Source organism: Conger conger, chromosome 16 (assembly GCF_963514075.1).
Source record: "Conger conger chromosome 16, fConCon1.1, whole genome shotgun sequence".
Classification (NCBI taxonomy): domain Eukaryota; kingdom Metazoa; phylum Chordata; class Actinopteri; order Anguilliformes; family Congridae; genus Conger; species Conger conger.
In genome coordinates, this window is record NC_083775.1 from 25,860,044 (window position 1) to 25,932,132 (window position 72,089).

Genomic DNA, 72,089 nt, shown 5'->3' on the forward strand with positions numbered 1-72,089 from the left:
GGTGAAAATATCTGCTCTCCACAAGTCACAAGAACACTTGCATGAATGAGGCATTTACACAGTAAAATGTTCTCTTTCTCTGTGATTATGTGAGTCCAAATGTGATCAAATGTACTCTGTCAGAGAAAAATGTAATCTCTTACAGCTGATTTAACACTGAACATTTTACTGTGCGTTTCATTACAGTGCCTAGAATACAGAAAAGTGGCTTCATTTCCATACATACCTATTGTGATATCTTTTTGATATTTGATATTTTTGATATTTAACAACAATTATTCAGAATCTTTTTTTAAATATGAGTACAGTACAATGCTATATAGTTCACTGAATTAGTGATGTCCAAAATACAGTGAACATGAAATAAAGCAGTTAAATTCAGGTTGTGAGCACTGAAAATAAACGGCTTCTTCTAACTGCTCAGCCTAAAATTAAAATCTGTTTACACAAGTAGAGCTAGAGGTGTTACTTCTCCAATTATTCATTTTGTAATTGGATTGTGTTGATAGAGGCTGACTGGCAAGAAGCTCAGTTTTTATATAATTCCAGCTCAACTTCATATCAATTCTGCAATCTGATTACAGAAACTGCACCACAGGCAATTCTTACACCCCCCAGCCTTCCGTGGCAAATATTGAGAAGTTAACCAATAACAATTTATCTGGCAGGTCTGGCTATCAACATATTAATAAAAATTGCGGTCAAGGTTCATGCAGTTCAGGAAAACATAAGTAAATACATTTAACCCTAAAAGGTATTGTACTTATGTGTACTGCCTAAAACATTAAAAAGGCATAACCTTAAAATGCATTCACAACACTCTTTATAGGATCTAATTAATCAGGAAAGCACCATCTAATCGCATATTTGACCAAAAGGGTTCCCACTCTCTCAAAATCAAAAAAATAAATAAAATGTAATTAAATTAGTAAAACTGAAGTGACCAATTAAAATATCTGCTAGAGTATTGACCTTTTATTGAACTGCAGTTCGGTAAATGCAATACCATTCTTTTCCCCATGCAACATATCAATCAATCTCTGTACTCTGTAATATTGACATATAAGATACAGGATGGCTGGGCTGATTATTTATGTACATGCTCTTGAAAATTTAAAATAAAAGTTCATAACAAATAACCAAACAAACCACAAGTGGGATCTCATGAGAAGAGCATCATACAAACTTGTCTCCAACGGATTTTTGACGTATTGTCAAAAATGAAAACAATGCAAACTTAATTTTCTTTCATCTCTTGGCAAGACTACAAACTTCTACTCCTGTAGTTCCATACACTATAGCGACGTGATGGTGAGAACTGAATAACAAACGCAGTTATCATCAGGCAACAAATCACTGACTTGAGCACACCACTCAAACAGCTTAAACAACAACTGCCCTGCCAAGCAATACATCAAGATTGGCTCTCGCGCTCCCACCATAGCTTCAATGGAGAAGAGATAAACAAGGTGCCAGACACTCCCAAGGCTTTCTGCTCTCTACTCATTACTGCAAGAAATCCATGAGTCAGACAGGCTCCAAAAATCCCACGCATGTAAACAACCGCAACCCCACCCCTCTACCCACCGCATGACCCCAAAACCTTATCAAGGACCCCAAACACCCTGTTTATTACAAATAAGGAACAGTAAACAAACAAGCTTGTTTTCCCCCTGGTAAATGTCACCGGTCTTCTGAGAAAATTCAAGCGGCTGAGATTTTGTGTTCCCGCTCAGCTTTTCGCTCGATCTGCCAGACTCTTCCGGCCCGATTACCCGGAGACGTCAATTTCAAAGAGACATCTTAATAGTGATGTCAACAAATTAATTAGATGTGTTAATGAGCTAAAGGCAACTCAAATTAAATTAATGCAGTAATGGGCGCAGACAGCGAAATTAGCTTCATTTCCTCTAAATGAGTCTGAAGTGTACACAACAGCTCAGCCTTGCTCCAACACTCCCATCCCCCCAAAGCTAATCAAGAACTACATTGCAATTAGCTGCTTAATTACAGGAGCTCTCGGCTCAGAAAACCCAGCACCATTAAGTAATGGCTGTTACAGCGTGAAGCTAGGCGGTATTTTCTTCAAGAAAAAAAAGCAGTTTTGTACGTAATGGCCTCGAGGGACTTTAGAGGGCCACAATTTGCCAAGGAAAATGAAACTCCTTCTCTGGCTTCCATCTGAAATCTGTTCAGAGAAACAACCAGCCAGACAAAGGCTTTTAACTTAGGGATTCATAGCCGATTGATCTGTACACAAGTACCACAATTTTGTCAACTCCCTGCTCCATGAAATTGTCCAGTTCGCTGGGACAGATTATGGATGACTGAGGCTTCTCCATTTTTCAAGAGCGGATCATCTCGCAACACCCCCAATTTTTCCCAGCACGGTCTGGGTGCAGATGACCAGACTCTGGCTCATTTGTAACCTAGCTAGAAAACAAACACAAAGAATAAGGAAGCCTGTTTTTGAAGTAGTGTGTTGAAATAACAGGCCTTTCTAGAAGGATGCAATTTTAAATCACCCTCTGATCAAACGCAGTCAATTCACACCACTGAATTCAATCACATATGCAGAAAATGAGAGAAATATTGTGTGCCTCTGGACCAGTCAAATAAACTCTCTGTGGGAGAGGCTTCATGAGCTAATTCAGTACTTCATTGCTCTAAAAGACTAATTAATCCCTTCTCCCAGTTCACAATGGGCTCCAGGGTGGCAACACATTGAGCAATTGCCCATTATTACAAAGACACTCATCACGCCAAACTGTGCCTTAGCAACAGCGGCTCCCCCAGTGGAAGGGAAATATTATTTCCAGAGCGAGGTCGAAAAGTCTGGCAGCTCCTCACACAGGAGAAAGTGAGCAGAGAGAGCGAGTGAGACCTGCTCCAGAACGGCACGAAAAGCGACATTGGAATTAATCTAGAAAAGGCCAGAGCATGCTGGATCGCCAGAATGCTGTGGAAGCTAAAGTACAGGCAGTGGGATGCGTAACCCCGTGAATCGGGTCTTTCCAGGATGCCTTTTGTGTCCAAGGTCTTTTTTTAAGCTTAGAAAGGGAGATGACCCAGACTTGATTCACAACAAAATAATCACTCCTGTTTGAGTCAATTGTCATTTGGTCTCTTAACATTTGTGTTTACTGATCATGAAATGAACACATCAGCAGTGCGAGATTCAAAGAGAAAGCATAATTGAAATTAAAATTTGGAAACAAGATGTCATACACGAGCTAGCTTGCTCGACATGAGTAAATTAATATGTTTAGATTTTTAGATTATTAGCCAGAGTGGCAAAAATTAGTTTTGAACAGAATGCCAAAACATTTGTAGCTTATTTCATCCCGCTATTTCCCACTTCTCTGTCTTCCATGTCATAATAAACTATGAACGGGCTAATTTACAATGTTACTACTGTTGGCATACCTGTCATACTGTGGCAAAAGAGGCAGCAATCCATGGGCAGCCAACCACTGCATAAACCATATCTCGCTTTCCATAGAAAGGTAGAGTAATTATTTTGACAAACGTTAAGAAGACACACACAGAAAATATACAATCCTCTCACAGTTCTGATGCATGCGTCATCTTTGTGGGTCACTATGCTTCTTATTATTTAAAGCAGCCCTGGTTTTGGGCTGAGGTCCTTAATAGTAGTCTACCCCCAGACTGCCAAGTCTCCATCTGTAGTGTACTGCCACCAAATCCGCTCCCACGGTGGGGTGCCTAACAAATCTTTTGTCCCACCTCCAGACCTGGAGCGTGTTCAATCTTCCTGTCAGCCAAGGCTGTGCAAGCAATAAACACCTTTAATTAATCTTTTTTACAACATGCCAGGGAATCCTCATTTACTGGAGATGGAATGATGTTTTAGAAAATACCCACAATGTTTCTGAAGCAGAATAATGTTCAAATAATAAGTGGATGCTAATGAGTGGAATCCACGTTCAAATCAAATGGATCAAAATTGGGTAAATAAATTGATTATAGATGATGATTACAGCAGTTAAGAGAACCTGCATGGTTTTTCTATTATTATTATAACTTTTTTATTTTGGTTGTCAAATGATACTGCACAAAGAAACAAAACAGTGCGAAGTCTCATCAGTTCTCTGCATAACCATGAAAAAAAGTTTATTTTTAAATCTCAGTAGTATGGTTTTGGCTTGCTGGGATTAGGAATGAACTTTATTAGTTGCTGACATATATGAAAGTCTGATAGTACATAGATCAGAGTGAAAGCGAATGTGTTCTTAATTTTACAATCATACATTAGTATAGTTACTCAACAGAATGCTGGTATGATGAGTGCCGCACAGTACCACCAGTCCCGAACAGGGCCGCCATTTTGAATCTGTAAATCACACGCCGTTCAGCACGGCTATGCTGTCGGCCTATGCTTGTGAGGGAGGGTCCTCTCCATGCACCTATCCAGGGGAACGGGAACAAAGTGGCCCAGGTGGCGGCCCCGCCCAATGTTTTGCATTTAGTTATTTACCGGTTTTGAAAAAGGCGTCGCCGGGGGAACCGTGGTGTGAACCTGATCCGCTGACAGGTGTTCCTCCGCCAAGGTGCACCTGCCGCTGGGTCGGCCGAGGGTTTCCACGGAGACCTAGCTGTCGGCATTTTCTGGGCCGTGGCACTGTTGCGAGGGAGCCCCGCCCTGCAGACGCCATCTGCCTGGAACAGGCCGACCTGCTGAGAACGTTTAACGGAGGAAACAGCGCCGCCTTCCAACAGTACCCCCACGTGCCTGTAGCCCCAGTCTCCTCTGTCTTAAAACCGTAAAGAAATCAAATGACATTCTCTGCAAGGATCGAGAATCTGTCCGATGCGTCAACACCCTGTATTGTTGACCTCAAACGCACCTGGATTCAATCAATATTTTGAGTCGAAAGACCTTACGATGTTATTGCCCTAGGAATGGGCTTTGTTATGTCTTCTTATAACAGATACCCTGGAATTACTTAAAATAATAAATACAATACAATACTATTGTTTGGGAACTTGATACCTTTAAACTATACAATGTATACTTACTCCAGGTCCCTGTGATTATGAACTTAAATAAATGTGTTTATTTTATTATTTTTAGTCTGGCAAGTTCCGCGACCTCCTTAATGAACTTTCCAACTGTGTCTGCAAAGAAAGGGTTCTCACGGACACCGGAAAAACAAAGGGTTCACATGGAGGCCACTGAGACATCACCTGCCCCGCCCCTCCACTTAATGATACCTTTTCATAAGGAGGGGGAGTAAAAACACCTGAAGTGTTTGAAGCTAAATGAGTTTTTCGAATATAATAATTAGACTTTTTCCCCCCCCCTCAAGGTAAATTACCTGCACGCTAATTGAGCTGCATTCTAATTATAGACTTTTGCTCCTGGTCGGTTGTAAAGAGTGCGCTGTACTTATGGTTAGGAGATGTTAAACACGATAACAGCATGTCTAATATATGTACACCACATTTGAAAATTGATCTTATGTATATGTATATTATTGTTTAATATGCATGGGACATAACGGCTAGGATAATTGAATGCTCGGAGCAGCATTGTAGGCCATAGAGGCTTATACTCAGATTTTCCTGTCCTGTTATTGAAGTGAGTAAAACATTTAAGACTTTAAAATGAGCTTTTATCTGAAATACTGCAGCTTCCAGACCAGTGATCATTTTGTCAAGAGGCAACATTGAAATCCTAACTGACATGCAGCAAGTATGCTTTTTGTGTGGTGGATGTTGCACGCTTTTATACGGAGTATCCTTAACAGACAGTGCAATGTATCACTCTAATTAACGAGACAGCCCCGCAAATTAATGCCGATTCAAGTTACTCACGTGAAAACAGACAAAGCAGACACATGGAGGGTTTAATCGTTATGAAAGAGAGTTTAAATTAAAAACTAGCACTGCTGCGAATTGGATTCCCCTTCAAGAGCAGCTATGAAGAGTTTCTGAAGCAGGGGTGATCAAAATTAATGCTAATCCATCCCTGAGCATCATAAAAACGACAGAAGCATAGTTTCACCAGCGCTTGCTCAATAAGGAGCTGTTTCTTCTTAATTATCGTATCCTCAGTTTAGGTACAAATAAAATAAAATTCATCAAGCAAATTCTGGTTACTTCTGAAGGATCGTATATATGGAAAATAAAATAAATATTGTTAAGGGAAAGAACAGAATGTTTTTTTTCCATTTGCAGCAGCATGCGCAAATAAGTGTGCACTTCCTTCAAAAGCCTCACTTTCAGGAGTAATCCACATTGATACACAAGGCGATAGAAACACAGCAAAAGCCCGGTAAACCAGTAAAGAATGTGTCTTTTGTTTAATCCACCGAAGAAAAACAGGATGAAAAATCCAGCTACAAGAATAAAACCAGGCGATAGCCCATTATGTCTTTTAGTGCGATTGTACAAAAGCAGTTTTGTCATTTTAGCTGACTAAAATAATTATTAGATGTTCTCACACTTGCGTTCGCGCATTTATCTCTGACCCTCACGGTGAGCATTCTTCTCTCTCATGGCCGATCACATTATTTTCAGCTTCTCAATTGCCTTCTTATAATACTCGCCCAACTTCCCTGTACACAGCACTTCTGCTGTACTTAATAACACCAGACCTCAGACCAAAAGTCTGACAAAAATAATTTCCCAGTTAATTAATATGTAAATTTCACACTGTTTGTTAGTTATGCATTCATATTTCACCGAGGAGAGTGGCTGTAGGTTAAAAGGGATTTTCTGTGGATTCTGGACTGGCTATCTGCCAGATCTGGGGCAGTTCACAGTATATTATTTCTCAAGTAGACTGATTAATATATGACTGAGTTTGTGGCGCCAAACTCTGGATCATGGGAGAAAGCTTGTTATTTATTGCCAGGCCAGAGTAATTAAAGAGCATCATCTGATCTAAATTTGTAATTAAACATTTTAGCATAATCATACAACGCAGTAGGAATGCAAATAACTTCATTAACAGAAGTCAATAAATTAGTTATTTAGACTCTTTTGTCCCTTGCTTTCAACTGTAGCAGTCAACACTGCTTCACCCCAGCTGATTAAAGTGAATTGTCTTTGTTAATATCCATTGGACTAAATCAAATCATTTTCATATAAAATATTTGCATAAAATAACTGCATTCCTTTATACTATAAAATACATTCCTGCTTTGTTTGAACAGAATTGAGTCAATTTTAACCATGAACAGGATTAAATAAAACTTAATACAATTGCTCAATGGTAAGACGCCTTTCTAAAATGGCAACCTGCACACTACGTATCGTAGATTCTCATGTCATGCACGAAATATACATTCCAAGCCTGCTGGCTATGACCCAATGACAATATGCAGATAAATAATGTGACAAACCAACACTTGGCTGGACTCCTAGTTATAAATAGCAACACGGTACTTAAGCCAATGTGCCATGCTGACACCAAATTTAAAACTATTCTAGATATTTTATGACTCTACGTTCACGTTCACGCCTGTTTTCCGTTCTGGTTCCTCAGTGGTGGAATGACTTGCCTACCACTGTCAGGACAGCAGAATCCCTCCCCCTATTTCGACGCAGACTCAAAACACACCTCTTCAAACTCTACCTTAGTCCCCCCTCCTGATTTACCCCGCCCCCCCCTTCTGATACCCCTATCCCTGTCTAACCCCCCCCCAAAAAAAAAATAAAAAAAAAATAAATATTGCAATTATATGACGACTATATGTTTAGAACAGCAGTCCAGGTGTATTTTTCTAGTTCTGGATGTGATGCTTTGACTTGTGGTAGAACCTATGCACTTGTAAGTCGCTTTGGATTAAAAGCGTCTGCCAAATGAATAAAATGTAAATGTGAAAATGCATACCAGTCTTAGAAAATGATGCAGGGGAACTTGCATGGAGTTAACGGTATGTCTGCTTCATTACTCATCAGGCAAACCCTGTCCAATCAGATACCTGCAATCCACCTGCACCAGCCATGCTGTCCTATGGTGTGTCTCTTAGCTGGCAGAGCGGTATATTACTGCATGCAGCTCACAGGGGCCCAGTGCGTCAATGAGAGGCTGTCCTGAAATGAGGGAGAATGTTTTGGTGGTGAGAGAGGGCTACATTTGTGACTAGGCATTCCAGACGACCACCTTTGAGTTAGCTGACAATCAATGTAGCGAGCTAGCAATGCCAATGAGCAAGGAAATGGTATCTGCAGTTAAAGCCCAAGAAATGCAATTGGGTAATCAGATCTGAAAAGTTCTGGTTGCTTGTTCCCATCTCTTCCACCTAACACATTGTTTCTCTTTCCCAAATGGCCTGGGTGCATTATGCAGCTACCTTCATTTTGCCCAGTAAGAGTTTTCTTTGCTAGCTAACTAGCCAATTTAACTAACTCATATTCACTGTATTGAAGACATACCTGATTTACTTAACTATTGTTATAGTTATGATTAGCCTCGAAAGAGATTGCTGTAACAGCTAGTCAATACCTCTATAGCTACAGTACTGTGATGAGTGTTGCCTGTATCCAGGCCACACTCTCCTCAGTATCACACAGGACATGTGACTTGTTTATTATTGCTGTAGATAACAGCGTAGGAACATGCGTTTGTGCATGTATGTGCGAGTTTATGAGCAAGTACGTATGTGTGGGTTTGTAAATGTGCGGACGAGGACTCAAACAAGTTAATTGTGTATAGGGAGAGCATGTACACGCCGTGCGCTACAACATGGAAAAAGATGGAGACGCAGAGGTAGAGACAACCCCAGCCCCAGTGGAATCATTTTCCTCTCTCCGGAGCGGGTCTGAGATAGTAATTAAGATAAATCTACCTCAATATTCAGAATCTGCTATCGTCTAATTCATCAAAATTATGTAAATTATTTCTGTAGGGCAGCAGAGTTATTACCTTGATCGTGTCTGATTTACACAGATATTCATAATTTAATAATTCGGCATTTAAGTACTGTGTGGGAGTTGTAACACCTTTGCATTTTAGTTATGGGAAACAAAAAATATGCGCATACACAACCACAATCCATGTATAACAAGCGCCTTCCAGGTCACACAGTTACTTTGCTAAACATGCCCTTTCTAGGTATAATAATTTGTAATGTTGTTTGTATTTCCACAAATGTTCCTCACGTGAATTCTTGTCTTTCTAGTAGAATAACAGAGCTGAATTGGCATTTTCTGCATTTCAGTCTAACGCCATAATTTGATGAATTAAAGACCTGCGTTGCTGCTGATAATTTCGCTGGTTAATTAAGCTCTGAGGAGCTAATTAAGGAGTGGCTACTGCTTTGCTTGCTAATTGTTTTTGTCATTATTTTTATGGTGGCTTGGCAGCTGCCAGCTATGTGGAACTACCCTGCGAGGTGATGCGTCATGTGACCAGTCATGATGGTCCAGCCAGTCCTCTGAGACGCCCATCATTGCTCAGCAACTGAACCCAGGACCTAGCCTCCGGTCGAGGCAACTTTGGTCCACAGCAGTCCATGGAAAACATTCACTCGTGGAAACTATTTCGGATTTAAATCATCATCTCAGGGCTCCATTTTCAGAGCCTTGGTGCATGTAGGGCCTGGTCAGACCCACTTTTGCTAGTTTCATGGCAGACAGTTCAAGTACAAGGCACAAGGTTCAAAACGGACTAACTGGCTTAATTAATTAATAGGCGCGTCTTCGGCATAACATGTGTCAGCTTCCATTCCCTTTAAAGCCACCCGTGTTCTGAGCTAATGACTGAACTAATGCAATAATTCAAAATTTAAGATGGGCTGCTTGCCCATACATTCCTCTGATGCTGGATGTATCTGTCTCATGGCCTTTAGTGAACTAAAATGATCAAATAAAAATGTCTCGGCTGCCAGTGCATTCGAATTGGCGACCGAGCTCATTCCCTAACGGCTGTAGCTCGGTTGTCTTGGAGAAGTGTACTGTACAGCCATGGCACACACAGAGGGCGTGGGGGGGGGTCTAGTGTGCGGGGGGAGGGGAGGCAATGCTGAGACAGTGACAGAGAAGGGCAGTTCACAGGCCGTTAGAGACCAGGCGCTAATTAGGGTGAAGATAATTGCGGTCCATGACTCGATCACATTTAGATTTGCGGGGAGAGCTCGACACCGCCAGCCTCTCATCCAGATGACATTTCCCCCCCCGATCGTGATGTTCCACTTGGTACCTTTTAACCCCATCCACCACAGAACGCTTTCAAACATCGTCTATGGCTTTAAGAAAGCTCTGAACATGTCACATAGTTATCTGTAGTATCTGTGTCTGAAGCGTGTTGCTTGTTTAAATGACGCTGAACTGTTCCTGTTCTTCTCGTGACAATGAACTGAATTGTTTGACACAGGTGAGGGCAGAATGACGCTTCTTGACACAAAATGGGCAGAGCTGCCAAAGAGAATCAGCGACTCGGGGATCGACTTAAAACCAATCATTGAGTTTTGCTGTGAGGACACTTTGATTGGTTCACTGCCACCGATTGACAGATTATTGTACGGTAGCTGCACCCTTCATGGCTCCACGTTTGCCTCTCCAATTCAGAGGCTAGCTAGCCTGACTGAACAGTAAAACCTCTCAGAAATGATTCATCTTCCAAATATCCAGGACCTACAGCAACATAATGCATTTGATGTTTTTGCTCCCCTGGAATATTTCTGTTCATTTTATTTTTATTTTCTTCCTACATTTGGGCCTTGCCCTCCTATGTTAATCATTGTCTGTGGACAGAGAGTCCCCCACTGATGACTATTCATGATTCTGGCATGCTGCAAAGCCAAATACTGAAACATAATAATATATAGTTTTCAATACCATTCGAGCTGAGCACACAGAATCGAAAAAAACATGAATATCTCTGAGAGGCTCCCATCTTAATGTGCTTATGTGAATGACTAGGCTGTGAGTACCTATCGGTGGCTAACCTGCAGAGAGAGAAGTACAGGCCAGCTTAAGAGATCACAGGGACAGAAGCTTGTGAAAAGAGATAAAGAGCAAGAGAGACGGGCAGCTTTATCAAAGTGCTCCAGGCGTGATGAAGCGGTATCAAAAGGATCAAATCAGCTGGGGAAAATTCAATCAGCACTTACTGGCTAATGTATCCTCCTGTTAAAGTTCAAAATATCAGATCTTGTAAATTAATATGAAGTGAGGGAAAAATGTTTGCTATGGAAATATTGAACTGTACAGTTTTACAATAGCACAGGGAGTTGCACAGGATGTCAAAATGACTTTCGGCTGCACTGGACACACTAATGATGGAATCTTTTTATTTGTTTTGGGGGGGAGGGGGATTAGTTTGCATTCAGTAGTGACTCATTCAATAATGCATTACTGTCTAGCTAAGTTAACAATATTTGTTTTATTTAGCCACTTTTTACCATCTTAAATGGTAAGGACTGATATTACCGTTTGTAATTGGATAGGGAACCATTCACATATGAATATGCATACTGCAGTCTGCCAATAGTAGAAGAGCTGATGAATGTTGCAAAACATATGTTGTAACATGGACAAGACTGCAGAAAAATCTCTGCTCTCTGCACCATCAGTCAACATAAGAGCCTGCGACCAAGAGGACTAGCCTGATAACTCTATCAGTCATTGTGAAGGAATATCCCTCTGTTCACACAAAAAAAATCCACACAGGCATAGCTTCTGGCTAGCCAAGGCCCGCTACATGATTTGAATGGGAAAGCGGTGCCTGTCCAACTTTCTCCATTCAAATTCCTGTCTGTGGGAGGCAAGTTGGAGGCCTCTCTACCCAAAGTTGGCACGGGCTCGCTAATTAACCATGCAAGGAATTGGCCATGCTAAATGCAGGTATTCATCACACTGTAGCATAACCTTATTAACTTTTTAACAGGCACTAATTAAGCTTTCGACGATGTGACAAATTAGTGTGACGAATAATAATGAGACTGATAATTATTCAATTTCCATTATCTATTTATATCCTGATCCTTAGCCAGGATGCAGAACACTGGAAGAATGGATTCATCCTCCTTAATGTGTAACAGTGACACGGAACCTGTGAAACAGTAGCCCGAATGAAGCGTGTTTAAAAGATTGAGACCATCTATTTAGCAAAACCTTCAGTTTAACGATTGCACAAACCAGCAAGATCAGTTGTGATGAATGTACAATCAAAGAGACATTTCAAACCTAGGTCACATTTCGGTATAGGAATAAACGGCGTTATACATTACATGAAAATCCCTAGACAGATAATTCCTCTATATGCCAACACAGCATATAGACAGTACATGTCGTTATATTTACTGAAAAGCGTCAAAACATGACACAAAAGACTGAAATTTGAAAGGAAACGAGTTTTGTGCAATGAGACAGAGATAACCCTGCACAATGAGAGACAGATAACTACAGAGCCCCCCATGGCACCCAAGGTGAAGAGGAATCTCAATGTTGAAATCCGTACTCTAATTTTTTCCAATCTATACGCTCAATTTGCCAATCCGCACGCTCAGTTTGCCAATCCGTACGCTCAGTTTGCCAATCCGTACGCTCAGTTTGCCAATCCGCACACTCAGTTTGCCAATCCGCACACTCAGTTTGCCAATCCGCACGCTTAGTTTGCCAATCCGCACACTCAGTTTGCCAATCCGCACGCTCAGTTTGCCAATCCGTACGCTCAGTTTGCCAATCTGTACGATCAGTTTGCCAATTCGTACGCTCAGTTTTCCAATACGTATGCTCAGTTTGCCAATCCGTATGCTCAGTTTGCCAATCCGTACACTCAGTTTGCCAATAAGTACGCTCAGTTTGCCAAACTCTACACTCAGTTTGCCTATCCGTACCCTCAGTTTGCCAATCCGTAAAAAATATATGTAGTCTGTGCACTCGGTTTTCTAATCCATACTCTGTTTTGAAATCCGAGCGCTCGGATTTTGCGCATCATAGCTACAATTCACACTTGAGGAAACGTTAAATATTAAAGCAATATGGTACAAGAACCCATGGTAGCCCATATCATGAATATTGCCATATACACCCCAGCAAGCCACCTAGCCATGCCAATATTCATGATATAGGGCCACTGCAAGTTCAAGTGCCATATCACTTCGAGAAAACAGTGTCCATAAAGCTTCACCAAAGAATTACAACACAATAAGTTGAAAAATAACCTTAATAGATTGCGTGTCCTTCTACTAAATTCATGAAGTTACTCAGCAACAATTATTGTTTGGACCTAACATTAGGCCATTTTAACAATAGGGTATAAACTATATGAGTCATTTAGCTATTTGACTGAATGCTGGCTAGCTCCCATTACGAAGTTGTGTGCACAGATTACAAAACCGAATGCGTGGATTACAAACTGAGAGTACAGATTTCCACACTGATTTTTTTTTCCACCTAGGATGGCAAAGCCCTCTTTTCATTTCCCTTGCCTGGGAGTTGCCTGTGCTACAGGTGGGCTGCTGGCTCCAGCCAAGTACAGTCAAGATAATACATCACTAAACTGAACCTAGCATTTTAGCAGTATGAGACACCTGGTAAGCCCCACTATTACCATTATATAAAACATATCATCATTATGATCATTATTATCACTATAAAAATACAGCCCCTGTCGTGCTTCACAGAACAGAAGGAGACAAGCGTTATCTTCCCTACTGAACAGGCTACATTTAGCTAGCTTAGCTACAAGCGATTGCTGGCAAATAACAATATGGCAGAGGTCATTTCAATTCTGGGTGAACTAATGGAGTTCCAACGAGAAAGCAATTGTGAGGAGCAATCATATAGTGGTGTTTTGGTCAGTGCGTGAGACGACGAAGAAAACACAAATGTGGGGGGAAAAAGCTTGCAGAATTTATTTTACAAATGGCTGTAATTATAGATTTCCATGAACTGTGCCAATGAAAATGACCATTTTGCCTTCCGTCACTCGTTCCCTCATTTCCCAAATCTCACTCGGAGCATGCTTACTGGGAACCCTTATCGACATTTATACCTACTGAAGTATTAGCACCTGAGGCACTTGTGCTTGAGCGGAGATTAAATATAAATCTATGTGGCAATCTGAAAATAACTGAAAACATAAAGCATCCACGAGGAGTAACAAATAGACCATATCTCTATGTCACAAATCAGGGAATAACACTAATCATAACTGACTGTATAAAATGACATGCTATGCATCTCAAAATTCATGATATAAATATTGTGAAGCCAATATTTTGCGTGGGAGAACATTCAGAATAGCAATAACCTTCATTTATTTGCAGAAACAGATGTGTGTGTGTGTGTTTCTTATACTGCACGATCACCTACACTAAATATTGCCTTGATATGTAAAATATATGGCATGTCTGCACCTACAGTGCTTATAATAGTCCACCATTTAAAATGTAGCTGCGAGTAGTTACACCATTTTTTTTAGATCATAAAAGTAGATGAAAAGCATTCTGATTATATATTGTAAAAATAGATGAAAAGCAATCTGATTTCATATACAAATGTTCAAAAGGTTCAAATGTTATACATTATTTTGAAGAAATGAGAAAAACTCTCCCATAGGCTGTCACAGAATTCCTGAAGGGACTGACAACACTACTTCTGAGGCCGATATGATCCAAATTCAACAATCCTATTCACCCCTTCCAACAGATCCCTCCACGTCCTCGCAGTTCTGTTTACAGAGAGGAACCAAAGCTGTCCACTTTGGCCAATATTATTGGCTCTCATTCAAACCCTTAGCTCAGGCAGTTGGGCAGTCCATTAATTCAATCAATAAGCATGATGGGATCTTCTTATTCTCATTATATATTCATATTTTTTGGGTTATGAAAAAATTTAATACGCAAAACTTCCATATTTTTTCAATTCAGCTACATTCCGCAACTTTTAAGTATCTCGGATAGACATTCATCAAACTTTTTTCATAAAGTTATTATTTTTTTTTTTTTATTACAATTGCTCTTTAGGCGGCACGGATGGTGCAGTGGGTAGCACTGCCGCCTCACAGCAAGGAGGTCCTGGGTTCGAATCCCCGTTGACTGGGGCCTCTCTGTGTGGAGTTTGCATGTTCTCCCCGTGTCTGCGTGGGTTTCCTCCGGGTACTCCGGTTTCCTCCCACAGTCCAAAAACATGCAGGTCAGGCTGATTGGAGAGTCTAAATTGTCCATAGGTATGAGTGTGTGAGTGAATGGAGCCCCCCCACGACCCTGTTCAGGATAAGCAGGTTAAGATAATGGATGGATGGATGGAATTGCTCTTTAGAAAAAAAAACATCAAGAAAGATGTCTCCCTCACACATCTCATTCCATAGCGGAATCTAAATGGTTAAAATAATTCTCCTTCCAAAATTTCATCTGGAACAATAAGCAAACCAGAATTTGTCTTTACATTTTTACAACAGGCTAATTGACAGAAGGTCCAGCTTTTCCCGTTTCAAAAATACTATTGCTGGTCTTTTCAGCTGAGACCTTTTGACAACACGGTTCAAGCCGACAGGCATTCCTCGGAGGTGCATAGTGGAGGCTACAGTTAATCCACTGAGGCCACTTATGGAGGCCGTTTTTGGTAAAGATTATTTTCTTCATCTTTATGTGATTGCTTTTTGAAATGTCTCACTCTGTATGATTTCAGCAGGTTATACTGATCTACTGTACTCCATACCCCTCCCCCCCAATGTGTACGGACAGTACTGTTCTCTGATTAGCATTATGTGGAAAACAGACAGCTACATTATACAAGTGTTATAGTGTGCCAGGTTAGATACAAGGAACTGGTTTGCAACAGACAAGTTATTACTATAAATATTTCAATTATATATCTATATAATTATTACATAATATTGCGTATAAAGACGGAAGCAAGAGTGAGAAGAGGAAAGGATAGAAACCAGCCGTTTGTTTGCTTTCATCAAAGCCAGATATTTAAGAGCTGTATCAGAGGCTTCTCTGTATTGATACAGCTCTGATACAAGTGGCTAATGACAGGAACGGTGAGCCATGAAGCTAAACTGGGCAAAGTAACCCCATATGTTCAGAGCCTTCTACTGTCACCTGGCTGACAGGTAGAATAGAGTCAAGAGGTTCAGCAGTTTCACCCAAAGCCGCAGTTTGGTTCACAGCCGAAAAACAAGACAGGAAGCGCAATTCGACCGGATGACTCCCTACGGGTGGCGGCACGGATGGCGCAGTGGGTAGCACTGCCGCCTCACAGCAAGGAGGTCCTGGGTTCGAAGCCCCGTCGGCCGGGGCCTCTCTGTGCGGAGTTTGCATGTTCTCCCCGTGTCTGCGTGGGTTTCCTCCGGGTACTCCGGTTTCCTCCCACAGTCCAAAGACATGCAGGTTAGGCTGATTGGAGAGTCTAAATTGCCCGTAGGTATGAGTGTGTGAGTGAATGGTGTGTGTGCCCTGCGATGGACTGGCGACCTGTCCAGGGTGTATTCCTGCCTTTCGCCCAATGTATGCTGGGATAGGCTCCAGCCCCCCTGCGACCCTGTTCAGGATAAGCGGGTTCAGATAATGGATGGATGGATGGACTCCCTACGGATCTAACTGCAGTGTCAAACTGAAATCAGCCAGGGATAAGGTGTCAAAATGGCTGCAAATGCATTCGGCAAACAATTTAACGTTTTAGAGCAATTTAAGTGTTTTGGGACATGTCAATATTCAAACCTTGCAATAAACAATAAACATAATTCTTAGGATGTGTATGAAACTACTTAAGAATGTAAACACAGGGTGTACTCATAACAGCAGTGCCTGCTTCATGAAAAAGGAATGTTTTTTAATATCTTCCTGAGAGGAAAATGGAATTACCTACCATTTGCTGAGAACTGTGCTTTGTAATTTTGCTTCAGAGCTCACTTTGGCCTGAACAGAATATCTTGGTCACAGCAGGACTAAAATCAGCTAATTGCCTAATGAGCTGACCCAGTTCAATAAGCCAATTCTGATGCAACGCATTTACACAATGGTTTTTTTGGATGTTTTTATGGCCAAGGCTTATGAAAACATACGATTCATCATCTTGAAAATGGAATTTAACATAACATCTAAAAAAAAATTAAAAATAATACATGATGTTATCAAATAAATATATCAGTATTCTTATTGGTTTCCGTTACATCTCCCTTGCAGTACCACATGCCCAGAGTAACTTCCATTCACAGACCACCCCATACCATGATTAGATCCTGAAACCTACATACTTATAAATATAAAGTATGGTGAAAATTAACTAACTCAGAAATATCAGTATACTACAGGACCTCTGATTCATATTCCTGCGAAATCATAAGAGGTTACAAAGACTAAGAAAGGTTTTCGATTTAAAGGGGGAAAACTGCCGGAAGGTTCTAAGCATGAACTGCTTCAATAGATGTTGAATCGCATGAAGAACATGTTACAAAAACATAGGTTATGGGCATACCTATAGACCCAGATAAAGCCATCTGCAAAGAACATAAATAAAATAATCACAATAAAATATGTTATAAACATCTATAAGTATAATGTTAAATGGGAAGACCATGAATAGCAAAAAACAGAGTCCAAAAGGCATGTTTGTTTTTTCTTCCCTGCAAGTTGTAATAGTGTAGCATTTTTCTTTGAGCAGACTAGTATGGACAATAGACGACCATTTGTTTAATATGAACTCATCTATATGCTAATTCATAGATAAATACCCTCTAGATTTGTTTTGCCTATTCCTGTTTACCCATTAAATATTTTGCTATTATAAATGCAAAGGGACGCTGCAATATTAAAAACTCAGAGAGCTGAGGGCCACAAAGTGTTAGCAGTGTATTACCTGATATAATATTCATATTAGTGAGCTATTACGGCCTGAAATTTGGCTCTCATTCCGCTTGCATCAAAAAGCCATTGCGTTAAGTGATACTAAATAAAAAATAAGCATATCCGTGCCTGATACGGGCAATTAAAATGCTATTTTTCCATTACCGGTTTTAGCCCATGCTAATACTGAGACGTGAATATTGTTTTTTAAAAATAGTATTTGTTAGGAACGTTTTTGTTTTTTTGGCCTGAGGACACAGTGGAATTTTCAGAGGCAGTTTTGGACGTCGTCTCGCTAAGAAAGATGTAAAAACTACCAAACCTGAAGCTAGGCGTGTCACATCACTCACGCAAACCTACACGACATCTCCAAACTATTATTCTGTGCTCATCCAAGTGAGGCCCAACTCTCACCACTACTGCACATTAGACAATAAACCCGTGAGGGACTTGAACAAGTATCTTTAAGAGAGCAGGTATACACAGCAGCAGCAGCACAATGAACCAGTCTGAAGAGAAGTGGCTGATGATGTGGAAATGAATGTTACTGGAAGCCAACAAAATGACCCTGTCCATGACCTGAGTGCAAGACACACTGCTGAAAAGATGCTCATCATTCAACTCCCCTGACCTCCATCTGATTGTTACAAATTGCCATATTGTGCAATTCTTGTCTTTTCGCTTTATTTTTCAGTCTCTTGCCAGCCCACGTCTTTTCCTTCTAAACCGCTAACAGCCACTTCATTAACCTCCCAGAGCTCCAGTTAAAGCCACTTTCACACACGCAGCACACGCCTTATTAACTTTTTCAACAACACTAGTGGCTTCTCTTGTTCACATAACCAAAGACTAGGCCTATGTTATTTTAATGTGTTGACGTTGATAGCATTTGCGTATGACAGTCCCGATAATTTGTATCTGCGCAACCAGCTGTAAGATAGGCTACTCAAAAAGTGCCCGCGTCTAGATGGAAGTAGGTCAAAAGCGTAGACAAGATGTATATAATCACAACAAGGCATAATTTTTTACAAGACATGTTGCAAGATGTAAGACATACACATTAGACATTTTAGACTTGAGTCTTCTGCTGCTGTTGCCTCTCCACTTAGAGGTTTGACACGTTGCGTATTCAGAAATGCTCTTCTGCATGCCACTGTTGTAATGTGTGGTTATTTGTTTTACTGTCACCTTCCTGTTAGCTTTGACCAGTCTGGCCCTTCTCCTCTGACCTCGCTAACTAATAAACGTGTTTCTACCCGCAGACCTGCTGCTCACTGGATGCTTTTTGTTTTTCGCACCATTCTCTGCAAACTCTAGAGTCTATTGTGTGTGAAAATCCCAAGAGATCAGCAGTTTCTGAGAAACTTAATCCACCCTGTCTGGCACCAACAATCATTCTACGGTCAAAGTCACAAAGTCACAATTTTTTCCTATTCTGATATTTGGTCTGAAAAACAGCTGCATGCATTTAGTTATTGCCACATGATTGGCTGATTAAATAGTATTTGCTTTAAAAAGCTGGTGTACAGGTCTACCTAATAAAGTGGTCACTGAACGTATAGGCTATTTTTCTGCCTGATACAGCAGCAGGCTTCACCTGTAGTTTACAGCAATGAAAGCCATATACATTTAAAGGTTCAGATGTGCACAGGTCACAACCTGATCTGTTAAAGCAGGCAAGGCAAACATCTGCAGCAGGAAGCAGAATGTAAAAGGAATTAGGGACTTCAGGTTTGATAAACAACACAACACCCATCCCCTTGAGATTCAATCCCACAACTTCATTAGTTATAAGGTCAATTTCCTTCACCGCTACTTAAAATGGCTAAATATTCCCTTGACCTTCATGCGGTACACACACTCTGTATGTCCCCTTTAAATAATTTTTTCCCCTTCAGAATCAGAGATAAATCCTTCTCCACGTTCTGTTAAAACGTACAAAATCCTCAAATTTAGCACATTCCAGACTGCTATGGTGATGCAGGTTTTGAAGGTGGTCAAGCAAAAGCAACAAGAAAATAACAGTTAATTTGTCTTTGTATCAAGGTGTTGAAAATGCAATGAGGTCTTGAAAAACACATAAGGAAGTTATACAATGACATGAATAAACACATAAGTAATCCTCCTTGCAATATCATGTAGTAACTGGGCCTTAGGCAGGGTGCACAGTAAACATGGAACTGTTATTTTTCGCATTATGTAATTTACACAATATAAATAGACTCAACACAGAGCTCCATAGCAGTTTATACTCGTGTAATTAATAGGTGCCTAAGGTGTTTCACTGAAACAATTAAACTGAGGCAATGTCGGTACTGTTTCTGTGTATGACATGGAATATTTTATCCTATCTGCATGCAAATAATGTGAATGGTACCATTTCCAAATGGAATCCCTTTGGTGCTCTTTATAGTAAGATTTCAGAACAACAATCTTAAAATATGACTTTATATTGGTTCTTTCACTTACAACACCTATTATTTGCTGCTGTCAACAGAGGCAAATATCACGATAATAAAATGAGCAACAATAAATCAATCTTTCCCTGGCTTATTGTAAAAAAAAAAAAAAAAAGAAGTTATTTCCCAATAACAGTTACATTTTGCGCAACTGATCAATTCCATTGAGGCAGTGCAAAAAACACATTACTCTATGTTTAGTGGTGTTAATCTGAAACAGTGTGTGTGTTGGCATCAATGCAGAATGAGGGGGGAAGTCATTAATGTCATCGACTCAGCCACTCCTGGAAGTCTCCGGAATAAGCCATTAACGTGTTCGAATTGCATTACGCAGCAGGATGTCAGTAATATGCGATTTTTACTGAGCCACAGAACCAGAAACAGATGAGGGTAAGGGTATCTAAGGCTAGCTCATATGCTACTGTATATAAAGCTATTCTGGTATCCCCACTGAAATCATGGACCCGCCATGTTGCCACGCAGAAACCCCCGCTTACCCGCTAAAAATGTGGCCGGGTTAAAAGAAAGTGAAAATTGATATATTTGAACTATGCAAACTTCAGTTATAAAACTGCCTAGTCTTTTTAATAAATTTTGCTTGCAAGTTCGAGTGAAGGCCTAAATTTCTAGACTTTGAGGGCGTGGAATAACACTTACCACATGCTTTAGGGTCACAACCAAAGGGGGATTGATGATGAAGGGCACTGGCAGTCACTGAAAAAACAAACAAATTAAAAATGAAAGACAAGTAGACGAATTTCAACTAACCCATGTGTCAAAAATCCAATAAAGAGAGACACAAACTTGCATTGCCCACGTGTTGTACCTAAAGCTTGAACTATAATTAAATAACAAATGGATGTATGAAAAATGCCCTGAGATAGACTGGCGACCTGTCCAGGGTGTATTCCTGCCTTTCGCCCAATGTATGCTGGGATAGGCTCCAGCCCCCCTGCGACCCTGTTCAGGATAAGCGGGTTCAGATAATGGATGGATGGATGGATGTATGAAAAATCATCAGTATGGTGCTCCTCAGATATGAACATAGGGACTGAATTGCAATGAATGGGCTTTTATGAAACTTTATGCATTAAATAGTCTAATCTAACAAAAGAGGCCTTACTCTTTGGCATCCCCTCCTTTTCATAAGAATCTCGTTGTGCATGTCATTCCTCGGTCTTTGTGCAAATATTATGATGAAAGCAACAACGCTTCAGTGTGGACGACTAATAATTAAAGCAATGGTCTTGTTTATGCGCTGGCGCTAATGATCCTGATGAAATTACCACCGGGACCACAATTATAGGAAGAGGCTGTGGAGACTGTGACACCTGCACTCATGGGTGTGTGCATGTGTGTATGTGTGTGTGTGTGTATGTGTGAGTGTGTGAGTGTGTGTGTGTGTGAGAGAGAGAGAGAGAGAGAGATTATCTCTCTATGGGGGGTGATTAATGCCTTTATTAAGATGCTCATTCAAAATGAAGACTTACAGAAGGTGAGCATTTGGAGTGAAGGTATATATACGCATGGAATGAGTGAAGATTTGCACACGTTGCATAATGTTGTGCATTAACTGCATACGTAGAATAGAGAATATCGTTGTATATGTCAGCTTGCTCTGCCATTCTACAATCTTAAGTTTATTTGCCTTCTTCATGGCAGGGGCAGGCCATGTACAAAGATTTCTAGACTACAATACTGTCCTTTATCAAACCAAATTTCCCTTACATATTGGCTTGCAGTCTGGGTGAGACTCCGTAGTACAATAGTAGAATATGCAAATAATAGCATACAGCTGGTCGAATTTTCAGCAGGGATGATACCATATTGCTAAATGCAGGGAGAAACAAAGTGCAACAATGTAAACAAATGGACTGAGATCAATCAAGATTCTCTTCGTCATCAGTTGGAATTAGATCTTTGACAACCCCTTTCAAGTGTTCATGCCCATCGCTCCTTTCCTCCTGGTAACATCAGTGACAACAAGGCGCTCATCAAAGATTCAAACAATAGCAATGTAGGCCTACAACATATTGTACCAAAACCAAATTTAAAGGAATAAAACCGAACACGATTAAATGCTGCCCATCAATGCATTTCACTAGTAGTTGCTTGGACTTGTGCTGCTGCATGTGCACATGTTCAGTCCTTTCCCACTGCTGCTCATGAGGTCTATAAATAAATGTTTTTTTAAAGTAGATGATTACTGACCAAGCCTAACTGATCAGTAATCTGCAGTATTTTCACCTTAGAACTCATCAGAAATGCAATGAAATACAGCGCGAATGCCTTCATAGCCGACCTTGACCAGTACAGCTGATCGATTTGTCTCAGAAGTCAGACGCAGTTATGTGAAATAAGTTGCGGCAATCATCAGGTTTACACATGCCTACAAATAGAAACTTAAAGTGCAAATAGCCTACAACAATGTCAAATTTTCCTTACTGTGCTTGGAACGCTTGCGCCGCCATTGTTGGTGTCATTTGAGATGGTCTTACTAAAATGTGTTTTTTGTCCAAGCCACGATTCTAACGATCAGCTTCGAAACAGAAAATGAAGCTAAACCATGCAGGCCAGCTCTTCAGTGTTTAATAAACTTTGGAAAAATATAGCACACGCAAAATGCATACTTTCTCTAAAATTTTTGTTTCCGCCTCGCAACGCCCCAAAAGTGAGTGAGGATGGTCAACATTTTCGCGAAGTTGTAGCCTAGCATGGAGACACAAGGGCTTTGAACATCTCAAAGAAACAACTAGTTTGGCCTACTCAATTCTTACTAGTAAGGTTCTTAAATTAGGCAGATTTCTAATTTCATTATTCGGAGTTCGCTTAGTCAGAATACTGATATAACATGCTCGACCGAATGCGTTCACAAACTCCCGTATTACCTACTCGTGATGCATAGAATAATCAGGAAATTAATGTGCAGACATGTTAGTACATTGCATACGAATTCCCTTTGCATTGCCTGGACGGAACACAGCAGCATCCATTCCTTGGCCTACAGACAGGCCTGGAAATGTACCGGAGCCGTCCAAGCTAAATTTAATTAAAATATTTGCTAAATGCTGCGAGCATTTCAGTAAAGCCTTTAATCCTGAGCAAGTTTGGCTTGTTTTATGTTGATACATAAAATACATGTTTGCTATTAAAATACGAAATCCCTCCTGTGATGACACAAAAGTGTTGCCAAGATATAAGGGCTCACAATGGGTTTAATTTAAGACATATATTCACGGGACAAACTGTTTTTCTTATGAATATTAATAACCATCCAATTTAAAGCTCCTATAAATGCCTATTTGTCACCAGGAGAATCACAAATGAGGTCCTATTCATCCAACAGCCACATATTAGACACACAGTGACATTAAACCATTGCCTTTGATTCTTAATTGCAGAAGCAAGCATTTTCATAAGGCAGAACACAAGGCTTTAATTAACACCAATGTCACACTCCTAGGCCTGGATTGTCACAAAGGCTGTATGGCAAAACGGTTCCCCCAGTTTCAGGGGTAGAAAGCAAACTAATCCAGTCTTCCTTTTAAGTCGAGATATATGAAGAGGCTTGTTGGTTTCATGGTTTGGTGTCATTTTGTTTTTCTTGAAAGATTAGCAAATTCTGATAAAAACACAAGAACAAAGCGATCACTTGATGTTTAATTGATAAAATATTACATTCTGTATTCAGTCAGATTGTATTGTATTGCATGTCAGACGGTACAGGAGGCTACACATAGCATGGATGAGTGGTCATAACATTAAGACCACAGGACATTTTGTCTGACTGAGTGGTGGAATTAAGCAAATATTAAGCGAGGTTCACAGACAGAGGGGGCTCAAGTTTAGGATTAAATCGTGTCCAAAAGCTAATGAGGCATGGTTTGGATCTCAAGTAGCATCAGGGTATTTAAAAGGCAGATAAAAGCATCAACTGCTAAATATTAAAGCCTGCCTCCTTGGATAGGGTCCAGTCATTAAGTAGAAATGAATCTTGGCCAAAAACTACCTTAATTTAACCATTTTAACTAGAACACACTGACAAATGTTCTGGTGTCCAAAGTTTTGCATATAAAGTTAGGTACATATGTCTTTGTTTAACCTAATGCAAAGTATGAAAAGCTGCACGTCTCAAATATGAAGAATTAAAGTACATTAGGAGTTAAAGGTATTGCTCTTAAGTATAATATTTAAAAACAGTGCATGTATTCTGCCATCGAATAAGCAATGGGTCATTAAAAATGATTGTACCTTCACACCACTTAAATTGCACAATATTAATTGCTTTATTTGACTGCAAACTCTTAAAATGTATATAAATACGGTATAAATAATATGTATGTACACCCACATTAATCATTCTTATACAGTACACCTTAAAAAGCTTTCCTCTAAAGGCATCAATCACATGCTCCAGTTCTTTCAGCTGGTCTCCAGCAATCTAAAAAAAGTTTCTAATTCCAATGCATTACAGAAGTTCACACATTGCAAAAACGGGTAAAAAGAAACATTTCTTTTTGAACAAAATAATGAAAGGGACAAAAATAATGAAATTACAGTCGCTTTAATTAGCCTCAGTTTAGGGGTATTGGTTGAGTTCGAGACAAAATTATATGAACTTAAGGCGGCCAATTTAGTCGGGGTTATGGCTTTTTGTGGGGTTTGGTTATAATGCAACTCAACACTGCCACCTAATGGCTGAAAAACACCAACACAACTGGATACCATAAACCCCTACAAGTGACACAGGAACTCCCAATTCACACAATGCATGAGAAATTTGATGAACAGTTCCACATACCTGTACCAAAATAAAACACACCTGTCATTAAATATATAAGAATTCATATTCAGGACTATTTTGCACTTTTAAAAATGTGTCTTGTATTACAACTTTCATAAAAATTCACCCATTGAACTATTGTTTTGATCGTTGAACAGTGACCTTTAAAAATACAGAATAATCAGAACGGGGACTTAAAATTAGCACAAAAAAACAACACAAACTATTAACACAGGTCAGTAAATCCAGGAAAAAAAATAAAAGAATCATTACTCCAGATATGAACCAGTTATGAACAAAACCATTTCAAAACTAGATTAATTTGTGAACTATGCCATATAACCCACCTCCCATGTTCATTAAAATGGTGAAACAATTGTTTTTTTGGGTTTTTTTTTTTTTTGCTGAGCAATAAGAACCTTCTCAAATAGTCCAGAGGCCAGTTAGACACCAATATTTTAACAGTTTTAAATCATACGATTAAAATGATTGCTGAAAACCCACTATAAATCACAAAATCTCAGCTACACTGGATGAAATTAGCCGGTTAGCAATTTGTGCATGTACAGTACAGACGCACCTTAAACAAGTGGTCCTCTTCACAATGCTTAAAGAGGCCCTGTTCAAAAACCCACTGGATGTGAAACCACATTCAAACTAAAAGCAAGTGGCCTCAAAGCCTACAGCCGAACCTTCCCACCAGCACAGACTCCCTGACGGTCAATTCTTCACACTGTCTTTTTTACTCATCCGCCGAAACAACTTCTTTATGGGAGATTTCGTCTTGCTTTTCTCCTTCTGTTTCGGTTTGCCTGTTGACAAAAACGTGTTTCCTTTAAAGTGATGGAAATGGAGTAATCTTCTATAGACACATTCGCTTTGCAAATCAAATGTGCACTCTAGTCTGAACATTAAAAGGCAGACTTAATATGACACAGAGCAAAAGCATTCCTGAAGGTGATACGGTATATTCTGAAACATGGCTTTGACAGGCCATACAACATTGCAAATATTTACCGGTTCTGTTCCTTGATTTTATAGTGCTGGACATTACTAACCATACCCTACTGGGTGTAGGATGCTACCATGGTGTAAGAAGCTGGTTTGGTGTTCACAGCTAACATATGGGAATGGACAGTAGTGCCCTGGAGGGCCAAGAATGTACAGGTTCTCAATCCAGATAATCACTACAACTGTTGATTTCGCCAATTAGTTTCCTCTTCTCCCTGGTACAGGATTGGACACCCCTGCTGTAGGACTTTACAGTAGGACCATTGGCTTGGCATGGTGGTGCAGAAACGCATGACTCACCAAGCTTTTCCATCATTTCATGCAGCTGTTGATCTTCCTCTTCCTCCCTGTAGTGAATAGGAACAGGGGTCAAACATTCACACAGCTGCAGATATCCTTGCCCTGTCCTTAGTCTAAATTAACTAAAAGTCGCTTTGGATAAAAGCTAAATCAAATTATTTTAACAGTGGTACTTGGTGACTGTGTGCAGGGGCATAATGTTGAGTGCAAACAGCAGTATTCATGAAGGGCAATGCACAGCAGTGTGCAGGGGCATAGTGTTGAGTGCACAGCAGTGTGCAGGGGCGTAGTGTTGAGTGCACAGCAGTGTGCAGGGGCATAGTGTTGAGTGCACAGCAGTGTGCAGGGGCATAGTGTTGCGGGCAGTCCTGACCTCAGCCGGTCTTCGTCCAGCACCACCACGATGGCGTTCCGGTCGTTGACGATCTCCATCAGCTTCTCCATCAGCTGCTCTTCCCTCTGCCGGTCCACTGCGCTCTTCAAATGCTCTGAATCACAAGGGTAGTGTGAGAAACGGCTCAGGCTCCTCCAGAGCATCATGGAACTACACAGAGAACGGATGCATCCCAAAGCCAGGGGGGTGTTTCACAAAGCAGGATTACAGAGTTAATTGTGGTGTAAAACCCTGAAAAGCTCTTCTTACAGTTCATGTTTTAGATTTTGGAGGGTTCTGCTCAGTGCAGTTATCCATAAACCTGCTATGTGAAACAAGGCCCCTTAGGGAAATGGCAGCAACAACCAAAAAAATAATAATAACAACACTTTAATATAGCACAATTTATAAAAAGGTATTTGTAGTTGAAAGTGATATAGTAATACATTTAAAATAAATGGCATTACACTAGCATAAAAAGTGAAAGTACATTTATTTAATTAGGTAGGCGGTTCCATAGTCTAGGGTCCTAAAAGGTAGACGCTTAAACGTGCTCTGAGAATATCCCCCACCCCAAAAAAAAAAAAAAAGTTTGCCAATGTATTCCAGCGTCAAACCATTTATGGCTTTAAAAACAAATAAAAGACAAGGCCGGAAGTCCACTAAAGTGCCTGAAGATGAAGGTGGGGCGAGTGGTCCAGAGAGGAGCTCACCGGGAGTGTCCATCAGTCTCCTCAGCTCCCCCTCCACTCCCGGCTGCAGCTCCTCCAGATCCTGGGTCTTTGCGCTGAAGAAACAACCTCACACTTTCACACTTTCAGCGGGAAATAATACAACCGACATGTAGGCATTACCATGACAACATAAAGCTGGACGCACACACTGTACGTGAGAAAAGACTTTCAGTAAAAAGGCAGTTATAATTATAATTCAAATTAAAAATTAAACCGTGAAAAAGAAAAGAACATTACATGTAGACGAGCTCAGATTCCCTTCGGATGTAAACCTGCTTGGTATGGATCAGGTTGAACCATTCCACCATTAAGGAGTCCAATACAGCCTCTTCTCCTTCTGCAACAAGGGCAAAGGCAATGTCACCCATTAGAGGAATAAACCTTTCCTGATATAATGAAGTAAACCTTCACAATTTAATTTAAACAAATCGCACATACATCATAAGAGCAATCGAGATCATGATAAACTAAAATTGCCTTGGGGGGCATTGGCTCCTGGACCAAAATTTCACTAACCACTTGGGCCTAGGGGACTATTGCTGAATAGGCCTTTGCGAAATCTGGACTCATTAAAATTCTCTGGTGACTGACAAGACTCTAGGCACTTTAAAAGATCATTGAGCACGGATGGAGAACCCCAACTTCCTGCTCCACACCCCTCCCCCTCTAGCTTTCCCATCCTGTTCCCACCTCCTCCAGAGACGGATATTGAGGAGGGAAGGAGAGTGCATCTACTGTGCACCACCTCCCCAATTAAAAAAAGGGGGATAGTCTTTTGGAAAAGGGTTGGATTGTTAAATAAAAAATTAAGGCAAGCATACAGTTTGTGTCTTTAAAAAAAGATTCTCACAGAACACTATTTTATGCTTGAAATTATGATTTACTGCATGAATGACCACCTCAATTTCCAACTGAATTTTCAAATTAATCACATTCAAATTTGATGCATACAGAACTACAATTCCTCTTGGAGTTATGACTAATACCCCCCTCAACATCAAGTTCAAGAGAGGAGAGGAGGTGGTGCTGCCTCTCACCCGCCTCGCAGTGGCGAAGTCGCTTCTCCATCTCCACTCCCTGCTTCTCCAGGTGGCCCAGGTGCTCCTCGATCTCCTGCAGCTCCAGCTGGATCTGTTCTGTAGGGACACCTAAGGTCCTGCCCTGGGGAGAAACAGAAATTGGTTCCAGTGTCCAGCTGAGCCAATAGCCAATTTTCCGCTCATTAGGGTACTGGAGGAGCTAAATGGCACTTTAACATCTATGCATGGCCGCTATTCAATCTAATTGCAAAGTGCTTTGAGTAACAATCGCTACACTCTGAAAACGAGGAACATCGGTCATAGATGAGCAATTAAAATCATAAAACTGCAAGGATTCACAATGAAAGGATTTATGGTTGGCGACTTCAAAACTAGCTTGGGAAAGGACAATAATATTGCCAAAACTAATACGGGAACTGCCATATTCATTCCTAATAAAACATGCAATCTTAAAAACAGGTCAGTCAAGGACAAGAGTGGAAATAATCCATTATGAATCATAGGCCCCATGAGGGCTGATTCCAGTTAAGTCTTAATAAGCCATTTACTGGCCAGTTTTATAACCTAGATAATATTATCCATGGGCTGCCTCTCAAAGCAATTTAAACTCTCTGCACCAAAATACAGTAGTATATTTTCAGTAAATAATTCACATTATTGTACTAGGTAAAGACTTACCTTTGGTAGAGTTGATTCAGGTGTAGAAGCATCTAGGGCTGGTGAACCGGTCCCATTAGTGAAATCTACAAAGACAGGATTTCCGTCCCGAGGCCAACAGTCACCATTCTGTTGCTATAGTTGTGTGCTATGTGTGTGACCGCATCATGCAACTAAGTTTGAAAATGTTGAGCATTCAAAGGTTAAACTTATTGGTATCGATTTCTTCCCCAAATAACAAATGGCAGCACTCAATTACTGCAGGAAAGGACATTTAACAGGAGGTACCTAGCAGGGTTATGCAGATATGCTCAAATCTACCCAGCAGGGATAAGAGAGAAGCGAACAGAAAATGTACACCTACACTGATGCATAGAAACGCATAACAGTGGATATCCGTATCCCACTAGCAACCACTGCCACCAAAAACTAGCTGCATCAATTTCAAACTGCACTTGAGGGGAAAACGGATAAATAAGGAGATCAATATTACTATGGTTCTGGTGACAAAGGTGCCATGGATGACTTACCCCAACTTTCACACCCGTTTTGAGGCTCCTTAGGAGGGGTTTTTGCATTTCCGTGGCTAATGGGAGGAGTACTGCAGCAGGCCTCAGTTTGTGGTGACGGTGTGGTGGTAATGGTGATGTTCTGAGGCAATGCTGAATGAAGGCTGGCGTCCTCACCCTCAGAGCTGAATAAAATGAATAAGCTTTGTAAAAGACTAGTCTTGAGAAATCAGAGGTGCAACAAGCCAGCGTGTAGTAAACACTGGGCCATATGCAGACTTGGTCGATTTCTACACCTGCTTAAACGTCCTATTATGTTTAGAGTTTGACCGCTTTTAAGTTTGGGCTCAGATTGACCCCAACAGTATAAAGAAATGTGTTTATTGTAAAAAGAAATGGACATTGGGCGTCCCCTTGGCTATCCCCTTCTATCAATAAATTACAAATCTGTGAGAAACATCTCATTTTAAAGCCTGAGGTACAGGAAATGAAAGTTTGGCACCCATATGGGAAAGAACCACCAGAATCGTCCGCAAAAATGAGATATAAAAATAAAGGTTGTATATTTTCTGACATTTTATACAATTAGTCATAATAAGCCCATACAACAACACATGCAAAGCTGGCACACATAGAAAACAAAGTATTAAGTTTCATTTAATCCCACCAAAATATAAAATGTAGAAAAAAAAAAAAAGAAAAAAAAAATCAAAGATGACCAAGACTGAATGGGGTCAAATTGACCCCAAACTCAATAGAAAGATTAAGGGTTTATTTTGTTTGGCATGTTTTAGAAATGGAAATTCATGCATACAACTTGTGGACATTCCTGTTTGTATGCATATCCCTAAGCCCAATGAGGCTCTATTGCAAGAATAAAGTAAAGTAGGCCATAGTTCTCCAGGACCAACATTATATGCTCCTAACTAGTGTGTCAAATTTGACCTTCAAGGACACATGGAACCCCAAATGCACTGCTAATCCTGGCATGCTACTCCAAGCAGTAATAATTATGAGAAGAAATACTGGTCAGTATAACATTTCCAACCCATCTCCTCTGATTCGGTTCATAGACTCTAAAAAGAAATGGCCTCACAGGTAAGTCCTATTATTTTTAATAATACCACCCCTTGGTGAAAAAATAAATACAATTTTGCAGTGCAACCCATCACCAATCTTTACTGCCTCACCTCTCGAGTTAAAAGAAATTTGAGAAGAACAGAAGAATGACCATCAGGAGGAACTCAATGTACTGGTTGCATTAGGGACAGGTTCAGATGCAGCACTCCGTGGGACTTGTGAGGATGGGGGAGAATGGCAGTGGCTGCACTCTCAGCCAGTCAATCATTACAGCAATGGGCGAGGCGGGAGGGATCAACAGGCTGGAGGGCGAATACATGAAATGGAATTGGTTTTGTCCTCCTAGTCAACAAAATGGCTCCCAAAATTGGGTTTCAATTTGAGCACAGAACTTACTTCAGCCCTTGTCCATTTGGCACTGGCTTCAGCATGGCCCTCCAGTCCGCAGGTGTCTCCGACTTCTCAACATCTGCTCCAAGGGCAAAAAAACGTTAAGAGTTTCACCCAAATAAAAGGTCACCACTTCATACCAAATTACTTTTCGGCAAAAGTCGGAATTAACCCCATTAGCTTCTCAAATTGTCTGCCAATATGAGGCTGAAAAGTGATGTCATTGCCATAGTTGTGCATTGTTGAACAATCGCATGCGTCTAATCGATTAAAGTCAGTTAAAACTTCACTTGTGTGTACAATATTCAAGACACAGAGAAACATTAAACACCATTCTCTTACCATTGTCAACTTACTGTCACGATTGCTTGTCACATCTTTCACAGAATCTTTTGGAAATTTATATTACCTTGGTATGCGATATACAGCATACAGTATATTGAAGGGCAAGGTCTCATTGTAAGCCCCGTTTACTTTTTGCCTTGCATGCAGTCTGTATACATTGGCAGGTATTGAAATCCCCTCCTCAGTTAAATAAAATGAAGTGTACATATAGCTCACCTTTGACCCGGGAGGAGATGTGGTTTAAAGACTCTCTCTGCATGGACTTTACCCATAGCGCTTCCTTGTTAGAGACTGTTTTGAGACGCATCGAAGGTTCAGCTGGTTTGCCCTCCGCTGTTCCAAGCCTGTCCGTTCCCCTCTTAGGTCTGGAGACCTCAGAAGAAGGGACCCTGTTCCCACAGTTGCAGTTACATGAGCGCTGTGCTTATACTGGCCAATATCACTATACTGCCAATAGGCTTTGAACGAGATCTACGGAGCTACTGCTAAAAATGACATTAACGGCACTATAAAGGGCCTACACAAGATTGAGCTCTCCAATCAAAATTTTATGGTCCAGATTATCAGTTACTAGCTTCATGAATTCTGTAAAAATCCATTCTCCTGACAGAAACCCCAACTCATTTTCAATCTCTGTGGTTTCTATCGACAGAACAGCATTTAAAGCGCTTGCTTGTGGTGTTGATGCTGCCTCTCATTGGTCTTGTGATTCTACATCCAAGATGCATGCTTTCATACACAAAATACATTTTTCCAATTTTAGGGGGGGTGTAGTTGATTGCGACAACAATTCATGCATTAACAGCAACCAAAGATAATTGAATACTGTGCTTGAGTTTAGAGTATCCTCAAACTGTTTTACGAATAACTGATTCTAAAGGGAGAGAAAACACAGGAAAACTGATGTACAATATGAAACAATTAAAGCTATTATACCCATAATGCAATAGGAATTATGCAAGCAAGAGACCTTGAGAGTGTACACAGCATTCCACAATGTCTCGATTCTTGGGCTGCGAGTCCTTTTCACATTCACAGATTCAACAGAAAATATCTTTGTGACAGTATTTTGCTTCTGGAACAATGCAGTGGTGTTGTGTTGAAGTAGCAATACATTGTAATCTCGGTGCAATGACAGGTGACCCAGGGTTTTTCAGGAGATACTGAGAACAACCAGCCAGGGAACTGCTGTAAATTGGGAAATGCTACAACAACTTGAGAAGATGCATATCCTAATATCAAAAAGTAAATCCATATGCAAAACATTCATTGTACATATGTAACCATTGAGTCACCTACATGCACATTTAAATCACAGTCATCAACCCTGGGCCTGGAGAGTTGCAGGATGTTGTCTTAGCAATGTTTAAATAAAGAAAAGCCAGTTCAGAAAAAACAAAAACCCTGTGGCTCTCCAGGAGCAGGGTAGCAGACCCCAATCATAATCTGAGCTACAGCAGCGCTGTGCAGACTTACCAGCCATCGTTCACTCTGAGCCCTGGACATGCGGAGATGTTGTTATTGTTGCAGTTTCCTTCCGGAAGGTTCCCTTTCGTCAGCAAGCCGGCTCTGTCTGGCCTCTGCTCATCCAGGGCCCTGCTGGGGCCCCTGCTCTCCGGGTCCGCCGTGGCGGGAGCGGATAGGAAGAAGCGCTGGCGCGCCGCCTGGGTCCTCTGGGCCGAGGCCGTCCAGGGCATGGCCGCGGGAGGCGGGGCGACGGGCTTGGTCTCTGCCCTGATTGGGGCAGAGAGGATGGAGACGGGGTGGGGGGAGGGGGCAGTGTCAGTTTTGCCTGTGGGTCCGGTCTTCTTGCTGTTGTTCTGGGAGCTCGGGTGAACGGCGCACGTGTAGATCCCTGGTTCAGGCCCAGCTTTATAGGCTCCCGAGAGGAGGGTTTTGGAGCACTCGCAGCACCTATTCAAGATAAGGATAGGGTGTTTTACACTGCGGCAGTTTTAAATGGAGTTTCTGTGCTTCATCATTGGTTAAATGGACTGCATTTACAAAGTGCTTTTATCCAAATTGATCTACAATTGAAGACACTCACACTCAGACAGGCTGCCATGCAAGGTATATTGAGAGCAATTGGGGGTTAGGTGGTTCAATTAAGCTTACTTGAAGCAGCTCCTGTGGTACAGCTTCCCATCCACCAGGTGGCGTTGGACAAGGTGAACATGGTGCTTACAGACCACACAGGTGCTGCTGATGGTCCCCGTCTTATTGGAGCTCTCCACCAAAACTTCCTTCTGAGGAATAAGCGAAAAAGGAAAGGGATCAAATGAGAATAGATTGCATAAGACCATCAGTGCACTATGAAACAAATCCGAAGTAATGGTTGATGTTGAGTGATAATTACTGAGCTTACATATCCCAATGAGAGCAATTGGCTCTTTGCAAGTCAAAAGATAGACCAAAACAAGATTAACAGCAGTTTTTGCTATTCATATTGTTGACATTCAACTGGGAGATTTCGCTTCACGCTAGCAATGCTGCTGTCAAGCCCTGTATTCTCGCTCCACCGCTGCATTATTTACAGCAGCCAGAAGAGCAGCTGTCCACCGCTTCCTGGCTGAGTTCCCAGAGCAACGGCAACCTTTTATTGTTATCGCCAGAGAGTATTGTCTTAGTCTCCGGGAGCAAAGTCCAGTGAGCGAGGCTCAACTCGCAGTGGGCAGGAAACGACGGGGGGGAAAGTCCCTCAGACACAGCACTGTGGTGAAACCATAATATCCCAGAGAAAGTATCTAACATTAGGCCTGTTTCCCAGGCAGAGGGAAAAAAAAAAAACAACAAACTTGGCATCGCACAGTGGAATATTTGGGCCCCTTGACTTTGACTGTGAAAAAGGCCAACAGGCACAATGCATTGTGAGACTTGTAGTCCTTATCTACACACACCACACGTGGAGCACACTTAAGCACATGTGCTGGGGAGGATGCCAAAATATACAGGGACTTCCTGTGCTGGAGTGGAAGGAGCAGGATGACCATTGGGACACATCTGACATTAGTCTACAAAGGGTCTGAGTGTTTGTGTGATTTCGCTGGGAAAAAAACAGGCACCTGGATAGAACGAAACACGCAACCATGAATCATTGCAAGACAGGGCCACACAAGTGCTCATCTGTTTTTACAGTGGAGGGCCTGGGTGTATCTGAGAATCAATTTTAGCATGAAAATATGTTTAAAGCAACTCCAAAAAGCAAGCTTGAATAGCAACATTGTGTGGCCAGATGAGCATACACATTTAAAAGCACTTATTGACAATTATAAATGCCAAATTAGTTTTAATATCCGGCCAATATGGTTTTTCTTCTCGGCATAAGAAGTGGTATCAGAATTTCATCGAGCCTTTTCCGCAATAGGAAATATTCCCAACCAAAAACAAGATTCAATGTTATCTTTGAAGAGTAATCGCTTATAACACATGGAACCTCAGCAGACAATGTCATTGCACAAGCTGCTGTGGGGTAACTAGAAGTGAATTTTCTTGCTATAGCCCTCCCCACAAATCCCAAAACCAACACCCCTGTAATGCCAAGAGGATGTCAGCAACTTCACCATAGAGCATTGAGCCTTTAAAGTACACAAACACAGTCTGGGCTAAACAAAAAATATAAACTAATCATTAGAACGAAGACATTGTTGTGTGTAGCATGGGGTTAAGTATGATGTTAAGATGAACAGCCCTCAGACTAATTAGGGTTATTTTCAAGTGTATTAATGAATGCCTACTTAGAGAGTGGAAAGCCAAACCCAAAGGTTTTGGATTTAACAAACTTCTCTTGTCAGTGGACTTCCTCTCCTACAACCCCTTTGTTGTAATATCCAACTTGTCCAGATCGCAGAAAGGAAACAGAAGTACTTACATGCTGTAAACAAGCATTACCTTGTCGGCAGTACGGGGTAGTTTTGGCGAACGCCCAGAGGGTGCGGTGACTGTAGTGTCCAGGGGCGGGCGATTCTCAACTGCCAGTTTGCAGGGGAGGGGCTTGGCGATTACCGGAAGGTTCTTCTTCCCAGAAGGCCCCTCTTTGAAGCCCTCAGCCGGTCTCTTGACGCCTCCCACACCCCCACCTGGTGACGGTCAGATTACGTTACTGCGCGTCTGCCGCGGATAGACCGCGCAGGAGAGAAACGTGAGGATGGCCCTGGTTTAATATTCATACAGTCTGTGGCTCGAGTGGTGAGCCACTGAAGCGCCAGTTCCTGGTGCCGAGATGGACCTTGCGGAGCGGAATCAGATACTGATTGCTACAGTGCCACTCCTGGCCGAGAGCCAGAGCCAGGTGTGCATTCCCTGGAACAATGCGCTACTCAGCTGGCACCCGCATACCAAGCAGCTCTGGTGGCAGTGTACACGTTTCAGTCAGCACGTGTACCACCTGTGGATCTGTGGGGTGGGGTTGTTACGGTTTCAGTTTTGGGTGTGTTAGTTGCGCCTAGCAGCTTGAGATCTTAAAAAGTCCAATAAGGCAACAAACCTGTAAAGTTTGCCAAAGGCCAAATAACATTGTAAATGGATAACTGCCATTCGAGCCTCAGGACAAGCCGTGCAATGCCCAAACATATACTTTAACTTTCATTAATGATCAATGGAATTCATTCTTCTTTGAGTAACCAGATTAATGTCCAAAAGGGCAGTTGACAAGCTGCCAATTGAGACAACTGCACTTCCTGTCTCTTGCAGCTAGGATTCCCCTGAGAGCAAACTACTTCACTTCAATCCCTTATTGGTTCCCCACTTGCATCAGCTCATGTAAGTTGCTCTGGATAATGACCGCTGTAATGTAAGGTGTAATGTAAAATGTAGTCCAGACCGTAACCATCGGAGGCGAACGTGAAGCTTACTGGGGGCACGGCCGTTGAAGTAGTTGTGGTACTGGGACACGTAGGTGAGGATGCTGAGCCGGTCAGGGACCCTCAGAGCCACCATGTCCTCGGCGTCCAGCAGCGCCGGAATGCCCAGGTGCTCCTCCGCCACACGAAAGGCCTGCAACAAAGCCCCTACCGTCAACAGTAACCATGCCAACCGCAGTCACCACAACCTCCTTTTCTAGCAGATCACTAGCTTCCACCCTTTTCATTGGAGTCACAGGACATGGTCCTTATCATTGCTACTCAGCACTTCATTTGTCACGGCACTTGGCAGAGTCGAGTTGCCTCACCTGGTTTCTTGAGGTCTAAAATGGTTTTAAGGTGACAAGGAAACAAAAGCCGGCCACCACACAATCTCCCTGGGAAAATAAATGTATACTCCATATACATTTTTGGAAAACTTCCCCGTTCCTTCCCGTCTGTGGTCAGGAAAAGGCACTCGCATCTGAAGACCTGTTCAACTGCTGCAATGCCCTCCGACAATTCAGGACAGAGCAGACTTGCACACACCCGCAACAGACAGCCATTTCACCACCTTACTGTACACCAGCTGAGCACAAATGCTTCAAGCAGACCGCCTGCACCTGGCCAGGTCCACAAATCAGGATTGGCAAATTGCCAAACCCACAAGCCCCCAAATCTGGAACATAAACTCAAGCAAATAAACTGTTCCAAGTTTTACAATGTGCAATTATCTAGCCAACTCTGCAATCCTGATCCCTGGAACAGACTCGTGGTTAACCAGAGGTCAGGATAATATGCCAACTGAAACCCTCGTACCCTGGATGACAATGTCCACTTACGCATCACCCCGTAGGACACCTGACCAGTCATCGGCGTGACCGCCAGGATTAGGTTCCAGACCAGAGGTGGCACACGTAGGCTCATTACTTCTTGCTGGGTATGCAAGTGCACCAACTGGACAAGTGCCCAATGTAACCCCCTTTGCCAACATACAGAACGGCTTCAGTAGGAATTACAGGCCAAGATGCCCCCCCAAAGGAAATGGGGGGGATGAAACAAGTTTCATTACATAAAGCATTTGAGAAACTGTCAACAGATTATGAAGCAAAACATGTAAACGGCGATTTACTGCGTTATCGCAATAAACATTTATTTTATAACAATTGAGGCTCAGAACAACTCATTGTTGTAGTCGGTATCATTATGCCTTGGCGGGTTTTTCCCCAAACAGTGCAGCTGGGAAGCAGCTGCTTGACCGGTTCCACAGAACCGGAAAATAGAGAACAGAAGATTCCAGAAATAGAGGAGACCAACAAATGCAAACGTGCCCTCATGCAGGGATGGACAGGGTGAAGCGAATAACGAACAACTCATTTCCTCTGGACTCAGGTCTCGTGGGGGGTGGGGAGGGGGGAGGATAGCAGGCTGTCGTTAAGGACGGACCTGCGCTCAGCCTTAACATTTCAAAAGGTTGCAGATACTTTTGTCACGTAGGAGAGGAGAAGGCAAAGACAGTGGATGGATTTCTTTAGCTGAAATGTTAGCATTGCTCATCCAAACCCACTCGAGACCACAGCAAACAGGGGTCTCAGGTTTAAAAGTTGGAATCAGTCAAACCGGTCATTCAAAATGCATATTGCATCAATCAATACAGTAAAAGAGCAGTATATACACTGATATACAGTATAAGAAAAAAGGGAAAACAAATCCTGTCCATATTTTCAAGCTTGCTGGCAAAAGGCCACCCAGCAAATCATTACTAGACTGTTGCAGTTTCTGCTCAGCTCATACAGAGCATTGCGAAGTTTCAACTACTGCATGACATGGGGAGAAGCGGAGAAACAGAAAGCGGGCTTGAAACTCGATGCAACAATTTCGTGACCAGCGCATCCTCCTCATGAAATATGCAGAGGAATTTTACCTTGTCCACGAGGTAATCCTAAACGCACCCTTTAAGCAGCAACAGACAAGTTACGGGGCAATGCTGTCCACCTGGTCAAATACGATGAACTGTGTGTATGCCCCCAACAGTGTGTATAGACCGAGCACATACTAAACGACACAAGATTATCTTCCAAACAGCCATAATTCAAACAAAATTAGTTGGTGTGATGCAGAATTAATTCTCTGAACTGACTTTCCATTGAGGAACAGACCTGTAACTGATAATATATATAGTATATAGCCTTACAATGACAATGGCTTATTCATAATGAATGCCCCATAGAGGCCTGTCCGGGCTCATCTTACTTGCAGACACCAGGATGTGTTTGACTCTTTGCACACTGCATTACACCTATGATCTGAGCGCTTTGAATACAGTCTGACCTTCATTCCCCTGAAATAAGTGAACATTTCTGAAACTGGCGGGGGCTTAAAACGGAAACGTCCCCGCTCTGCCGTTCCTTTTCCAACAGCCATTCCACACTTCCGGAGCCCTGACATTTAAGGAAGGAGGGGGCAACGTCAAAACAAGGCCACTGGGTTAGTGAAGTCAACACACTTATCCTGTCAGCGTAATCACTGCGTCTGCAACCTGAGAATAAGCTAGCCTTCCCACACAATGCACAGCCGAACCCCAGAGAAAAGGAAGCTTTTGAGGTAGTACAAAATGCTTGCAGTCATCTGTGACTTAACGCAGAATCAAGGTGAAATCGAGCCGTTTGTAACAGGCAAACGCCACTATCAACATGTAATCATTACCCAAGAGCAAAAAACTCAAATTTGACTGGAAACATGAATAACTATAGTCAGACCAAATTTACGCTTGCTCACCGGATTAACATGGTCTTACAAATTACAATTCAGTCACTGTGAAGTGCGTTTCACATAGAACATAGAGGTCAAGAGTTGGTTCTGTACAAATCAGTAGACCTGATTAATGACTTATTGAATAATTAAATTAATTAAATATGCATTCCCCAGAAAAATCCAGAATAAACATTTAAAACCAGAATGGCATTATAACATACAAGTTGTTTCTGAAGATTATTGTACACCAAGGAATTAAACAAAACATATTTCTTAGCAGTTCAAATCCTGCAGAAATTAACACGGTTCCGGTCATTTCCGCTTAAATGAATGCCAAGAGTAAATCTCTTACCAAGTGGTTGTTGTCATAAACATTTTCCTCAGTGAGAGAGTCATAGTTTCTGAAACAGAACAAAACAAGGAAATGCATCATGCAGAGTCACTCGTTTTAAAGGTTGTGTACCGGGCTTGCTCAGGCTATGAACATTCAGCTCAAATGAGTGTCTCATTTTCTTTAAACACTTGAATGTAATTTTAGTGATCCCAATCAAACAGACCTACCAATACATTCCTGCTAGTCATGTTAGTAACTTCAGTTATCTTGAATGATACAGGCTGGCAAAACTGGGTCATTTTTGACCCTGTGGACACAGGGTATATATGAAAACAACTAGGGGTTTAAAACATTTACAACAGATTTTTCAACTTTCAGGAACAAAGTAAACTGCCCATTATAGTCACAACTGTGTGCAATTAATTGTATTCTATCGATCTAAGCCAAATATACTAAATAATACATTTCAAATGAACTAAAATCGGCCTCTTTGTGAGTTTAGGTCAATTACAACTGCCCAAAAAATAAATTTACTTAATTAGGAATTTGACCTCGAAATACATTTTCCAGCTGGAACGAGTACACAAGTGTAACTTTTTCAAACCTTGACTTGAACCTTTCACTTTATAATATTTATAAAACAGATGCGCATGATGGTAAACGGGATTACCACAGTCCTACTTTTGAAGAATTGGCTCAAACAGGTGCAACCGAAAGTTTTACTTCACATGCGTTTGCTTACATATTGGACAATTGACGGATGCAAGACAAAAATATACTGCTCTAAGTGGTCTCTAAAAGAAACAATTATTTTCCAAAATAAAATGTCCATGCAAACTATAATTAATCAAAGTGGACATGCGTTTTGCAAACCTATTTTTTCCTGTTACCCCGTATTAAACATTAAAGGTGAAATTATAGCAGTCGTTTTAAGAATAGAGTAGGCTACACGTGCTTGGTGTGCTTATAATACAGATATGATATTGTGTCGAGCACACGATGAGTATCATCCAGATTCCTTTTAGAGCAGTAACTATGCTGCCGCGGGCGAAGTGCTCACAGCTGTGCGGAATGGAGCTTCATTAGACCCACGAGTAATTCATTAAAATACACTTACAATTGATCAGTAGCCCATCAAACAAAATGCAACATAATCACGCAGGATCCACCGAGTAACAACTAAATTACTGCAATAACCAAAGCCTCAGTACCAGACAACGGTACAAAGCGTAGTATACCGCATGTTGTCTTGGATATTTTTTTAAACTTACATTTAAAACTTTTGTGCACAAACTTTCAATCAACGCTAATAAAGTTAGATCAAATTCCTTACATGAGGTCCGGTCTGTGCTTGTGGATAAGTGCGCAAAAGGCCAGTCCGTCCCTGAACGACGTTGTCATATTGACGATATTCACATTTCGATAGCCATCACACTGAATTTTGCACCATTGCTGCAGTGCCTTGATTGCTGCCATCCTGTTACGCTACTGTGAACAAACAGAGAGAAAAACGTTTTGCTGCTGCTATGAAATGCCAGGAACAAGCAGCCGTATCCGCCAAAAAGTTTTTGTCCAGGCGTTTTATTGTTTTTTTTGTTTCGTTTCGTTTCGTTTTAAGTGGCGCATGAACTGCGTCCGGATACACTAACACACTTCCAGACTGTAGCAGAAGGAACTCTCAACTAAACCATGCGTAACGGTAGGCTACCTGAAAAAGGTGGTGTTCGTGACGTAAATGGGTGGAGCGTTGAGATTCAATTAAGTTTAATTGTTAAAAACATGTATCGTATTTGCCCACATATTCGTTTCTCGGTGCAAGAATACGAACCTGTGAAATCGAAATAAATAAACGGACTAATTTCACCAACCAGAATACAATGCAATGTTTAAGGTCTAATAGAAAATGTAGTCTCTATTGGACTCATATGAACCATCTGCTGTAAAAAATAACGGTTTTCTGATATTGTCATCTATGGAGGAACATTACCCCCCCTTTCATTTTCTTGCTGGCCAATAGATTTCACCTAATTTAATCTCAACACTTATTGAATGTCTCGACTGTTTTGATTGATATTTCACCTGATCAACATATTTGTGAGATTCCACTGTAACCTTGAGATAAGGTAGTTTAATGTCTGTTGGAAGATAGTGACCTGTGTATTTACATTAAGCTGCCCATGATGAAAACTATTTTTTTAGATAGAGATGAGTGAAAATGTGATGTTACACCCTTTTGGGCAAGAAGCCCCTTCAGACTCTACAGACAAACTACATAATACATAACACACACATACAGTGTAGTCTGTAAGTATTTGGACAGTGACACATTATTTGTTGTTTTCACTCTGTAGTAATGGTTAGTGTGGTTAATACGAGGTAGCTTTAATTTTAGGGTCCATATTTGGTGAACTGTGTAGGCATAACACAGTACAGCCCTTTTTAAATATTGTCATGGTGGGAGGTAATTCCCGCTGTGATCACCAGAGGGCCAAGGATCATTGGTTACACCTGTGCCTCATTAGCACCAGGGGAATTACCTTCCCCTAAGAGTACTTAAGGCCAGTACTGACTACCTTTCAGTGCTTTTGTGTCTACTGTTCGCTCTAGCACAAAGCCAGTGCTACACCAGGTAGATGCTGTGCTGGTAGAGTCAGGTACGGTGTTGGTGTGTTTATCTGAACTTTCAGAATTTAAGAAAAATAGGTAAGGAAGGCGTTCGGTTGTGGTGTTTGTTCACCGACGACTTGCTGAAGGATTTTCTTTTCTTTATTTTTGTTTGGGGCTCGTGTGAGCCGGTGGTAGAGGGACGTTGTCCCCGGTACTGTATTTTTGTTTGTGTGTTTTTCCTGAGCTGCGTCTCATGGTTTTTGTTTTGTGCCTAGCAGTTTTGCGCTAGGTTGTATTTTTATTTCTGATTTCTCTAATAGTAAATCCCAGTGCTCGCCTCAAAGCACTTATTTTGGGTTTGGTGTTTTGCCCTGTTTTCAGAGGGTTGATTTATTTTCCTACAGCTGTTTTGGGCTTATTTTCTGTTCCATTCTAAATATCACCTTTGGGTTAGTTTTTGTTCATTCCCCTCTGTGTTTGTACATCCCTGTGTCTTTCCCTTCCGGGATCTGCTAGCGTTCACGCCTGCGTGTTCGCGTATAGGGGTTTTGTCTCACGGTCGTGTCTGGCTCTCCGATCATCCTCGCCCTCATAAAATAAAATATAGTATAATTTATTTGATCAATCCCACATTATTTGTGCAAATGCATGGATTTATGGTGAATTTTCATTTTGATAAATGAGGCCCAATAAGTTCCTGAACTGAACAACCCATTGACATCACCTGATGCTGGGTATATTCAACAAGTGAAATACTTGCTCAATTGGATTGAGGTCAGGTGATTGACTTGGCCAGTCAAAAGAATTCCAATTTTTGCTGAAAAAAACTCCTTGGTTGCTTTGGCTGTATGTTTTGCTTTGTGTGAGTGGTGTGTGTGCCCTGCGATGGACTGGCGACCTGTCCAGGGTGTATTCCTGCCTTTTGCCCAATGTATGCTGGGATAGGCTCCAGCCCCCTTGCGACCCTGTTCAGGATAAGCGGGTTAAGAAAATGGATGGATGGATGGACTCTCTCTCACACACACACTCCCTCTCTCTCTATCTCCCCCCCTCTCCCTCTCTCAGTCTACCTGATCATTTGCCATTTCTGAGCTCTCCAGTGCGTTCTTGCTTCTTAACAATGTACCACACAGTTTATTTTGACACATCCAATTTTTTGGCGAATTGATTTATTTTTCAGCTTAATGATGGCCTCCTTTATTTTCATTGACACTTCTTTGGTCCTCATGTTGATAGACAAAAACAATAGACTCCAAATGAAGATCCATCCATCCATTATCCTAACCCGCTTATCCTGAACAGGGTCGCAGGGGGGCTGGAGCCTATCCCAGCATACATTGGGCAAAAGGCAGGAATACACCCTGGACAGGTCGCCAGTCCATCGCAGGGTGCACACACACCATTCACACCTATGGGCAATTTAGACTCTCCAATCAGCCTAACCTGCATGTCTTTGGACTGTGGGAGGAAACCCACACAGACACGGGGAGAACATGCAAACTCCGCACAGAGAGGCCCTGGCCGACGGGGATTTGAACCCAGGACCTCCTTGCTGTGAGGCAGCAGTGCTACCCACTGCACCATCCGTTCCTAACTCCAAATTAAAAATCAACTCTTCAGTTTTTGTTATCTCTTTTATACATGAACTTAGAATAAAACTTAACCTGCCCAAGAAACATCTGAGCAGCCAATTGTCCAATTACTTTTAGCAGCTAAAATTCCTTTTCACTCTATGGATATAAAAACCCTCAAATTAAAGCTAAAGGGCTGCACTAGTGATTGTTTTATTTCAAATTCGATGTGCTGGAGTAGATATAAAACACCAAAAGATTTGTCATTATCCAAATACTTACGGACTGCACTGTAATTGTATGCTAAAGTCATATGTGCCAATTCCGATGAAATTATTTCCTAATTTTAATTACTTCTATATTTGGAAAAATATAATTATATTATGGGTGTCTCGGTGGCGCAGCCTGTAGAGCACTGACCGCATGCTCATTGCGAGCCGCGACGTCGGCGGTTCGAATCTGACCGTCCGACATTTGTCGCATGTCTTCCCCTCTCTCTCGCTCCCATTCTTCCTGTCTCTCTATACTGTCTGAAAAAGGCCTAAAAAATATCTTAAAAAAAGAATTATATTCATAATCGCAGACTTCATGTTACAAAAATTAAAGAAACAGCAGCCTTTAACATACTAGAGAATAACATGAAGGACATGTTTATAGAAGCAGCCAGAATGGTCTCCATGTCTCACAGTACAACACATTTTGGCTTGTTGGTGAAATCTTCAAAGTGGCAAACTCACAGCTGAACTGAAACCGAGCACCAAAAGCACTACAGAGTATACAGGTCTTCTGGCTAGTCTTGTGAGGTTAGATCTTATTCCCTGTGACCCAAGGATAGAGTAGCAGGAAATTCAGTAGCAGTATCATAACATTCATCAAGATTTAGACCAAAAGCACACAAACCCAAATTCCGGTGTCTGCTGGCATTTTGCTCTAACCAATTCTTCTAGCTTAAATCTCTAAACAGATGTGCTAGTGCTTTTTAAAAATATACAGTACTGTGCAAAAGTCTTAGGCACCTGCATAACATTCTGTACAGATAAGATAATTTCAAAAATAATTAAATGAAAGGTCCTAAATAAACATACTATACATTTTACATTACATTTGAGTAATTTGTTAAAAACTGAATCAAATCAATATTTTTTGTGACCACCCTTCAGTGTTAAAACTGCATCACTTCTCTGAGATAGCCAATGCTGTCCTGCAGTTCTATAAGACAATCAGCAGGGCGGTTGTTCCAAGCATGTTGGAGAACTTGCCACAGTTCTTCTGCAGACTGGTTGGCTCCTTGCTTCTGATCTCAGACAGCCATGATCAAGTTATGTAAAATGTAGTCAATTGCTTGCAGTAATATGCTACTTTTTTAAATTAAATACAAAAATGTCTCTGACTTCTACTGCTGTAGCCTATCCACTTAGAGTTATGATGCGTTGTGTGTTCAGAGATGCTCTTCTGCACACCACTATTGTAATGTGTGCTTATTTAAGTTACTGTCACCACTGCATATTTTTTTGGACCATTCTTTGCAAACTCTAGAGGCTAGTGTGGATGAAAATCCTTGGAGATCAGCAGTTTCTGAGATACTCAATCCACCTTGTCTGCCACCAACAATCATTCCACGGTCAAAGTCACTTAGAAGATCACATTTTTTCCCCATTCTGATGGTTGATGTAAACATTAACTGAAGCTCCTGACCTGTATCTACATGATTTTATGCAGTGTACTGCTGCCACACAATTGGCTAATTAGATAATCACATGAATAAGTAGTGTAATAAAGTAAAAATGTTCCTAATAAAGTGCTTGGTGAGTGCATATCTGTTCACTAAGGATACAAGTCTGTAGTTGTAGCAAATTCATTAATGAAAAAAATGTTGGATCTAATAAATTATTGGGACTACCTAAATAATTAGGAACAGATGTTGTCACAAATTCCCAAAACCAATTGATCCCTTGTGTTCCCCTAATGAAGACAGGCCTGACTATATTGACTAGGCCAAGAAATAACAATTCCCATACTCCTCTGATACTGATCTAAGGCATCACGCATTGTGTTCTAAAATGGTTGCTGTACCAGGAGATGGAGCATGGAGTAAAATACAGGCATCCGATGTTTTGCGTCAGCACTGTAGCAATAACATCGGACCTGCATTTCCATCCAGTGCCCATTCATGCAAATTATATGAGCTAGTGTCCAACCTGGCGAGCAGAATTCCCAGACCTGCAACTTATATTGTAATATATCTTATTAGGAGCAAAATGAGTGTCATTTTGTGCCTCTTTGAATCAATTTATTTTTGGTCTTTTCTGTCTTTGTGACTTCAATTAAATAGAACACAGAATCTCTCTCTCTCTCACACACACACACACACACACACACACACACACACATTCATATCTGATGCAGCATGTAACATCAGTGGAAGGAAATCATGAGCAGCGGGAAAAACTGATTTTTGGTGATTCTTACCCAAAGTTATATTACACAGGTGATTATTTTCCTTTTATTGTGGACACAATCGTATGAACATCCAGCAGAATTTCAGGGTCAGTACCCACCACAAGGTGGTAGCATTCACTTTTAAAGAGGACTACAGCAGGAACCTGCTCAGTGACAAAGTCAAAGGAAAACCAACCACTATAGCGCTATTCATTTTTACTATTGCTTTCTCATTGCAAACCTACTGAATGGAAAATCTTTGATCAATCATTGACATTACAATAATTACAAATTTCTGGTGGTCCCCACATATTGTATTCATACTGTAGCTACTTGTGGCGTATAAGCTCACACATAGCTTCCATTTCAATTTCTGACTTTCACATGACCACTTCCGTGCCTTCCCGGCCTTCCGTCGCCCTCCCCGCTCCCCTTCGCTGGGGGACGGGGGGGCAGGGGCCATGTGGGGGGCGACATGGCTCAGGCAGTAAGAGCAGTCGTCTGGCAGTCGGGGGGTTGCCGGTTCGATGCCCCGCCCAGGCTGTGTCGAAGTGTCCCTGAGCAAGACACCTAACCCCCAAATGCTCCCGACAAGCTGGTCGGGGCCTTGCATGGCAGCCAATCGCTTTCAGTGTGTGAGTGTGTGTATGAATGGGTGAATGGAGGGGCATCAATTGTACAGTGCTTTGGATAAAGGCGCTATATAAATGCCTGCCATTTACCATTTACATGCTGACAACACTGTGATATTGTTGTACACAGGACACGTACAACATAATCTTATCCTTTGGTACGCCACACCTCTGTCTATCCCTTTGCTGTTCCATCATAAAAGAATAAGGTTCCTTTATGCAACTGAAATGCTCTTACCTCAAAGCAGTATCCATTTCCTCATTCTCACAATGAAAGGTATTCAAAGGGAAATGTATTTGCCACCATGCAAACCAACTGGCTTACCAATATGCTTATTGGTAAGAAAGTCAGTAAGAGTGTGTATGCAAACCTTTTATTTGTAATGTTTGCTGAGATTAATGTACTGGTTTTTCAGCATAGGTGATTCTACACATAGGCAGTGAGTCGTGCTAACTAACATGGTGGATATAGGGTGGATCCACAAGTCCAGAAATTGAATACAATGGCAGTTTGTCTTATCAAATAAAAATGACATGTGATAGGCAGTCCATTTTCCCAAGATTTTGTAAACTGTAGATGTTATAGATGAGGGCCATAAGTTTTCTCTTTGTTTTCTCGCATTTGAAATTCAGTCCTCCACCAGCTAGAGGTCGCTGTAACCTCCTCGTCAAGCACCTTCTCAAACAATTATCCCCATTTGCAGCACCTCAATAATCTAAGTTGATAATGCCACTGATTTATGCACAGATGATCATTGACAGCAATGTTTACAAACGACACTTGCGGGTTGAATTCAGTTAGACTATTTACCATCATGGATATCTCGCTGTATTTTCAAACATTGTACAGGTGCATTAAATGTTTTGTTAGAAGCAGTGGCAAATGCCTACATAAAAAATCAAAAGCAGTTATAACACACAAAAATAAAATTAATAAAATTAATTTTTAAAAAGTGATTGACATCACTAATGAATTAACCATGGTCTTCAATCAATCAAGACTTTAAGGACCAGATGTATCAGATGTCTTAGTGCCGGGTTAAAACAAAAACCTGCAGCCACACCCAACGTTTTTGGATAAGATTAGATTTTTATGGATGCATGGACATCATGTGAGAAAAGGACATCAAGATGGGGAAATCGAGAACATTGTGCCCCCCCCCCCGAGGTGCCGTCAGGGTACCACTGGTCCAACCTGGCACTCATCAAGGGCCTGCCGCTGGAGGATACCTCTTGGTGAGGTGATTGAGGGAAGGTATTTCCCTGCGGATATGCTGGAGGGCTTTAGGACCATGGAGAGAAACTCAGTGCCAGTTTCTAGGACAATACTTAAATGATTGGAGTTGATCAGGACACAACGAGGCACACCTGCAGATTGTGAACTGCTCCTGGCCACACCCCCTCAAACACACATGGGCTGTTTTGGAGTGATGAGGCCAAGAGCTTTACGGACAGGAATCATCAAGAGCTGAGGAGAGTGTGCAATGGTGAACTCTGTGACTGTGCTGATTTTTGTGATCTTTTCTCCAGTTTGCCACAGGCCCAGAGTAGTGCCGAGCCGACTAACCAAAGGAAAGCTTAGTAACCGGGAACCCACCAGCCAGAAGCTTTGGATCGGCTGTTTTTGTTCTTTCGCACCACCCCTTACCCTTCAGTTTTTTTTGTGAGAATAAATCAACCTCAGTTTTTTCACTAAAACCTTTTGCTGCCTTGTTTTTGACCTGGGATCTCACAACATTTATTAGGCAAATGGAATGTCAGTTCATAGCCCCATCAGTTAAGGACTTGGCATATGCATGGGGAGAGGTGGATCCACAGGTCCATCATTTATTACACGCATTCAAAAAAAATACTTCTGCAAAGGATCCGCTCATGTTTTCTTGCTCACGGAAAAATAAGCATTTGGAAAGAGTCCACAAAGTCTGCAACCAAGTCAGACCTAAGAAACCAGGTGACCTGAGTTAACTGTGCAATCAACTGCTTTAATTGATAAATGGCTGTGCTACTCAAGTTCTGAGTAACAATGAAAGCCAGCAGGCCCTGTGGGCCTCCATGACCAGGAATGAGGCCCACTGGCTTTTCATAGCAATTAAACTTCTGTCCATGTTCACTTTCCTTCCTCTCTCCCTATTTGATTAACAAATTGTTGTCATAAATGTCTCAATTAGAAACTCAATTGTACAATTAGTCACCTGATTGTGCCAAATAACATGTCATGTCCGATAACAGATTCACATGAAAATATGCCCTCATGTATCCAAACTGGTCAAGTTTGTACATAAGGAAATGTTCTGCATTTGATAATGAGGGGATTATATCTGTACATAAGGAAATGTTCCCTGTTTGATTAGGACAGGATTATCTGCACATAGGGAAATACCCTTAGATTTGGTCACCATGACACTGTGCTACTGGTCTACATTAAGCACTCATTTATTTTGCCTACGGAAAAAACCTGTGTGCTTTTGATATATTCTGCTCTTTGAAGCTTTACCAAATCATATAAAACTCTGCACACCTGCACTGTTACAGTAAAGCTGGTTCAAAAGTAGAATAGAATAATTAATACCATTTGATCATCAATTGTCATCAATTGTAATTAATAGCACAAAAACATAGACTGGACACAAGATGGAAGGCAGAAAAAGTAAACATTTTCTGTTTCCATTTAATGGCACCTCCTAGTTGAATTCATACGAGCAGGAAAGACAACATTCTAATAACATTAACTTTCTTGTTTGTCAAACATTTTCTATGCTCAAAAATAGAGGGAAAATATATTTTCTTATTGTGAAACGTCTGACAGCAACACTCATACCATAGTGAAAGATGCTTACCTCTTTATCATGTCTGTATGATTTATATACTGAATTGAAGGCACACGATTTGCTGTTTGGAGGAGCAGACTATTTGCATGAACAAGCAGGTGTAACGAATAAAGCAACCACTGAGTGTAGGCCAATTCGATTTTGCTCATAAGAATGTAACATTGATTTTTGAGAAAAATATTTTCTTATTTAGATAATTTTTTCTTTTAATAATTTAAACATTAGAGTCCTCTCATATTTTGAATGGAAGATTAAGCTGACAAACTTTTTTTTGCTCATCTCTACCATGGTTGCCAATAATTCCAAACTTTCATTTTTTACAGGGACAATCAAAATAAACATTATTGTAAATGTGTAAGAAGTAGCCAACTAGCCAAGTTTTTCAACTGCAGTCACAGGGCATAATGGTAAAAAAGGTTTTGTAGCACATGAAAATAAACATACAGTAGTACACACAAAAATGTGCAACATCTAACACAAAATTTCCACAGTAAAAGTATGAAATCAGATTCCTTACTATTTACTAATAATCAGTGACCACAGAGGCAAACAGGAAAATTGAACAACAGAGCAAGTCATTCATTCTGATATCTATTTCTTCCTTCTGCATCCAAAATGGTTTTATCTACTACCACAGGGCTTCTGAAATCTTCAAAAAAAGGTTCACAGATACATTTATTTCAGTATTTGCCAGAAGCTCTTGGAGACTTCTAAGGCTAATGTGGCACAGCACAACATAAGTGGTGGTAAGAGCAACGAAACTGTATACGTGCACACAAAGTGCTAATAGAATGACTCGTGGTATGAGGAAGTGAAGAATCTGACAAACCACCTTGACTTGTTTTCTGCAACTGCAATGCAATTTGCTTTTTCAACCTCACCCAATAGGCCTTTGTACTTGCCACACTGCCTTTACACAAGATGCGTAACCACAGTAACAAACCAGGGGTAATAGAACAAAGGCCATCACAAACACCACACATACATGTCTTATTTTAAAGCTACTTAGATATTTACAAACTTAAACATGTCTTAGGTACTTATGGCACTGATTCATGGCAAAACAAGCAAAACAATGCTGTTTTATATCTATTTATCAATTTACTGATAAAAAGAAAATACACTAAAATAGAATTTGATGTGTAAGGAAAATAAAATAGGTCTATTTTAATAAATCAGGACTTCAACATATCTGGAACAAGCTACAGCCAGATGTTTTTTTTCAAAAGATATACTGGAGCGTATTCAGAGGCTTTAGATATTGAATGTCCCTCCAATGTTAGTACACATCGGGCATCAAAATTTCCATAATCTTTATCAGTCTCGTAGATCAGTTGGGAAGTCCTCGTCACAGAAGCACATATTCATATTCCATAGTCCTGATAACACCAGATTAACAGACGGATCAGTATACACTTCTACACTCTTTGGTAGGAACTGTCTGTGTAAATTTGCATAATGGGACATGTAGTCAAAGCGGAATTAGAGGAGCTTTCCATGCTGCTTCTCTGCATGAATGGGGAGGCACAGGTGATGGAGTCCGGAATATTCCATGTAGGGCATTGCGAGGGCTCCCATTCGTGCCCAGTGCTCTGGTCTGTACGCTCCACTGAAGAGGCCTTCCGATCTGCTCTGTCTGCTTCAGAGCGCCAGTCTACCAAGGTCTCAAGAGCTTGGTAGCCTTCTTCGCTGGGTTCCAGAGTGCATGCTGGGAAACGAACCTGTCCTAGAGCCGCCCTGCTGACCGCCTCACCAAAGCTCTCGTATCCATCATCAGCTCTGCAGGCGTTCAGAGGCAACGCGTCGTCCAGGCCGTCCACACCGGAGGGACACTTCAGATTGTCTTCCTCTACTGGATACTTACAGTCTATGGCAATTCTGGGAGCTTCTTCTTGCTGGGGGTCTGAACTGGTGGCCTTCAGAACCTCGACTTCTCTGTAGATGGGGCAGAATTCGCAGCCCACCGCAGGCCGAGCAGAGAGGTCGGGCGTCCCGCTACTCGGTAGCGCTTGAGAACTGGTGTTTTGTGAAGGGGTAGCCGCCAGCGTGGTGTACAGGACGTTTTTGTAACCCGAGTCAGAAGAACTGCAAGAGCCTGCAGAGTCACTGAATGTTTTCTGACTGTCATCAGATGAGAAGACACCACTGTCCTTCGTTGACGTGTGGCTGGAAACATTCTTATATGGACCAACTTGCTCGCATTCTGATATCCACAGAGTAGGCCTGAGTGGGAGATGTGACAGGAGCATTCATATGTGTATGGTAGCAGTAGCGGAGAAGGCTTATTAACATGAGTAGCAAAGCCAATAACAGGTTGTCAGTGACCACCAAGAGCTTGAACCAATACTGGACTTGAATTTATCATGAACAATTAATCTGATTATTTTTGTGACAATGTCAAAGACAAAGCAACTGACAATGAACCAAACTTGCATTTTGTTAATACATTTAAGGAAAAGATTAGTGCAATATAGAAATAGTTCACTTTGTGCAATAAAAGCACAATGTGTACATGACACTTTCAGTTTTCATGGCATGTATAGCTATTTCTGACATAATGTCGCTTATGATGGGATTTAATCCCTCTAAACATGAAAACCACCAAACCAGCTGTGGCTGGAATGAAAACTAGCAGTGTTCCCTCAGGACCGAGTTTTGAAACCATTGCATTAAGTAACGCACTTTAGTCAATATAAGCATACTTATAGACAGTTGATAGAGAGAGAGTAATGTCAACAATCTCACCCTGGCTCTTCCTTGGTGTTAACGATGGTCAGGAACTCAGTCCGATAGGAGGATGGATCGTAATTTTGAGGGATAAAAAACTGGAAGCAACAACAACAGAAGAAGTGTGAGGCACCATTGTGATATCAGTGGTCCAAAGCCAGAAGACCAGAACAGTCATGCTCATGACACAATATACATGCATGCTGCAACAACATGCTTACATGTGTTAAACCCGTTCCTTGTGTTTGGGGAACTTTACCATCTCATATCCTCCTCTATCAATCATTGATAGGTATGAGGTTGAGACTTCCTGGTCCCTTGGTCCTAGACTAAGCTTCTAGAGTTCTAAGATTTCACAGCAACTATTATAAATAGTGTGGGGCCTTACATTACATTGTTTTTCCAGAATGATAAATGTCATTGTTCTTGTTGAAACTGTGTATATGGTGGATCTACACTGTAAAATGCAATAGGTTCAGGAGATCTGCTGTCTTAAATTGAAATATAGCGTATGAGGCTCTGTATCTCATGTGCTGGAATATGGAATAACTCTACCTCGGATTTTCCCAGAAGTTTGTCTTTTATCTCAATTGTGGGGGTAGGAATATTATCCCACCACTTATCCTTGAGTCTGAAAGGACAAAAGATAAATTAATGCTTTTATTAATGTCATTATAATTAATATAATCAGCATTTTTATTGTTGAACTGTGAAATCAGTAAAGCAAATTGCGATGGATTTTTATTATCATTACTGTTATTGATATTTTTAATGTGCTCAGTCTCATTTTCATATTCCTGTCTGTGTTATCATATGAATAACAAAAATGAAATGAAAACAGAATCATGTCAGAGCACTTATCTTACCGAGTGCAGCACCAGTAGAAAGCACAGATGCTGATTATGAGAAGTGCACAAAGGACGGGGATGATGGCTATCAACACGTTCCAAACAGATGCAGCTAGGCAAAGCAGAAGGCAGCGACGTTATTGTCAACACATCGGTTCAAAAATGGTCGGATGACAAACACTTCACAACTTCCACGAATAAAGACAACGGTCTCCGACAGCCTGCCACATGTGTGCAATAAGAAATAACAAGAAACAACAATGCAGAGTGGTCGTGTCCTCGTACTGTGTGTACTTCTACTTAACCACAATATGTGCAGCAACAGTTACACAACATTCATTGCGCTCTACAGCAGGGATCAGCAACTCATGGTCCTCGAGGGCTGAGAACTGCTTTCCACCATTTACCTAGGAGTGAGTAGCACTAATTACCCGGGGAAAAATAAAACCAGGGCTGGATTTGGATTTGAGGGCCAGAGTTGATAAACTCTGTCATATACAGTATGTTTGACTTACAGCTGGTCCACTCCACCTCTTGGCTCCAGTCGCTGAACTGTGTACCGTAAAGGGGGGAGCGTGATCTCGCCTTCACCACATATTCACTGCTTGGCTCCAATTCGTTGCCTAGTATTTCATGAAAAGGTTGTGAGGCATTGGCAATCCTTGGAGCCTGCAGAAAGATGAAGTAAATTGTGTTATAGATACACAGACTGGCTCAGTACTCAGAACTGAGACTAAAACCAGGTAAGAATGAATATCATTTGGACACAAGCCTCTTTGCCTCACAAAGACCAGGCTGTCTGAGTACAAATGAGAATTTCCTTCATTTTATGTACCCATTTTCATATCATATCACAATGTCTTCCAGATGTTTGGGTGTTATACAATTCATGATTTGTACAGTTAATATGGTTAATGAACAAATTAATCACGTTAAACTTATTCATAAAAATGTTTTTTGCTAGTTTGTTTTAAAAACTAATTTGTAATCAGTTTTTAGGTTCTCTAAATATACAGATAAGTCCTTAGCTTTAAACAGTAGCATATTTCTTCATAATCAGGAAACAGTAAATAGTTAGCTAACTATAAGCTTCTTGCATGTCTAGCAGCTTGTAAAATAATTAGCACATGTGCATTTAAACAGTGTTTTAATTATTAGGCTAGAATAACCATAGCTAACCACAACAAGTGTGATGGTACATTGCCCTGCAAACCAGAACCTTATCCAAGGTTCATGAAAGGAAAGGCATTATTAAAGGGAAATTTGCTTCCACTAGTAGAGTGTAATACCCTTGTGATTGAGGAAATGCCTTTCAAAAAGCTTGATTACTATTAAATGTTTCTGAATGTCATAAGCTCAAAGGCAAATTGCCGGCAACAGCCTTTTTATAACTTTTTTGTCTTAATGACAAAGGAGTCCTCCAAACAACCCCTAACTTTTTGCAGATTTAGGAGCTGGTTAATAAACTTGAACACACACACACACACACACACACACACGCACACACACACATAAAATGAGTCATCTCATAAAAAAGTCAACTACAATGTATGACTGATTACAGTACAATCAATAAAGCCTTAGAATTCTTCTAATTTGTCAATTTTCACATTATTTTAAATCCATGAATGGTATCACTATGGGTAGGCTTACATTTTCATAGCACGTTTTAAAATAAAGTTTTGACTCTATTTCCAAGTATGCACATGCAATAATATTTATGCCAACAGAACAATAACTCAATCACCATCTTTCTTAGGTGTGGCAGCAATCTTGGTTGCCAACTCATAACAGCCAAAAGGCTAATTACATAATTATCCTTGTTTAGCAGTCTTTGTGGGCAGCACTCTCATTCTTCTGACATCCAAACGGCTTCATATTAGAGGTGTTTTTCCTTTCTTATATTTACTTTCTATTTCACTTTTTATTGATCACACAGAGGGAATTCAGTCGTCCTATCAGCCAAAAGAATGGTTTCGCATAGTATAATTATTATTTAACAAAGGTATTACGTACTCAATGTTCACCTAACTTACTGTGCGTATGCAATATAAAGACTTTCTAAGTGGAATCACACTTTACCATTGGAGAGTTAGTCGGCCTAAGTCAACTTGCTCACCTCGTCTGGTTTTCCTTTCTTATTGTACATCAGCTGAATCTGTAAACTCTCAGAAATGGGATTTTCGGCAGGGTAATTTGTGTTCCATGTGACTTTGTAGTTTCCATTTTCCATTGGCATCACCAATAATATCTTAGGGGCTTTGGGCTTGACTACAGAAGACAGGGACACAGTATATTAAACAAACGAGAGAAACGAACTCTTAAAAGGAAACAAATCCATACTAAGATTATATATTTTAACTGTTTTGCATTCAACATTTCTCCTTTGAGAATCCAGTACTGTATTTAATTAAATGTATGCCCACTACTATTTTTGTCATTTCTCTTGATAACGACTAACGAACGTATCAATTTTAATCACATCGCCAAATTCACTGAAGTTCAACTGTAGCTTATCTGATTTGATGTTTGGTGTCAGTGTTGGCTATAATTAACATTCATATAAACAGGGTGTCTCTAGAAGTTGAGAACAGCCGTGTTCGCCATTAAGGGATTGTACTTCAAATCCTGCTTACTGTTGTCAAGTGCGGTGATAATTGTCAAATGCACGACTGTCCGTCCATCCATCAGACGTACTGTGTATTTCTCAGTGCTTACAAACTCTGGCAATTCAACTGTGCATCCACACTTGGACCCATAATAATTCCCATCGTCTTCAGACTGTAATAAAGTGCAAGCGTAATGTCTGAAGAGAAGGACATTAGGAAAGGATAAATAATTAATAATAGCATGATGATACCATAACAAGCCGTATAGATGATGGAATGCAGTATGCACAGAAAGACACTAACATGTATACACTTTAATTTGTTAGGCTTTGTTAGTAAACTGGACCAAGTTGAGCTGCAGGGGTAAAATGATGGGTTGAAAAAGTGAGAACGCTAATCGCCCATACAAAAACATCAACAAGATGCATGCAAATGTTAGAATTGGTTCATTAACATTTTCGTGCAAACGAAACGTGTACAAACAGCGTGCTCAGGGTACAAACATAAAGGCTATAGGCTATAGTTGGATCATTGTATCTTTGTATAGGCGAGTTTAGTTCGTTTATGCACTAATTTGACAGCATGTGAACAAATGTTTTTAACGGTTGTGGTTTGGCAGTTTGAGTTCTCGTTTAGAATTTGTTCAATAAAATATGTAAGGTATAATTAGAATAAATAGTATCTGTAAAAAATAAATGTAATCAGAAATCCTTCCAATATAGTAGTTGGAAACAATGGAAACCGCAGCCTTTGTAACGGAGACATAATGTTAATCAATGACAATCAATGACAAAATGTTAATCAAGCCCCCTTGCACAATGTTTTTCTTCTTTTTCACAAGAAACTAGTTTAGTTCAGAAATTGCCGAAATTAACTAGAAGTTAACGAAGTCTCTTCAATGAAATCACGTGATTTACCAACATTGCGTTCATCAGTGAGTAATCGGATGGATCACATAAATGGATTAAGAAAGGAAAAACTTACTCCTCAAATGGTGATTCAAAGTCTAAGATATATCCACTGCAGTTGAGAAGCTTGTCTGACGTGAAGTCGCAAGCCATTGTTGTTATATAGTCGTTAAAGCAATTTAGGTTTGAAACATTCAAATGTTCTGTAAAATAATGAGCAGACATGGTGTTGTTAAGTGAAAACATGTCATGAAGATCATCGAAAGACAAATGCTTGTAATAATATTTCATACTGAAATGTATGCCACGGTATATGACAATAAATAAGTGTGAAAGTATTATATAAAAAATACATACACCCTAATTCTACAGTGGACGCAACTGTGGACATACATTTATATTGCTTACATTGATTACAGGCCTATCCTCTGAACCATAAAAAAATCGACTTACCGCACCATATCAGTGAAACAAAACAAATGAAAAACAGGAGAATTATAGACGACATGTTTACAGTATGATATATTATCTTCATCCTTTGAACGATATCTTTGGTCCTTTAAAACAAAAAGGTAACGATTATTATTTCACTTGCATATTGTAGCGGTTAATAAATCGTCATGTCAAAATCGCATTCGCCACATAGAATCAAACGTTATATTATCCTTTTTGAACCGCTCGTCCATTGTGGCGTTTAATAATTCCTTAAAACACACCGCATAGTGTAGAACAAAATGTTAGATCATGGGGATATTAATCTCATTTTATTTGCAAGCCCAGTCTACTTCTGATGTTAAGGAAATTTTATGATAAATAAGATGGCAACGAAAAGAGTACAGTACCCGTAAACAAAAAAGTGTATTTCGCTCGGATAGTATGCTACTCGCACACAGGCACGCACAAACACGGCACAGGACGTTTAAGCACTTAAAAGGAGAACAGATCCATTAAACTATTGCGCAACAGTGGACATAGTTTTTCTAGAAATGCATTTCCTTATACCCTTCCCAGATTGATAAAATAGCGCAGATATACCAAGTCATACATTTTCCCTTAACACGTAATCTCAGTACAAAAACAAACATTTAAAAACACTTTACCTCCCGCGATGTTGGCCGTGTGCTAATTTTACGAAACTATAGTCCATAAAATTTCATCTTGAACCTTGAACGCTGCGAGTGGATTCTCTCGGGTGTTTTTTTTAATAGAGAGAATAGGGAAGTAAATGACTTGGCCGCGACTAGGGGCGGTCCTATTCTAACCAGACGTTCCGAGCATTGAGCACTGCTGCAGTCTACTTTCAACGTGAGCGATCGTTGCTAGACAGCGACGTGGTCTTTGCGTGTTTTTTTTTTTTTGTTTGTTTTTTTTTTTACGTTCATTCATATTTACAAAATGTTTTTGCTTACAAAAATAATCTATTAGCCTATGTTGTTGTGCATAACGTATTTTAATTAGTTTCTAAATAAATTGTGCCCATTGTTATAATCACAAAATCCTATATAATCCATTCACCCACACACAGGGGCTGTAAACCTGCATGGGAGGTGTCAGTGCATATTATTTTTCATCATTGCTGCTTTGATACAGATACATCTTCTACACACATACAGTACGAAACTGCAACACACAATTTACATGAAATGATTATTTTTTAAATTTTACTCATTTAGAAGACGATTTTAATCCAAAGCGATTTACAAGTGTATAGGTTCTTCAACAAGTTAAAAACATCAAAGCCATGAATAGCAAAACACACATTAAGAGCAGTTCTAACCAAAAAAATATAGTAATCGTAAGTGCATTTAAAAAAGAAAGAGAGCTGGCAGACCGGAGTGGTCTTGCTGGAGTGGAGGGAGCAATTCAAGTTTGGATATTGAGTGGGGCAGTCCCCTTAGCAGCCTGGTATGCCAACCATTGCAAACACTAGAAATTGTGGTTAAAAGACAGCTACACGTGTGGTCATGCTCTGTATTAGCCCGATAGCAAGATACGTATTCTCTGGTAAAGCTATCCTTGTTTTAATGTATTTCTATTAAGTTTATATTTGTACTTTATGTTTTTAATGTACAGCCAAGGGACTGCCATTGGAAATGAGCTAAATTCAGCAAAATACTGGCTAAACTGGCATATTTTCAGAAATGTTTACAAATGAGCACTGTTCCTGCAAGCATAGACCGAATAAAGTAACGTTTAAGTTGAGTGTTGTAAATAGTCTAAATCTCTTACATTCGCAGCAGTGTAAACCATGTGGTCATCGGGGTACACCACCCATTCCCTGAATTGGCAGAATGTGGGCCAAAAATGACCCAGCCGTGTGTTTCTTTTCAAATATTTCTCAAATTTAGCCATGTCAACAAACTGTTGCTCCATGAATTTTCCTGCAAACTTGACTTTCATTGATAAGCAAATTGGTGCGATAAAGAAAAGGCATCCAATAAGCATTGGTTCTGTGGCTGAAATCATGAGAGCGTTCAGAGGAGAATGAGCAGACTTGTTCAAGCTAACAGAAAGGCCAGAAATGCTCTTTCTGGCCTCTAACAGGTTCTTTATTTATTTTTGCAACAGTAGTGTGCAGTTGAATTCCACTCCTATCAGCTAAGAACTGGAACATCAGGCTACATTTGACATTTGATCACCAAAACTGGATGCCTGAAGATTGGTAAAACATTGCCTGGTCTGACAAATCTAAACTCAATCAAAACTGCCAAACTAATGCCAAAGTATTCACAATAAAAATTGTAATTGTCTGGGTCATTTTTGAACTGCCTCTGAATTAAAAGGGTATTGAGGAGACTATGCTGCTAAGGGTTAAGCTAAGATAACTTGATTGACAAAGTGAATACATTAGTGAAACATATGAGACACACTTGAGTGTGTTTTCCTGTCACTTCACAGTAGGCTAGATGAAATGGTGGCACCTGTGGTGGCCATGTAAGATTCCCAGCATCTACTTGCCAAGATCATTTTTGATTTTGCAAACAGTTTAACTGAGAATTTTATTACAGCAATTATTTAAAATATTTTGGCAACATAATTACCTTTGAATGCATGCAGCACCAAATTTGTAATATGATGACAATTCAATCAATATTTGTCCTTAATTTATCAAAATGTGTCCCAGAAGTGTTGGCTTTTTTTCTTTGCAAGCAAAATTGTAGATGTGAAGATGGTAAAAAGAGGACAGTAAAGGAAGGAGGACACAAAATGGTAACTAATATTCTGTGATTTTGGCATTCTCCTTAACCACCTGAAGAGGTAGTTTGGACACGTTTCAAATAAATTGTGTGGTGTACATGAGCGAGTGGCTGAGAGAAGGAAAGAGACCTGTGAAATGATGAATTCATCACTGTCAAAATGTTCAGACTGGGAAAAAGTATGCTTTCCAAAAAACCAATGCAGTTTTTTACACTGTAATCATGGAAAAACAATAGAGAGGACATTCACAGTCATCTGCTGCCAAACCACAAAGAACATGTATTTGTATGTTTAGCTGGTGCTCAGTTTTTTTGGGGGGGAAATGGCTCAGTTTTTCAGATGGTACATTTTATCAAGTGTGGCTTTTTGAAGACTTGCATTTCTTGTCAACATCTTGAAGAACTTGAAATAAAATCTAGTAGACAAATAATAAAAATGTTGAAAAGTTGAATGCATGTGTTGAAACCAAAGGCTCAATTCAGCTTTAAAATAAAACTTGTATATATAACACACAGAAACTGATGAGCCAACACATTATGACCACTCACAGATGAAGCAAAGAATGTTGATTATCTCGTACCAACAGCACATGTCAAGCTCTGGGACATATTAGATGGTAAGTGAACAGTTGGTTCTCATAGTTGATGTTTTGTATGCAAGAGCAATGGCCAAACCTAAAGACCTGAGTGACTTTGACACGGACCAAACCGTAATGGCCAGATGACTGGGTTGGAGCATTTCTGAAATGGCAAGGCATGCAGGCTACTCCCGGTTGTCAGTACCTAGACAGTGATCTGAGGAGGGACGAACCACAAACCGGCAAATGGGTGTTGGGCACATCGAAGGCTCTCCTGTCTGGTCCAAGCCGACAGAAGGGCTACTGTGGCACAAGTGGCAGAAAGTTTTAATGGTGGTCACGGGAAGAGTGTTTCCCAACACAGTGCATAGCAGCAGTCTGGTCAGAGTGCCCATGCTCAGCCTTGTTCACCATCAAAAGTGCCTACAACGGGCATGGAAGTGGACCTTGGAGCAAGACGTCTGGGTATGTGTTCACCGTTTACCTGGGGAAGAGATGGTAGCAGGATGCACTGTGGGAAGACGACAAGCCAGTGGAGGGATTGTGATGCTCTGGGCAATGTTCTGCTGGGAAACCCTTGGTCCGGGCATTCATGTGGACGTCAATTTGACACATGCCACCGCCCTAAACATTATTGCAGAGCAGGTACACCCCTTCATGGCAACGGTATTTCCTGAAGGTAGTGGCCTCTTTCAGCAGGATAATGCGCCCCGCCACACTGCACAAATTGTTTGGGAATGGTGAAGAACATGACGAAGAGTTCAAGCTGTTGCACTAGCCTCCAAATTCCCCAGATCAGAATTCAATCGAACATCTGTGAGATGTGTTGGAACAACAAGTCCAGTCCATGGCAGCTCCACCTCGCAACTTACACGACTTAACGGATCTGCTGCTAACGTCTTGGTGCCAGATACCACAGAGCACCTTCAGTTCATGCCTTGATGGGTCAGAGCTGTTTTTGCAGCATGCAGAAGACAGACATCATATTACACAGGTGCTCATAATGTTTATGCTCATTGGTGTATAATTTATCTATGTTTTGGACAGAAACCTGGAGGTGATTTTGGCATGCTGTGCCAAGTGACATAGTGTTTGACGGCAAGAGGTCGGTGACGAGACTGTTTGGAGAGGGGCTAGAGTTGTGCGTCTGTCTCTGTCTGTATCCACTGCCACACACCCCTAGTGCCCCTGTCCAGGATTGGCTGAGGTGCTGTGGAGCTCCACCACCACACCTCTGCGGTTCTGGAACCACACCTGGGGATACCAACATGGAGGAACATTCATTTTCATGGCTTTACACTGGTTTCTTTGTGAATTGTAGCTTATCTGACCTGTTCTATGCACTTCTTTGAACATCGCTTTGGATAAAACCGTATGCTAAATGAAATGTAACATAATGTAATTAGCAGGGATGGAAGAGGGTAGGAAAACACCACGCATGCCAAAAACGCTCCACACCCACAGAGGGAGTCCACATGAATGCTGTCTGATCACTTTCAGCAATTAATCTGTCCAGACATTCAAACGACTGCCAATGCTTTCTGCAAACAAACAAAACCCTTTCAGTCCAAGAGTGTCATATGGCACTCAAGCATAACTACTGTGAAATGCCAAGACCTTATACCTTTTCAACAAATCAAAATGACTGCTCTACTATTGTTTTGAGCCCCGATTAAACCCCTACTAAATGTTCTCAAAACCACTACTAAATTTTCTCAGCCAAAGCCAAGACCCCTTGGGATTTTAGTGGAGCCACTTCATATTGGGTTTGGGATTGAAAGGGTTTAAACACAATAGTTAAAAAGATTAATGAAAAGTTAATTCATTGTTAAATGTCCATTTCCCATTTCCCATGAATGACTCTCACCAAAGCCTTTAATTTGAAGTTGCCCAATTTAATTGTGTAAATTTTAACTGTTGTGTTGCCCAATTTAAAAGTGTGGCTGAGGGGGTCATATTTCCAAAAGTTTTTCAATTATTCTAATAAAATTTTCATGTGCATCCCCAGAACCACTCCCAGACACAGTAGACCAATGCGTACTCTGCCACAGGAACAAAATATACATATCATTTATTTATTTTTTAAAATAATTTATTTCAGATTTTTCCCTTTTTCTCCCAATTTGTACCCCGTCTGATCCAATTAGATTTTGTATTAGATACACCGCCCACACCCCGTCCCTCAGCGGCCCGAAGGAGAGCGACACACCTTCTTCAAGCCGTCTTGTCTCATGCTCGTGGCCGTGATTCCAAGGCGCCCGAGGTGCTTTATTGTGCGGCTATCTACTAACCCTGCCAAGTCCCTCCCTCGGAAGCAACAAGCCAATTACACCGCTCCACGTGAGCTGGCCAAACTTGGCTTTTGGCAGGACCGGGTCCCCGGTGTGCAACTGCAGCAAACTGCAACCGCAAGTCTGCGGCATCTTAGCCTGTTGTGCCACCTGAGATCCAGGGCAACAGTTGATTAGACTAAGCAGGGGGCAATTCCCCCTGGAGCAATGTGGGGCTAAGGACCTTGCTCAAGGGCCACTACGCTACAGGCTAGCCAGATATAAAGTGTATTCATGTGGTTTGTTTTGGAAAAGGTGAGCTTTTAAATGTCTTTTAGTCAATATGATAGACTACTAGCATGATTCATGCTTTCAGGTTGCGTCCATAGAATTGTAGGACTTAAATCTCTGTAACAGCTGAAAAATAACTGTAGAACTGTATAACAAGCACAGGTTCGGAGTTGGAAACAAATTGTGTGACTACAAAAAAGGTGATTAAACATCCAACTCCACATTCTGCCTCACACTGTAAAGATTAAGATAAAAATGACTTAATGCAAGTCATTATTAAAAATATAGAATCAAAAATATATTATTTTTCATTACGCATAACAATCGGTAGTTGATTGGGTACATATTTCAATCTGTGTCAACAAAAATAAAATACATTTCAAATACCCTGCTGTCATGGAGCCAAAATGTCTATGAAAGTGTTGTAACTTCAGTTAAATTCACCCAGGTCCAACTGTGTTCCCTGCATGCTTAGAGAAAAGGTAAACTAGCCAAATAGCAAGCAATGCGGAAGACATTGTTCACAGACAGCGACTTTGGTTGGCATTTATATAGCGCCTTTATCCAAAGCGCTGTACAATTGATGCTTCTCATTCACCCATTCATACAGACCGACAGCGATTAGCTGCCATGCAAGGCGCCGACCAGCTCGTCAGGAGCATTTAGGGGTTAGGTGTCTTGCTCAGGGACACTTCGACACAGCCCGGGCGGGGGATCAAACCGGCAACCCTCCGACTGCCAGACGACTGCTCTTACTGCCTGAGCCATGTCGCTTTGGTTCAGGGGTCCTTTACCTTTGAAAACAGATTACTTTCACAGCCAAGCGCCTCCTTTTGCTGAATGCAGAATGAAATCTCACAGCTTATTCATAGCCATCCAGGCTGAAGTTAAATGCAATTTAAGAAACGTAATTAACCCAAAGCCCCCCAAATGAGACCCCCCTCATCTGTCAGAGTGGCTTACCCCACAGTCATAACCCAGCATGCCACGCTCATTATTGTTTTGACATATTTTGTCATGAAGGCACTACTATATATAAGGTTCAGATTAGTCAAAACGTAATATATTGTATTACCTGTGCTGGAACATTCAGCTTCTGTTATAAATATTTTTTTAAATAATACATAAATAAATAATCGTTAAAGGGACAATAGGTCATTTTGGCCTTTTAACAGTCAAGAGAGGAATTGTAGCAGCAAACACCCTCAAACTACAGCACTGTTTATCCCGCCCCCTTCTCTGTGCAGTGTCTGACTGGCACGAGAGAACACCACGCGAGTGCGACGTCATACAATCCGCAGGCACACCTCGGCCTTCAAAACGCAGCACCGATGATCCGTACGGACAGCGGCGGCAGAGCCTCGCCGTCAGCTCCGTCTCCACCAGCCAGAGCGCCGGCTTCCATCGCTTCCAGAGACCGGGCAGCTGGTGGTCTAAGCTCCCGGCCTGTGATTCAAGCCAACAGCGTGGCTCAGACGCTGACTACTACCACCAAGGCTTAGTCCCACAGCTGTTCAAACACAACACTGGAGCTTTGTTGACGTTTCCAGTTCTTGAAGCTCAATTGATATGACATTCAAAACATAAAGCTTTTGATGATTTAGGGATTTGTGAGAAACACGCAGGTAAATTAATCATAAGCCACGTGAAGCCATACATTAACATTGAAGAACTGATTGAAGGAGACTATTGATTTTAAATGACATCTAAAATGATGGTTAATCATCAGTGGCATGCAGAGACTCTAAGGGGCAGGGGCAAAAAAGTTTAAAAAGGGCACCTTCTCCATGCACCAAAGTGGTGCCCCACCTGGGTTTTGAGGGGGTGGGGGGTGGGTGTGCATAAGGTCACAAACACATACACAGACACACAAAGCACACTTCAAACCAGGAGTCATTCTAGGGTGCTCGCCTGACTGATGCACAGATGGCCAGACTTGCCTTCAACCGTACAAAGTTCTCACGTCATGCCCCGCCTGAAGCCACTCCACCAAATCTCCTCCACCCTAGATCACATTGTGCAATGTCCTTCTCATTCAGAACTGCTCACTCACTGCCCATTTTCCACTGCAGTTTGAAGACTCATCTATTGACACTTCACCTTGGGCTCTGTGGGATTACGTTGATATATTGCCAGTTTCATCTGTCTCAATCTTTAAGCCCCTTGTTGTACTTTGTCGTTTAGTCTAGGGCTGTCACAATTGTATTTATCTTGGCACTGTAGTTAATGACATAATTTCTTGCTTCACTGGTCTATTTATAATGTGTACTTGACTTAAAATTTCATGGTTGTACATATATACTTATTTTATGTGAATTGTACCTTATCCAACCTGTTAGTTTGTTCTAATGCCCTTTTTATGCAGTTTTGTATGTCGCTTTGGCTAAATGCATCTGCTAAATAAAATGCAATGCAATGGAACTAGGGGCAAAGGGGCATTCGAGCTGCTCAGGTGCCTGATGGTAGGCTAATATCACAATACCTGGGCAAAGGGTTCATTGAGCCAAAATTATAAACAAGATAGAAATATAATTTAGAGGGATTAACCCATTTTAAAGAGAAAATTAATTCAAATTGCAAGTCAAACCAAGATCACTTGAATACAGCTCGGCTAATACCTCGATTCCTGGACAAAAAGGTTCATTTTTTATAGTCAGTGAACCAATAAACCAGTACACAACTTTACCCATTCCAAATAATGGAAAAAAGAGTTTAAAGGGAAGCTAAATAAACAGAACTGGGAACAACCAATCACCTAGCCACTTGTTGAAAGGCAGCCGCAGGGATGTTTAGAGCTTGCCTAAAAGCAGATCCCCATCACAGAGTGCGTGCGTGCGTGCATGTCATTTGGGTCCGGGCCCTCTTTCCTTCCCCCCGCACCAAGCTCTCAGCTCATTGTAAACAGCTTAACATATTTCTTCCCTCTAAGGACAGGAAAGTTAAGCTCTGGGAGATGACAACGGAGCTGAGAGGGTGAGAAATTACTATCCCCCACCTATATGAAAACGCAAGTTCACAATCATCAAATATGATGCATAATCATAACATTGTTTATATTTGCCATAAACAACATGATATGTGAAGCCATTCTGACCAAACATTGTTTAAAAGAATTTTCTAAGCAACTGATTTTATCTTTGAGATGACAGCAGCTAAAGCCGGAACATTGATATATCGCGAAAATAAGGATATTAAATTTCTGCAGGAAAGCTGAATATAATTGGAAGACCTCAAAGTCCACAATGCCCATGTGAATACAATACATTTGCAATATGCAAAAAAATTATATTTATTGATGCAAATAAGCACAATTCCAGTTAAGAGGACTCTTTACCCTGAGAAGTACACGGGTACTTTCCCAAAAAGAGAGAACCCAGGAGCAGATGGGAAGCTCAAAGCAATACACACTGCTTAATGAAACGGGAAAAGACTGACATTTCACCATCAACGACGTGTACTGTGAATACGTTTCTCCTTATTTGTTGAGAAGACTATCAATATCAAAAACAAAATTGATCACACTATGCTTTCTGGTGAATTGCCCTGTTCCTAACCTTAATCTTTGGATTCTTCTAATGCTATTTCCCTGCAAGAATGGGTACTGTGTCCAAGTTAAAACCCTCCTCCTGCTCTCTAGCTATTTTACCTACAAGCTTGTTTAAAGACGTCATGGCAGAAATTGGGCCGGATTTGGTGTCTATTATAAACAGCTCTCACACTATTTAAAGTCTGCATGCATTCATCTTCTTAAAGTAAACCCAGCATTGATACCTCTTGCTTTAAATCACGACAGACGAATTTCTAAGTTCCCATTTACTTCTAAAATACGAGAGTACTTCCAAAACTGGGGTGCTGGAAAGATATAATATTTTAGTAAAATTCCAATATGGTTTCAGGCAGCATCATAGTACTGAAACTGCCCTTAATGAAGTCCTTACTGGCTTACTGATAAATGCAGATGCCGGTTTTGAGTCCATCTTGTTGTTACTTGACATGAATGCAGCTTTGCATAAGGTCAATCACTCTATCCTCATTGAAAAACATAAACTGGGTGGGGATCTCTGTTTTTTATCTCTCTATTTTATTTTTTTAAGTTTACCGTTTCAAAATAATAAGACAAAGAAAAAGGCCTTGTGCATAATTTTGGGAACCCTGCCAGTTAGTACTTTGTAACTTGAGCTACTAGAACAGCTTGTAAACGCTTTCTGTAGCGAGCTAAGAGTCTATCAACTCTCGCTTTTGGAATTTTTCTCCATCCGCAGAATACCTCTAGCTCAGAAATATTCTTAAGCCTCCTTGCACGTATGCCATGTTTGATATCTCTCCACAGATTTTCAATAATATCCATACTGTGGTGGCCATTCCAAACCTTCATCCGTACTTCATGGTTGATTTTGAGGCATGCTTTGTATCATTGTCCTGCTGGTATACCCAACCTTTCTTCTCTTCAGAATCAGAATCAGAGTCACTTCATTTGCCATGTAGTTTTTACGTACAAGGAATTTGCTGTGGTATGTGGGTGCGTGCAGACAACATAAAGAATAATACCAAAAATAGAAACAGATACAAAATAAGGTGGAATGCAATGTAGAATATAAATAAAAAATTAAAATTAAAATTAATATTTACAATACAACATGATGCTGAAGCGGGGTATGTGAAGTCTTATTAAAGTGCAAAATATAAAATATAAAGTCTATGGGGGCGGGATAAGAGTCTGTCTGGACAGACCTTTGAACATTAGCTCTAGAATTTCTTGAAATTTGGAGGACTCCATTTCTTTCTTTCACTCACACAATATTCCCTCTGCCCCCAGCAGCCACACAACCCCAAAGCATAATGGATCCACTTCCATGCTTCACAGTATGGCAAGGTGTTCTTCTCCCCAAAGGCTTCACCCTTTTTTCTCCAAACATACCTTCTTTGGTGGTGGCCAAAAAGTTCCATTATGATTTCGTCAGTCCGAAGTACATTGTTCCAAAACACTTCAGGCTTCTCAATGTTTTCTTTTGCATACTTCAGATGCTTCCTTTTGTGTTGAGGTTGTTCTTTCTGGCAACTCGGCCATGTAGGGCTTTGTTGTTGAAAGTATGTTGTATTGTTGTCCCGTGAACAGCTTGACTAATTTTTTTGCAGCACTTTTGTAGTGAGGGTTCTTTAGAGCATTTCTCACCAGGTCTCGGGCCATTCCATCTGAACTGTTTCTTGGTCTTCCAGACCTTGACTTGACTTCAACCGTTCCATTTATCTTGAATTTTCTAATGTGTCTGACAGTGGAAATAGGCAGTTTGAAACATTGAGAGTTTTTTGTAGCCTTCTCCTTCTTGGTGGAAATGAACCATCTTCTTTCTGAAATCCTTGGGCAACTGTTGAGCGGTACCCATGGTTGTTAACACCAGACAGAACAGTTGGACACTCTAGAAGGCATAGAGTTACTTTAGACTAAAAGGTTCAGCCCGGGAATTATACCCACCTGACTAAACGAGTAAATCACCTGGGTCTGGGCCTAAGTAATCATCTTTTTAAAAAGTAACAAAGAATAATCCAAAAGGGTTCCCAAACTTTTGCACAGGTCCATTTTCCTTTTTTTATAATTTATAAACTATAAAAAATTAAAATAAACAAATCTGCTATAAAATGTTTGCTCATGTTTAACTCTGTACCATTTAGAGTTGAGGTTTGGTTTTTATCATGCAGAGATTCATTTTAAGACATTTAAACCCACATTTTTGCATCACACTGCAGTCTAGTGGGAACTTCACTTCAACTCTGCTTGATACTTTCTCCCTCTGCTGCGTCCGAGCACAATCTGGCAGGCCTTCAACATACAGTAAATACATTGCATAACCATCACAACGACACTTCATGACATTAAGTTAATGGCATTTGGCAGACGCTCTTATCCAGAGTGATGTACAGTTGATTAGACTAAGCAGGAGACAATCCTCCCCTGGTGCAATGCAGGGTTAAGGGTCTTGCTCAAGTGCCCAACGGCTGTGCGGATCTTATTGTGGCTGCACCGGGGATCGAACCACCAACCTTGCAGGTCCCAGTCATGTACCTTAACTACTACGTTACATGCCACTTCCGTAGCTACAGTGCCTGCCAAATGTCTTGCATGGGTAAGATGAACTGTTATCATTACTCAATATCATGGGGAACCACGTGTCTGATATGATAAATAAACCCACACTGATATCAGTGATCCGAATAAGTAAATAAAAATGCATGCAAGTCTTCATTTGGTTAACACAACTGTCTGATGTGAAATACTGTCATCATGCTTGGGCCACAGAAATCGCTTCAGGCTAGAGAAAGAAAAAAAAAAAAAATCAACTGTCATAATTGTCACACACTCCCACAGGTTACTGATAACGCTGTGTTGCAACCAGGTTATCAACGATGGCAGACCGTAGTTTCCCTTTTCCAAGCCACGGTCTTTAAATTAAAGTTAACATTCAGCATCAAAAATGATAACTTGCCCCGTGTATTAGCATGCAATGACAGATTAAGTGTCTGGGGGACTGCAGGGTGGCTCATTCGGTGAAGATACCATGTAGTGATGGTGTCCATGGATGAGCCCCTTGGTCTTGGACTGAATGCGGACCACGCTAGCACCGACTGTCGCTGGAGCCAACCATGCAGCACCCCGGAGGTGCTAGCCACAATCCGAAGCGGCAAGGGCCGGATTCAACCTGGGTCCGTGGTGGACAAGCGAGCTAAAAGTAACTTGAAAGTGCTTCCCATTTCTTTCGTAACTGTATCCGGTTAATTCAGGAATGGATCACTGGCGGAGAGATCCGTATCCATCTCAACCTTGGACACTCCCAAACACCAATAGCACTCAGATAAAGGGCACTTTGACGGAATTTCACGCTTGCTGCGAAAGGCAACTGAACGGGAGCGATCGCAATAACGTGTGAGGACCGGGCTGGGAGTCTCTGCTGGAATGAGGGCAGGTGTGCTCAGGCAAGCAGCGACACATCCCCGTTCCATCCCGCCGAGCAGCACGACAGAGATCGACATTCCACAAACGTCTTCCACTTTCCCCGCATGCCCTCACAGAAAAGAACATACAGTGACACACTGAAAATATATCATGAAGGCGAAAAATAGTTTCTCAAAGCCCACAAATGGACCATACATTGAAATACATCCCATTGACATAAGAGTGGTTTCGGAATTCAGAACTGAATAAATACTATGGAAATTATACACGGTTGTGTATCACTTGGAAAAAGCATTCCTCATAATGAACTCTTTGGTAGTTGGGGTTTTCATGTAAATCATTCTTTCTAGATTCGGGGCATGTTCAGACAATGCTAGCAGTATATTCAGACAATGCAAGCTTTACAGTAATGAGGCACGAAAAAAATGGCACAACAGGCAGAAGTCCCATAATAGCATGACATGTTTTGGTCAGTGGAGTCATTTTAATGACAAAAGCTCAGCACCATTAAAGCTGACAATGTAAACCCACCAATAAGCATTAATGTAGTGTATACCTGGGACAATGTGGAATAAAAGTATGTCTCCCATTAGCACTGCGAGTTACTAGTCTTCTGAATTCCAAACTGCAGGGGACAAAACCCAGCTGGAGAACACACGTGTGGGCAGAAAAGCGTACTCATAGACCAAAGCCCATACCATTCAACGTGTTAAGACAAGAGCATAACATATCACGCCTTCCAGCCCAGCAAAGCTCACCATTCCACTAAGCTAGCCCTGCCCGCATAAGCTGGTTTCACACGATCAGCGTCAACACACTCAACATGGCGTCAAGCCATTAAATTCCAATAGAGGCAGCATCATTACTAAACATGTCAACAATGCTAAGCCTGGCGTGGTGCACAGCTGAAAATAAAGACAAGTTGAGAGGCAACAGGGTTCAAATCGTTCAGACATTGACCTTGCTTGAAGCAGACCTTTCCTAGCGTGTCCAATCACATCACAGCTTTGGGAGATGTAGTCTATGCTACTGGCAACACATAGCCCAGACAGTGCAGTTTCAGGGAGGCCACATGAGTGAGTAGAGCTGCTTTCACATGGAAAGAATCAAAAGCTGCATTCAAATTCAAAGTATCTAGCACCGCTAGTTGTTGAAACTTGTCATCCATCCGGGAATCATCCATTAAACTGTAATGTTTCGGGATAAATCCAATAATTTTGGCTTTATGGATGGATGACAAGATATAAATAACCGGGGGCGCTTCATTCTTCCCACATGTACTTAGTGTTGAGTGCAGCATTTGATTCCCGTCATGTGAAAACAGCCTTTCCCTGGAGCACAGCTCCTTGTGACCAGTCATTCCATCAGTCAGGCATCACAACCACCCAGCCAATGGGAGGCTGGCTCCGAGCCCAGAGCCTGCGGATCACAAGCACAGGGGACTCATCTACTGCCAGTATAAGCCACCTGTAAGGTAAAGTGCACAACAGCTGAAGCATTCAATCATTCATCAATCACATTCACGGCTTATTCCTAGCTAACATATTCACATGTACAGTATGTTTGCCATTTATTCATGTCAGGTTTGCCATTATAGTATTAACATATTTTTTAAATGAAGTTAGAGGAATGCCATAGACACATTAATATGGCTGCATTTTACACAAGCAATTCATCCAGTTCATTAAATAAAAATGTTTTCAGGACATAATTCATCTAGTTTTTTTCCAGGTTGTTTACAATGGAGAACTTATTTAATAAAGCTCAGCATACTACCGTATCTTCTATATCCGAATACAAATGACGCTGCATTTTCTACATTTCAAAAAACAAAAAACACGTGTTGCATGTTTGCAATTCCTATGGAGGGAGTGTCGATGCTGACCTTTCCTAGCATGTCAAATCACATCAGAGCCATAGCCATGTGTGAAGCAGGTAGATGTAGCCTACCGCTACTAGCAACACAGAGCTGTTCCACATATAAATTAGTTAGCCTGGTTAGTTTTGGGATAAACCCAAGATTTCTGGTAACAAAGCAAGTTCACAATTTAGCCTTTTACTGTATAACCACAGACAACCTACTTTTCCATATTGCATATACCAGAACCAACAAACCAACAATCCATCTTCTGAGATGGATGACGTCAAGCGGTGCTTGATTCTTCCCATGTGTAGCCACCGCTTTACTTGGCATTGAACACAGCGTTTGTTTCTTGCCATGTGAAGGCATAACAGGACATTTTAGGGAAACAGAGCA

General features: G+C 41.0%; 3 protein-coding genes across 5 annotated transcripts in view; all 3 read right to left on the reverse strand.

Annotated features, from left to right (window-relative positions):
* Positions 1–24,492: 24,492 nt before the first annotated feature.
* micall2a (mical-like 2a) lies at positions 24,493–41,048 on the reverse strand. The gene is made up of 17 exons (XM_061223324.1): positions 40,712–41,048; positions 39,397–39,445; positions 36,303–36,444; positions 35,341–35,528; positions 33,568–33,698; positions 32,929–33,366; positions 31,669–31,841; positions 31,114–31,186; positions 30,924–31,019; positions 29,659–29,822; positions 29,150–29,214; positions 28,469–28,592; positions 27,669–27,768; positions 27,411–27,484; positions 26,698–26,812; positions 26,325–26,371; positions 24,493–25,825 (listed from the first exon to the last, which is right to left on the reverse strand). The coding sequence occupies exons 1-17, from the start codon at positions 40,852–40,854 to the stop codon at positions 25,734–25,736; spliced, it is 2,214 nt and encodes a 737-aa protein (XP_061079308.1). The 5' UTR covers positions 40,855–41,048; the 3' UTR covers positions 24,493–25,733.
* Positions 41,049–49,261: 8,213 nt separating this feature from the next.
* LOC133113970 (uncharacterized) lies at positions 49,262–57,749 on the reverse strand. Of its 2 annotated transcripts, none has more exons than XM_061223146.1 (10): positions 57,648–57,749; positions 57,001–57,104; positions 56,624–56,750; positions 55,667–55,811; positions 55,150–55,301; positions 53,546–53,699; positions 53,049–53,142; positions 52,738–52,813; positions 52,201–52,280; positions 49,262–51,678 (listed from the first exon to the last, which is right to left on the reverse strand). In XM_061223146.1, exons 4-10 carry the CDS (start codon positions 55,716–55,718, stop codon positions 50,874–50,876), a joined length of 1,413 nt encoding a protein of 470 aa, XP_061079130.1. In that variant the 5' UTR covers positions 55,719–55,811; positions 56,624–56,750; positions 57,001–57,104; positions 57,648–57,749; the 3' UTR covers positions 49,262–50,873. The 2 variants fall into 2 exon arrangements, with proteins under 2 accessions (XP_061079130.1, XP_061079127.1); XM_061223143.1 differs by having other exon boundaries at positions 55,667–55,836.
* A 13,636-nt stretch (positions 57,750–71,385) lies between these two features.
* The window catches only part of ints1 (integrator complex subunit 1), a 42,879-nt gene continuing 42,175 nt past the window's right edge, over positions 71,386–72,089 (reverse strand). For both annotated transcript variants that reach the window (XM_061224107.1, XM_061224106.1), the window contains exon 48: positions 71,386–72,089. This exon is cut by the window's right edge and continues 1,659 nt beyond it. The gene's annotated coding sequence lies outside the window, so the exon portion shown is untranslated.

Excerpts from the sequence above, each read along its gene's own strand:
- micall2a (XM_061223324.1), bottom strand. The coding sequence starts at position 40,854 with ATGGCAGCAATCAAGGCACTGCAGCAATGGTGCAAAATTCAGTGTGAT. Across the intron at positions 36,445-39,396 it reads TTTATGACAACAACCACTTG|GCCTTTCGTGTGGCGGAGGA; the intron begins GTAAGAGATTTA and ends GCTTTGTTGCAG. Across the intron at positions 31,020-31,113 it reads CCAAATGGACAAGGGCTGAA|CCTGTTGATCCCTCCCGCCT; the intron begins GTAAGTTCTGTG and ends TTCGCCCTCCAG.
- LOC133113970 (XM_061223143.1), bottom strand. The coding sequence starts at position 57,694 with ATGGACTATAGTTTCGTAAAATTAGCACACGGCCAACATCGCGGGAG. Across the intron at positions 56,751-57,000 it reads TGTTTCACTGATATGGTGCG|AACATTTGAATGTTTCAAAC; the intron begins GTAAGTCGATTT and ends ATTATTTTACAG. Across the intron at positions 53,143-53,545 it reads AGAGGTGGAGTGGACCAGCT|CTGCATCTGTTTGGAACGTG; the intron begins GTAAGTCAAACA and ends TGCTTTGCCTAG.